Source organism: Mytilus galloprovincialis, chromosome 5 (assembly GCF_965363235.1).
Source record: "Mytilus galloprovincialis chromosome 5, xbMytGall1.hap1.1, whole genome shotgun sequence".
Taxonomy (NCBI): Eukaryota; Metazoa; Mollusca; class Bivalvia; order Mytilida; family Mytilidae; genus Mytilus; species Mytilus galloprovincialis.
The window spans coordinates 38,852,322-38,924,410 of record NC_134842.1 but is presented as its reverse complement, the minus strand read 5'-3'; the positions used below and the strand labels follow the sequence as shown (position 1 = coordinate 38,924,410).

At 31.4% G+C, this 72,089-nt stretch overlaps 1 protein-coding gene across 1 annotated transcript; it reads right to left on the bottom strand.

Moving 5' to 3' along the window:
• Positions 1-59,779: 59,779 nt before the first annotated feature.
• LOC143074484 (rhodopsin, G0-coupled-like) lies at positions 59,780-71,547 on the bottom strand. The gene is made up of 6 exons (XM_076249923.1): positions 71,467-71,547; positions 66,352-66,517; positions 65,141-65,268; positions 64,356-64,705; positions 62,511-62,794; positions 59,780-60,185 (listed from the first exon to the last, which is right to left on the bottom strand). The coding sequence occupies exons 2-6, from the start codon at positions 66,501-66,503 to the stop codon at positions 60,077-60,079; spliced, it is 1,023 nt and encodes a 340-aa protein (XP_076106038.1). The 5' UTR covers positions 66,504-66,517; positions 71,467-71,547; the 3' UTR covers positions 59,780-60,076.
• Between the last annotated feature and the right edge of the window lie 542 nt (positions 71,548-72,089).

Here is a 72,089-nt window from a genome sequence, read left to right as displayed (position 1 = left end):
GACAATATCGTTATATATGTGACAGATTCTAAATGTCGAAATCGAGCGTTGAACAGTTGTAATAACTGAAGTAATTAAAAAGATGTTTTTTATGTAATAACATTTAACGAAAATGTGATCATAAGTCTCAAACTGTGAAATATCAACATAATTGCTATCATATATATATTTCTATCATGTCAGATATAGAGACGATGGATTCATAATATATGATGGAACATCAGATGAATTATAGATTTTTGTCGTCTAGCAAATAGTTATACCCCTTATTAAAGTTCACCTATGAAATCAAAAACGATAAAATGTCGTTCTTGGATGTTGATGTAGGTCAAAGATTTACAACATATTACATTCTTTGACCTCGAAATACATTTAAAAGAAACAAATTCTTATCTGTTTCTACACAGAAATAGCTGTCACTTACAGCATGTATTCATAGGATTTATTAAAGGTGAAGCAATACAGTAAATTAAAAATAAAATTGACCATAAAAAATTTATAAACAATCTAACTAATTTCAAAGTGAAATTATTAAATAGGGGTTATGATAACATTTAAATAGATGATAGCATTACTGATGCTTTATCAATTGACCGTACTGATTTATTTTAACAAAACAAATCTAATTAAGAGAAGCAAAGTATTCCGTTAGTTTTGATAACTAAATATAATCCATATATACGTAAAATAAAGAAACGTATAATGAAACACTGGCATTTATTACAGTTCGACGAAGACTGTGTACAAATATTCAATACAGCACCAATAGTTACGTATAGCAAACATAAAAGTATTGGAGAAATGCTTAGTAGATCAAAGTTAAAGACTTTAACATAACATTGACAGTTGGACCCCTGATGATGGCAGATCTGTCATAATAACTAGATCTATTGAAGAAGAATTAAAATATAAATATATCAATATAAACATGAATAATTTTCATATTTGGTTATATTCAAATAATGTATCTTAAAATGACCATCCCAAGCTTAACTGCCGAAACACGAAATTAGAAGTGTCGGGTCCTATCATGCAATATGGGATGCGTGGTTGCATGGGTGTTTTATTATAACAAAATGTGTTATCCCATTTTGCATCTAAATTTATCTTCCCAGTTTCAATAAGACTGCATATTTTATATTTTATTCAAATAAATTTCTATTATTTCATTAGACCATTTAAAATTGAATTAAATTAATAAAAATATTTTCTCAATTTCTCTCTAAAATATTGACGGATTTTCATCACGATCATTATCAAGCACGTAATTGTTTCAATTACTGCTAGCTCTATATTCGTAGATGACAAACCAACATGACTAAATGACAACCCCAAATGACTATAAGCGGTGAGTTTGAATTTTAAGATTTGGTAGTACTGATGATACACATTTTCCTTCTGCTTAATTGTAGTCCATATCAAAGTTAATAAAATTTGCCTCTTCGCGACCGAAAAACAAACTTATTGTTCATGCAAGTTAAATCATCCTGGTCCGCGTGGATTAGATGCAAATGCAAATACGGTCCAAAATATATTGACGATTATCGGCTTGTTGAATCTGTACTTGCAAGTTAAATGTATACTGCTTATTTTGTAAAATCTCTATAAATAAGAAATTTTGGCTTTTCACCGATTCTCAACATATTTGGTTCGATTCAACACACTCAAATTTGTATATTTAAACAGGAGTTAATTATAAAATGATGAATAAGTTTGAATTAAATTAGCTGTTCTATAATTTCAGAGCAATGTTGGCAATAAACGCATAGCAATGATGTTATGATTTGGTAAAGTTGTTCGTATTCGAAATACTAAGGATTTTTTTTTATTCCAAACACAAGTTACCTTAGCCGTATTTGGCACAACCTTCTTTTAATTTTGGGTCCTCCATGCTCTTCAACTTTGTACTTGTTTGGCTTTCTTACTATTTTTATCTGAGCGTCACTGATGGGTCTCATGTAGACGAAACGCGCTTCTGGCGTTTCAATTTGTAAGCCTGGTACCTTTGATAACTAGTTTCCAGTACCATTCAGTGGAGAATGTCGTGGCAAAATATTTCTTCCCGTGCAAACACGTACCGAAGAACTATTATTGTCACGTTCTCAAGGTGAACGATATTGATACTCAAGACATAACTAGCTTCTACACTGTTATTTTGAACAAAAAAAACATTGCAATTTTTTCTCCAATATATAATTTTGAGGTTAGACGATAGCTTCATACTTAATATCAATGATTAGGATTTAAATCAAAAGAATAAAATGATATGGTAACACGTTTTTTTCTAATTTTCTCAGGTGGTACCCAACACCTTCACTAAAATTAATTGGGCTCGTTTAAATTTCATAAAATTTACTTTGACCCTTTAACAAAAACATAAAAATTTCAAAAAATTTGAACCAACCGTTTTGTCAGAAAAATTACACTGGTTATATAGCAGTTTGACAAACACCAATTTTGATCATTGAGAAGCTTAATATTCCCTAAACAACACAACGTTATTAAAACGTTTAGCTGATTTTACAGAGTTAATTTATATTTTAAAAAGAGGCAAAAATCGATACTTTAGGAATATTCAAACTCGGAAGTAGAAAAAAAAAACTGACAATGCAATGGGAAAAAACAACAACGACGACAAGACAAAACTGATAAAGTCCGTTAAAATTTTCATCTTCACCACCCATTATTGGGAAGCTGAAATTATCTCTTTTCTCGTAAAGCTTTGTTCTCCACCGACCATAATTCTCAATTTTGATGTTTAATTCAAGATATAAGGCAGACTTAAATGTATCTGTTGTAACCTTTATTTCTGGTTTGATGAGATAGATGCATTCAACATAGTCATCAACATTGAAATATATAGTGAGAGGAAATCATCTATATACATAAAAATGATATAAACAAGTCTAAATTGAAAACAACGTTCAAACCTTTGATTGCGTTTGATAAAAACAGCAATTTGTATACATGCGCATGTAACAAATTTCGTTGTAGGTGGATATAAATACAGCACAAGCAACATTTCTCAATAGACCAAAAGAGCGAAAAAATATATTTTAACAAAACACATTTGAATATCAGGTCGAACAACTGATGTTCTTAAACCCTGCTGACTGCCATTGACGATTGCCAAATAAATTGATCACAAGGTGTATCAAAATGGATCTCTATGAAATAGGAGATGTATATAAAATTTCCGTTGAAAAAATAATATATATAAGACAGTAGAAATCATTCTTTTGGTCAGACATTCTTTTTCCAAATAATGATATCTTTAAATTATTACAATTTCATAACTCATTTTTATCACTTTTATTTACTATATTACACAAATAATAATGGTTACAACATTTTCAAATATATACGTAATCGACAAAATCATTCCAATTTACGCCATTAAAGCTAATATTTACCATATTTAACGCATAGTTACAACTTTAAAACGTACTATTACGATGTTTAATGTATTAATACAAATAACACCGACATATCAATCAGTTCCTATTTACAATTTCTTCATACACATTTGCAAATGTTCAAATCAGATTTACTACTTTCTAGCTCATAAAAATTACGACCATAAACTCGTAATTACTGATAAAACATGTTGAATTAGTTCCATATTACGTTTACGACACTAGAAACAATTTCCAAATCAGTGTTGCACTTTGCACTGTTGAATAACGTACCGATTTTGTATTTGTCATTTAAGACTTCAGAACATATAGTTCATACAATACATTAATTTTGTCTAAAGTGGTATAGATATGTTAGACACAACGTGAACAATAGTTAATTCCCTTTGGTCATCTGCTGGAGGTCTTAGTGCACAATTTCCGTCATATATCGGCCAAATTCAACTCGTTATACTGACCGCTAGACTTAAGAAAAACAATTATTTCTTAAATGTGGCGTTAACACAGTGTCAATTATGACCCTCGTTTGAGATCAGATAGTATTAAGACACGAAGAGTGAAAGAGTCGGATTACTATCCGCAATGATCTGGAATGACCTATGATCTCCTATCATTGTCTGAACGCAGTAGCTCACATTCATTACAGCTTTCAAGAATGGTGAAGATAAGTCGGCCAAGCACCCAGACAGTTAGATTACACCCATGACTATGTCGTGACAGTTTCTGCTGCAACATAACAAAATCGTGACAATGTGCTGCGTTTCCTGGACGGTATCATATAGAATGGGCATGATCTGGAAAAATTTGTCATATCTGTTTTTTGCCAATTGAATCCAGATCGCATCAAGATCTTGCCGAATGCTAATAATCTTTACCGAAACCGGTCTGCATCAGTCTCGTCATTAATACGGAATACGGCAATAATTACAACGACAGAGTCTCGACAATTACCGACAACGATAGCACTGAGTTTAAACAAAGCCGTTCCGTTTCAATGCAGTACAGCAGATTATGATATGATTGGTTCCGATATTACCTGATAAACCCGAATATGGCGGTCTTCGATCAGCGTCAGTTCACTGTCTGGTCACTGTTTGATCTCAGTTGGATCGCATTCGTCAAAATCAGGATGCTGTTGGACATATGCGTCGATTTTTTACCTAGCCAAAGATACAAATTGAATTTGAATCGGATTGAGAACGGGAAAATTGGACACATTCGGAAGGAAACGACTTAATTCGGACGTTTCCTTAACAATATCTGATTGTTGTCGTGATTAAATAAATGTTTTTACAAATTTTGATTAGTTTGAATTCCAGCTACGAGTTACAAGGTCTTGATAAGACTTTTGACTACTTTTAATCAGGAACAGTCCTATCAAGGACATCAGTAAAAATCATGAATATATGACCGGCTTTATCCTTGTGTAATTCATCTCTTCAATCTAGTAAGAATCTTTTATCAGATGTGTTGGTATCGAATGTTTCAAATTGGTAAGTCAAATAAGAAAAATAGCCGTTTGCCATTCAACATGAACGGTCAAGAAAGTATTACTGAAATTCAAATTACGTCATATCGAGATTTATCTACATACCATGTATAAAAGCAACAAATTGGGTCATATATATAGATTTGAAACGATTAAACCATACATAAAAGACTCAGTTATACATAGTCTTGATGAATAACGTAGTCAATTCAAATTGAGAGTAGCAGTGTCATGGCACTGTAAATAAATCATACTATGTTATAATCAAGTGGTAGTGATATTATCATATCACCAATGAAGACGTCATTGTGCGCCAAATTTCCTCTGTATTGAATTCTTTCATTCTGCCCCTGTTCACAAATTCTGTAATAACAAAAAAGTTATTAGTTTTAATTAAGGAATGACTGTAATAGTTTTTTTTCAATCTATGAAAAGTAAAATCACAAAATTACTGAACTCAGAGGAATTTTTTAAATGTGGTGTACACTGAACAACCCGTGTAATTTTGCCTGTTTTTCTCTATTCTATATATTTAAGCAACCCATTATTCTATATTTAAATCTTTTGGACCAATTTTCTATATTCTTCAAATGTTGTGTTTTGTATACTGTTGTTTGTCGTGTTGTCGTTTTTCGTTTTTGTCCCATGGCGTTGTCAATGTCTTTGCAGGCTGAAACCCGATTGAAATAGAACAAAAGAATCGAAGCTCTTTGTGAGAGAAGTCGATAAATGCTTACTGTAATGTTTACTGTAGTAACAAAAAAAATAAAAGTTAATAGAAACAAATAAAATGACAATTTTCTTCTCAATTACGAAGTGTTCTATTATAAAAACACCATTTGCATAAGGTTTCAATTTATCTATTACATAGTTAAGCAGAACAATTAGATATCAAGTCGACGACATGCGTATCTATCAAGTTGGATGTAGAAAATGCATAACCTCCGATTTTTTGAAAAAATTACCAGGATCGGAGAACATATCAATCTATTAGTTCAGTAATTTTCGTGTCTGCCCTTCCATTATGTGACTCAAGAAAAAATTATAAAAAATGGGTAACAATTGAATCGAAAAGAGAAAATCGAGTGCACCTTTTTTATGTTAGTGTGTGTTTGAATGGAATATTTTGTCTTGAAAACGTACAAAGCAAAAATATTTGATACATCATCTCGCTTCAGATTCTATCATTTTTATATATCAAACCTACAGGTTGACTTTATAACATAAACAAATCACAGTACTAAAAGATGAAATATATGAAAAATACCTATCTAATGAATCATAAAAACAGTGAAGGTGTGTTCGAATAGCTATTTTTTTTTACTAAAAGTACTTGACGACAGTCTTTCAAGTTGGATGATGAAAATGCATTTCTTCGAAAAAAAAAATTTTTTGTGTGTGATAACTAAAGGTTTATAGTATTCAACCACTAAAAAAAATCTAGTCTGCCCTTCCACGAAATATTTAATAAGAATTTTTTTAAATGTTTGAATTTATGAATTTTCAAAAATTCCACCTGACAACCGACTAGACAATAGTTTTAAGTTTAATCAATGCAGACAAGATTATTAAATGATGCTCATTAGCTAGTAGATACATTTGTCTTTTAAAATACAACTGACATATAAGGATCGTAATAGTGCTATGCGGATAAATTTATCGGTTTTCAAGAGCAAAATTGGCAGCGCGTCATCCCTACAATGGCTTTCATTTTTACGATTGTGAAAATTAACTGGCGTAATGGGGAGATAATTTTGACGAAGTAGATTCCTGACTGTTTGTCATCGAATAAAGTATCGGACGTCTCTTTTTATTTAACCAATGTCCAATTGTAAATATAAAAACCAGTTTTACTGATATGTGCATAAAATATATTTCATCAATACAAACAAACAATACCTGACGCCGGATGAAGTGCTGCTATGTTTAAATTCCTGTAATTGACATGCATCAACAATTGGTTTTACTTTATTCTTTCTAGAAAAGAACCTACAAGCTGCCTTTCTAAATTTGCAACTCAGTAAGGCACACACTGTCGGATTAAGTAATGTGCAACTTTTTGCCAGCATAGTTGGTATTACAAGCATCCATGGATGTAATCCATTTGAAAACATACTATAAATTGATACGATGGCATATGGGGTCCACGCTATCAGAAACACAGCTACCATTGCTAATGAGGTCTGCAAATACAACAGAGATTTAAATAATATTTTTTTGTTAAACATGTAATTATACACATAGGTTTATCCGAATTATTTTTTGCAAAGAATTCCACTCAAACCGATGCAGATTCCGTTTTAAAATCCCAGTGAGGTGAGAATTGTATATTTTTCCGCACCGTGTTGAAGGCCCCACTGTTACTATGAGATGTAGAACAGCAATAAAAGAACTGTTCCTTTGCTTATGTTTATGAAGCACTATGATAGGTATACCTTTCGTATAGTGAAAAACCAATCAATTGTGCCAAATTAACTGTAGAAGAGCATTGATAAACTATGAAAAAAATATTCAATATTTGGCTTGTCCTTGAATTTGTTTCCGAGTATGAATTCAAGGCAACGTAATAAACTGATGTTCGAATCTCGTGACTGCATTTAAAACATATAAAAAGGTTAAAAAAAATTAATAGAAAACTTGACAAATTCCGAACTATGCTGGAAATCGGTTAATTGGATTGAGGAAAAAAGTACTTTCGAGTATATTTGATGCCGTGTTTATGAAAAAGTCAGCATTCAAGTCAATAACAAATTCGTACCTTGTTGAGCATTTAAATTCATAGTTAACCTTTACCTACAAAATCCACAAAAATGTGTATATTTAGAATAATCATAAATCAACAGTATTTTCAAATTCATTACATAAGGATGTTCGCTGCTCTGTTTAAAAATAACATACTTTCGAAAAGACTTTTATAAATTGATGGAGTATAAATATTAGTATCGAAAAACATTTTTAAAAAATAAAGACTGTGTCCTTGCTTTTGATATATAAGTCAAACATTAAAAATATAGCGGGAAATGATTTTATCGCGATTTTATATAATATTCATCACTGGTAACTGTTTTCATTTAAAATCTTGAAAACAAATTAATAACAAGGATTTTAAAAGTTTTTCACAATTTCAAACTATATGTAATAAAATTAAGAAATGAAAAGAAGGGTAAGCGGGTGAGCGTTTTAACAGCAATGCATGGATAAAACAAGAGTATTCCGAATATATGACAATAAATTAAATACAAGATTGGTGAACATATTTTATAATAGTGTAATACTAACCATTGTCACAGCCAATGATGTTGTTACTCTGTGATACCATCGGACTTTTTCCACTGATACTATTTGATCGTTTAAAGGTGTAGAAGCTACAGCTCTTAATTCTTGGATGACAAAATAGTAACAGTAGGTAAATATAAACAAATGAATACCATAACAGGTTAGTGTTATGATGCTGTTATATGTTATTACTGAAGCTGAGTGTCCGGTCCAGTCGATACTGCATGAGGTTCCGAAGGCTTCCTGTTTGTATGAACTCCATCCAAACAGTGGTGCAGTTGTATGCAACAAAGAATGAGACCATATTGCTACTAAAATCATATATTTAGTCCTAGGTTTCATCAAATAAAATTCTGGAAAAAAAATGAAAAAATATTTAGCCGTATAAGGTTTATCGTTCATTTCTTGTAGTTCCATGAGCACTTTATAGTATCAATATTTGATTGATCTATATATCTTTATTTATTATTTCTATCTGTTTACTACATGGATTTGTTTGTTTATGACTTAATCATTACGCTGAAGAATTCTTAAAACGTTTTTGATGTTGGAAAATGTTATTTTATGATGTTAATGGAAGTTTTTGACTACCTTTACTGGCTACACAGTCCTCGCACGGTCAGTTATTTAATGCCGCATCTCTTATAGCCATGAAGTTTGTAAATGACATCAGGTAATATCTGATGATTTTTTTATTGTACATTTTTTGAATAGAATTTTGTTAGGAGTAAAAACGTAGTTCAACATTTAGGTTGTAGGTTCGAGCCCTGTACTTATAAGAAAATGATTTTTTTAACAGCTAGTTACAACTGTCACTTATATAGTTTTGTTATATTGACAAAACTTGGTAAGCAACAACCAAACATACACAAAGATTTCAATATAGATTAGACCGTTGGTCTTCTCGTTTGCATGGTTTTACACTAGTAATTTTTATGGCCCTTTACAGCTTGCAGTTCGGTGAGCCTAGGCTCCGTGTTGAAGCCGTATCTTAACCTATAATCGTTTACTTTTAAAAATTGTGACTTGGATGGAGAGTTGTCTCATTGACGCTCATACCATATCTTCCTATTTCTATATACAATTGGTTAAAATGACAATAATCAAACTTACCGTACTGAGGTTTACATACAATGATGTATCGACACATAGAAATGGCAGCCAATGTATTCATATCATTTTGTGCTAATGTGAAACACCAAAATGCAGAAAACGTGCACCATGCATCTGACCATATCCACCTATAAGATAATTAAAAAGCAATGTTAATCCTTAATACAAGGTATTTTAATCAAAAGTTCGAATCTACCTTCTTAGTTTCGTCAAATATTTAGTTATATCTTTTTCAATTGCTTTTGTTTCAGTGTAAGTTAATTATTTTTTAACATCCCGTTTTATATACTAAGTTTCCTAGTAAAATATTATTTCAAGGCAGTCTTTTATAATTTGCATTTCTTGTTGTACGTTTATTATAGCACTTGGAAAAAAGAATTTTACGCCATATCTATTAAAATATAAACCAATATTATCTCTTACAGACAACAAATTCAGATTAGGAGAGATGTCATTTATTGAATGCAAACATTTTGATAATCATTTATTTTTCTACTATTTTACCTAATAAAACTGTTTGCAATAAGTGTTGGTAGGCATTATATGGTAAATCAGATTAAAGCCATACCACCCCTACCATCCTAGTTTCCCCAAAGTATATCTAACAGAAATGATAATAAGGCAAACAAAACATAAATCATACTTGGAAAACCCGTTGATTATATCAATCGTTTTGCGTTTGAGATCAGAAATGCATTTGAAATTTAACAAAGACGATGTCTTGGGTAGGTAAAAAGCATAACATAAAAATATTACCTGTAATAGAATGTGGTAGAGGCCCACAGTGGGTAGGCCACCGCCGACAGTAATAGATCGGACGCTGATATGTTCAGTAGCAGAATATTGTGTACAGCATGGTATTTAGGATTCCCCTTCACCAATACAATGATTACAAAAATGTTAAACAAAACAGATAGCGCTCCTACAAAATAGAACAATTGATAAATAGTGACTTGCAAGAGTTTGTGTGCAGTGTGGTTATTCAATATTTCGGTTGAGCCACAAATAAAAGTTTTAAGTTTTTTTTTTAATTTTTAATTTTATTTGGTATCTTGTTTACCAAGACAACACATTTTCTTTTATCAATAATTAATTATAGATTATCGTTGATCATCTCAACGAGATTGATTTTCTCGCTTGAGCTGGTACAGCGAAAGTGAGAAAAGCAATCGAGTTGAGATGACCAATGATAATCTGTTGATCGCTATTTTACCTATGACGACGTTGTCAATTTCATGTCAATTTCGTTAGCAACGCCACGTGGCCTCCTTAGTTTCTAGCGATAATTTTTCCATCTCAAGCGAGAAGCATGATATGAAAATTATCACAAAAAAAGATCAAAAGAAAAATGCACAAAATAGCGATAATCGAGGATATCGCATTGCTAGTTTCTGAGTAAGGCCCTTGCTTTCAATACTACATACGAAAAGAACAAAATGTACCCCCTCGTCTGACCTCATGGTTATTATGGCTGTTACAAGGTACATATATAGTGCAACATTTAGTAGTTATTTAAACAAAATCGTAACATGTAGCCCTGTCGATTAATGTAACAATCGTCACATTTTATATTATAATTTTCAATTATTATATTCTCAATTTCTGTTCACATTGCATGTACGATAAGTTAAATGATATAATAAACAAAACAATATATTGAAGGTGAGTTTCTATCCATCCTTTTCTGGATTTACTTTTATCAGGAACAGTCACGTTTGATTTGTTACTGTTCACCGCAGTGCATTATCCTATGATAGATTATAGACTGAAATATCTCTGTTATTTAACAACGCATATTGAAGCTACATACAACCATTACTTACCTAAGACTACAAGATAAACACCAATGCACATATACTCAGCTTCTGTCAGTATGCCTTCATTAGTTAGATACACAGATGTTACATTCGACATCTATAACGGAAAATAAATTAATCTGTTTTGAAAATATAGTACATAATAAGTCACATATATGCCAGTTGTTATATAAAAATTCGTTTCTAAGAACGTTGCATTGTTGTTCATTTTTTTGTTGCACTTCTGTGTTCTGTTATTTCGTTATTTTCCTTTTATAGTTGATGTGTTTGCCACGGTTTAATTTTGTAACCAGGATTTGCTTTCTTTCAATTGACTTATGACTTTGAACAGCGGTATACTAATGATGTCTTAATCTAACTTGAAATTGTTTAAAATTAAACGATAAATCAGATTTCATATCCGTATCATTTTCTGTAGTTATAAAGACGGTTTTAATATTGATTATTTCCATTCAAGTGATAGTATTTGCTTTGTTAAAAAAAGGGAGTAAGTGCCAAAGAAAGTGGTTAATCTTATATGGCTCAGATTGTTATAAAAAAATGATGATAGTGCCGTAGAACAGATGTAAATATAAAATTACTTTGATTGGCATAAGCTGTGAATTGAATATGGTTTAGATTGTCATAAAAAAAGGAAAGATTATGCTATAGAAAATCTGTGAATCTAATATTGCTTTGATTGTCATCAAAGAAGTAAAGATCGTGTTGTAGAAAGGCTGCTAACCTAATTGGCATGGAATGTCATAAAAGAAGAAAAGATCGTGTTGCAGAAAGGCTGTACGAGATAAAACAAATCAATCTTCAATCATAAGTTTATTTCTAAATGTGACAGAATGCAAATGCAAGAACAGCTTTAAAAGATATTTCACAGCTGCTGTTATTAAAAATTATGCTTTGTTCTTTTTATGTTATTAAACTTGATACCGTACGTAAACAAACTTACTCTTAAAACTGTGCTCTATAATTCAAGATAAACGTCTAACTTTTAATTAAGTCAGCTTAATAGTATTCATCTTTTATTATATCATACTTATTTGTAATCGACAGAGTGACATGTCTGCACAATGACATGATTTAGGTACAAGCGGTGTATTCAAAGTACACATAACATCGTAGTACTCAAAAAGAAGGACGCATGGAATTCGCCGTTTCAGAATCTAATACATTCTGGGTAATAATTTCAATAGCGTACATCAAAACGTTGTGATTGGTTTAAAACGTTCTAAACATTGGGAATTGGGCCAATGGCGTAACGTTATTTTCATTTTGGTGTACGAACAATTAGCTTATCCATAGTCCTTTTGATTCTGAAAAGGCGAAATTGAAAACGTACTGTTGTAAAGGAAAAAATCAAGACGAAGTTAAAACGTATATTCGAACAGCGGTATACTAGTGTTGCCTTTATATATTACGGGTTTTCAACTACTACCATATTAACTCTATTTCATTTATATTCTATGATAAGGGATATTTTAAATGTAAAGGTCTTATTAATATCATCATTATCACAATCTTAATTATTATTATCATCATTATTGTTATCATTATAATTATAATTATTGTTATTATTTCAATTTTGAGGTGCTTGAAATTTAAACAACATATATGTCCTCAGGAGAGAAGAAGATATAATAACTGAATCTTTTCTAAGAGCTATATTTCTAAAATAAAATCAGGTAAATCAATACAGAATAAATATATATATGTTGCACTTCTGCGTTCTGTTAATTCGTTGTTTTCCTTTTTATAGTTGATGTGTTTCTCTCGGTTTAAGTTTAAGACCAGGATTTGCTTTTTCTCAATCAATGTTTTGGTATTTTTGGTCCTCAATTCTCTTCAACTTTGTACTTGTTTGGCTTTATAAGTATTTTGATTCGAGCGTCACTGATGAGTCTTATGTAGACGAAACGCGCGTCTAGGGTATTAAATTTATAAACCTGGTACCTTTGATAACTATTATGACTTTCGAACAGCGGTATGCTACTTTTGCCTTTATTCATAAACTTGATTTTATTTTAATTGAACAATATATCACATTCCATACCCATATCATTTTCTGTAGTTATAAAGACGGTTATAATAATGATTATTTCTATTGTGATATTGTTTGGATTATCGAAAAAAAAAGGGATGAAAGTGCCGTAGAAAAGCTGTTACTTTTATATGACTCGGATTGTCAAAAACAACCAGTTCTGATAATGCCGTAAAAAAGCTGTTAATCCTATATAGCTCGGATTGTCATAAAAAAAAGGATGATAGTGCTGTAGAAAATATGTAAATATGATATGGCACGGTTTGTCATCAGCTGTAAATTAAATATTGTTCAGATTGTCATAAAAAAGTGAAGATCGTGCCGTAGGAAAGCTGTGAATCTAGTATTGCTTGGATTGAGATAAAAAGAAATGAAGATCTCGTCGTATAAAAGCTGTTAATTTAATATAGCTTGGATTTGTTTTTAAAGAAGAAGAAATGGTTGTGTCGTAGAAAGGTTGTAAACCTAATTGGCTTGAATTGTCATCAAAGAATGAAGAACATGCCATAGACAAGCTGTGTATTTAATGCGGCTTGAATTGTCATCAAAGAATGAAGAAAATGCCGTAGAAAAGCTGTGAATTTAATGCGGCTTGAATTGTCATCAAAGAATGTAGAAAATGCCGTATAAAAGCTGTGAAATTAATATGGCTTGGATTGTCAGAAATGAAGTGTCTCTCTTTCTGTCTGTCTCTCTCTCTCTCTCACTTTGAAGACTTCATTTGAGAGATAAAACAAATCTATCTTCAATAATAAGTTCATTTCTAAATGTCACAGAATGCAAGAATGCAGCTTTTAATTAGTATGGCGTTCATTATCAATGAACTAGTATATATTTGTATAGGGGCCAGCTGAAGGACGCCTCCGGGTGCGGAAATTTCTCGCTACATTGAAGACCTGTTGGTGATCTTCTGCTGATGTTTTTTTCTATGGTTGGGTTGTTGTCTCTTTGGCACATTCCCCATTTCCATTCTCAATTTTATTTAAAAGATATTTCACAACTGCAGTTATAAAAAATTATGAGTTGTTCTTTTTTTGTGATTAAAATTGATACCGCAGGTGAACAAACTTACTCTTATGACTGCATTATAATTCAAGATAAACTTTTAATTAAGTCATCTAAGTAGTATTCATCTCTTATTATATCATACTTTATTTGTAATCGCCAGAATGACATGTCTACACAATGACATGATTGAGGTATTAGCGGTGTATTTAAAGAACACCTAGCATTGTAGTACTCAAAAAGAAGGACGCATGGAATTTGACATTTCAGAATCTAATGCATTCTGGGTAATATTTTCAATAGCGTACACTAAAACGTTGTGATTGGATTAAAACATTCTAAACAATGGAAATTGGGCCAATAACGTAACGTTATTTTCATTTTGCTGTACGAACAATGAAATTACCTAAAGTCCTTTAGTTTCTGAAATGGCGAATTGAATCATTTGGATTGAGTGAGTATTGGTTGCTTCATGTTCATTTGTTCATTGCCAACAACCATTTGGAACAAAAGATCTCACGGTCTTTGTTATTGTATCAAACATATAGTAGTGTATGCACAGAAAACTGTTTGTTAAGGAAAACATCAACACGAAGATAAAACATATATTCAGTATACTAGTGTTGCCTTTGTATATAACGGTTTTACAACTACCATCATATATACTCTTGTTCATTTATATTCTACGATAAGGGATATTAAAAATGTGAAGGTTTTAATAATATTATCATTATTATAATCATCATTATTATGATAATCATTATTGTTATTACTACAGTTATAATTATTGTTATTATTTCAACTTTGAGGTTCTTGAAATTTGAACAATATATATGTCCTACGGAGAGAACAAAATATAATAAATGAATCGTTTCTTGGAGCTATATGTGTAAAAAGAAAATCAGGTTAATTAATACACAACAAATATAATACAATTTGAAATAACTGACCACGAGACAACATTCAATCAGAGACAAAATTATACAATGTTAGCAAACTTAAGTTCATCCAAGTCTTTCCCATCTCTGAACGAAGCAAGAAGATATCAACCAGTCGAAGAAAAGTTGCGCTAGCAAATCATTGTTACACTTAATACAAACATCGGCAACATTATGATTTTTTTTTAAAGATATTTTATATATTTTCACTTCACTGCTAACATTTATTCATTTCATTATCATAAGTAGTTGTAAAAAAACACTGATAAAAAAAAACAGCCGTTACAAATTTAAACAAATGATTTTCGAACTTATCTACTTTGATACAAATATGGGTGTTATTCAGACGAGAACGTAACCTACGCCACCAATACAAAAAACAAATTTGATTTATAGTTTGAATTACAGTCAAATTTGGTACTTTAACTTCTATGAGAAACATCTGTCAACAAAAATGTATTGATCCCTGCATGCAGTTTTAAATAATTTCTCTTTTTCACAACACTAACGTAAATATGACAAAATACCTATGCATCTATCTTTCTTCATCTATTCGTTTATAGGGTGTTTCAAAATATCATTATATACTGGAATACAAACTAATATTAATACTACGACTGCGAATAAAAATTACAAAAAACAGAAAAAAACTAACCTTTCATTTGTATCCTTTATAAGTTGATGTCAATTTATTACATTGCATGCTTTTGGTTCAAATATTGGAAAATATCTTAGAAATTTATTCATCCTGCTTAAGTACGACAACATAAACGTCTGACTGTATCATTTTTCAAATAATTTAATCTTTACACTTTTTTCAGCTGTAATTATTTTCTCTCAACTTCAAAAAGGACAGTGTTTTTTTATCAGGAATATTTAAACCGTTCTGTTTAGGCAGATAAAATAACATTTAATTATCTTCCACAATCGAACAATAAACCCAATTGAGATCTCGGTTGAATTTTTGAACTTCGTAAAATAATTTAATTACCGGCTGATTGTGTTTGATATTCTCTAAAACATTTTCATTTTAAGATATAATGCCGGTTTGCTGTCACTAAAAACAAAAACAAAAAGAACACATTTTGTAAAGAACATGCGTCCGAAGCACTTTTCTGGATTTATCTCCATTAGGAATTATCAAATCCGAATATTTGAGAGCCAAGTATCTATTACAACTGACATAGTTGATCGAGTTTATGACCTTATATAAAAGAATATAAAATAAAAGTCAAACCAATCTCAGGTCACATTGTCTTTGGTAATCATAACCTTAGATTCTTACTATTTTCCGAGTTTATAACGTAGAATTTAAAACAATTTGTTTTCAATCATGTCAGTACCAAAGATTGACTTCAAAGCAGAGGATACACTCTTGGACTGATATTCCACTAGCAGTGGTATCGATAAAATGCTGTTAAATTTGACAATAACATTTATAATTTTTCTTGCGTCCGGAGAACTTTCCTAAGTTAACCTTTATCAGTAGCACTCAGAGCCGAATACTAATATTTAAAACTGGCAAGATAATATAACAATCGGAAGCATTTTGGAGCTATATGACGAAAAAAAGAACATATAAATAACAAATTCATTTAAGATGCACGCATCAATTGCCGACTTCTAATTTCACATTAGTACATATTCTTTGTTCCGTAGTATGGCAATAACTCGATTAACAGGGTTGCTCTTTCGAAAAACTGCCCCAAAAGAAAAAATAAGGAGGAACTACTGAATTCGGTATTTGATAAGTTTTGGAAATTGCGAATTGGGTGACCGATATGACACGTCGATTTCTCCACTCACAAAGACGTGCTTTTGCAGCTTCGATTTGTATACACTATAGTCGTCTGACCTACAATTTTACCGAGTGATTATTGTTTGCTTTATGTGGACTAAGCACAAAAACAAAGACAGTTATGTCACGGAGAAAACTAACATATGTTAACGGGATGGATTGTGCTTCGTTTTCTTATGATGAAGACATAATCTTTCCTTGCATCATTTTGTTGAGTTTCTTCTGTTACTTATTATTAAATCGGAATCGGACTTCTTTTATACTCAGTTTTACTCGGCGTAGTGTGTTTCTTTATTCTTCATTGGCTACAGGTATCGGGAAGGTTTGAGATCACACATAACATGTTTAACCTGCCGCATATTTTGCGGCTGTCCCAAATCAGGAGCGTTTGGCCTTTTTCAGTTTAATTAGTTTAAACATGTTCATTTATAGTAGATTGTGAAACAAGTTATTGCAACTCATATTATCCCTCTCCACATTGCGGGTGTGAGGACTTCCTTGCAGCGGCATTAGCCTACTCTTTTTCGAAACCTAAAAGAGTGTCTTTTACGTGCAAGAGATGTGGCTCTCAGCCATTTATCGTTCCCTTTCGACGGACTATCATCGTTTCTCAAGATTATACTCGCAAATCCTGTCGAGGAAGAGCCGAAAATTCAGTTCCTGAAATTTTCTCCCGGAGCGGGGATCGAACCAAGAATCTGTGTGTTAGTAGTCCGATGCACTTACCACTACACCACGTCTTTTTTTTTTTTTTTTTTTAGTTCATTTATATGTTTTGAAGTTTAGAATGACGTCCATTTGCTGAACTTGAGAGGAGGTTGTTGTATCTTTAACATATTCCCCTTTCCACTCTCAATTTTATTTGGTTATACATGTAGGTACCGTTTTAAAACTCAGAAAAAGGTTCTTTAATACTAAGTATACTATAATGTTTTAAGTAGAATGGCATATTTAAAAAATATTAATTTTAAACTTTGACTACGCCATTAATTAAACTCATAAACTGAAACAACATATTTCAATTGATGAATATTTATCATTTTTTCCAGAAAAAATAATATATACCTGAATTTATTTCAAATAAAGTATACATATGATTGACATGGAAACGCTATCTCTGAAAATTGTCAAAATCAATGCATTCAATTTAAAGTAGCATGAAACGATTTCTTTGAACTTTTATTGTTATCGACATTATTGAACTATGCATGAGACATGCATGCATATATACGAAACTAAATTTTTGCATGCCAGTTTTATTTTCATTTTTTCCACACCAATGACGTATTATTGACAAATAATATTTCATTCAGTGGTTGTTAATCGCAGCTTATATAAGAGCACGTTTTTTTGCATTCTTCCATCACGGTTTTCTCCTCGAACTTGGGCTGTGCGGTGACCGAAGTTATAACGAGATAAAGTCACTGTATACGTGACAATTTTGGCGAGTGAGTGTCTTGGAAGTAAATAATTTAAGGATGTTTGCTCCTCTACCTTTAAATTTTTGCCAGATTTTCGGATTCCTCTGGTTTTATCCATGTATTTACATTTAAAAATAAATGGTCACCAACCCCTACTTATATTTAAATGTTTTATATTTCATATTATTTAAAAAGCCATATTGCAAAATCTTATAAATCCTTGTTATTTTCCCTAGTTTTTTAAACAAAAAAGGTGCCAATTGTAAGTGAAAGAAAAATGAAGAGAAAATTATTTCCCGCCAAATTTTAAATGGCTTATATCTCGAAAACGAACATTCGGACCCATCATTTTTTTCTGCTTTTTGAGTTTCTTTATTTATATACTTTCAATTTATAACAGTCTTTTAAAAAGCTTGTTATTTTTAAACAGAGTAGCGAACATCCTTATATAATATCGGTACATTAATAGAGATTTCGATACTATAAAGGATTTTCTTTTAAAATATGTTCACGTACACTTCCTTTACAGTAAAACTTAGCTATTCAAGTATATAAAACATGTTAAACTTTAATTGCATATGGCTTAAACATGTTGAAACTACATGGTATACTTGTGATTGACATGCATTATTTCGAAACAATTTGTGTGTGTAATTCTAGTAGGACCGATTCGACATCTGAAATAACACATTGAACTTTCATGTATATGAAATTATATAAAGTTTTGCCTTAATTTATGGGCCGTCGCTTAATTTTTGTTTAACCTATTGTTAGTGTTAGCTTACCGTTTCAGGGTACATTTATTAGGAATATATATATTGAAGAGAGTTCAACAAAATCTTGTCGAAAAATGGCTAATAGAATTATAATTCGGAGTTTGATATGACGTCCATTAGGACTGAACTAGTATACATATGTGTTTACGGGCCAGCTGAAGGACTCCTTTCGGGTTCGGGAGTTTCTCTCTGCATTGAAGACCACATTGGGTTGTTGTCTTTTTGACACATTCCCTATTTCCATTCTCAATTTATTACTGTAAAATGCACTTACCATAGGGGTCGATAGGGAAATTGTTAACAATCAAACTGTAAAAATCTAAAGTAGTTATGTTATTGGAAACTATTTACCCAAGTATTGTTATATGTAGGTGAACAAGTGTAGCAGGAAGTAGCAAAACGAGTGTTCAGGGCGACATGTTTTGCAATTTATCAGCGATAAAGGCATCTGTAGTACAAGGGTACTAAGAATTAGTTGTACAAAATCATCTACATTGGATTCGTGAAACGCACTTGAAATATTCAACTGTCAATATATTTTCATGTAAAAATAAGCAGGTGTGGTATGAATTGCCAATGAGGCAACTATACAAACAAATCAAAAGAAGTGAAATAGTATACAAGTAATTATTCATCCTGTTTGAATGGATTTTTTTTTATAAGAGTGTATTTGAAAATTTCTTGCTTTGATCTTAAATCCGTATGTCGATTTTAGTGTTCGCTTATAACTAAAACCATGGTTGGTTCCAGTTCCGTTTCCAAAAATTCATTTTCAATTCAAAGTTTTTAAGTTGAAGCAATTAGCTCCTTATGTTCTTCTTTCAATTGGTTCACTGTATAAATCATGACTGTATCTAATTGATAAGATCGAACTCCAAGTTTCTTGTTGATCTCTTTGTCGTGTCATGCTTGAATCTGAACAACTAATATGATATTAATGGTTATCAATTTAATTATTATTATTATTCTTATTATTATTATTATTATTATTATTATTATTATTATTATTATTATTATTATTATTATTATTAATATTATTATTATTATTATTATTATTATTATTATTATTATTATTATTATTATTATTATATATAGTAGCAAACTATCCATTGCTTAGAGTTTAATATTTGACATGTAAATCAGGTTGATAAATACATTATAAATACAAGATGCAGTATGATTTTCAATAAGATTGATATCAATCAAACATTCGGAGCTATAGGTCACCCGTCAGTGAAGGAGTCAAGACAACTTAACAATTGCAAGAAAACATTACCATTTACTAGTATATTATATATGTGTTCTGTTCTGTGGACGTAAATGTGATTTTTAAGTATTTATCCAGCAATCTTGAATCAATTCTATGTTAATATGGTGTTTATTCACTAAACTGAAATAGAAAAAGTTACACTACAGTGAATAAGAATGCAAAAATTAAAGAATAAACTTACCTTAAGATTATATCAATTATAAGGTGATGCCAACATCCGAGTATGTTAAATGCTTATAGTTAAATGATTGGGAAATAATTGATAAATTAATTCATCAGGTGTAAGTACGTCAAGAGCAACGCCTGACTTGTATCGTTTTTCAAATAGGCGTTATTCTTATTTATGACGAATTCTCAAAATACAGAATTATGTTACAATTTCTAATCAAGAATATGAAAGTCTAAAACGTCTAACTAAACTAACGATGAACATTTGTCATTCTTTTAAAAGTACGAAATAAAAAAAATGAAATAATAAATGTTCCCATCTGCGTCATTTTTGTTTTCAATTTATCTGTATGTAGAAGACAATTAAATTTGTCTCAATATTTGTTTTCAATTTTCAAATCGCAGACAATATTATTTATATTCTCCATTGTATGCATATTTTGTTTATTTTCATTTCTGTAAGACATCTACTTTGAAGAAGTTTGTTTTACATGTACACGTTTCTACTCTGTGTGATATCAATTAAACGCGTTTTAAAGGTATTATAAAAGATAATTCTTTGAGAATTCCTCGTCATCGCATATTTTCATTTCAAAAATTTAATAATGCTCTAACGGGAGTAAAATTAAAAACTAAAATGTTAAATTTGGTAAAGTGTTGTACTTTTTTATATTTCAGTCATATATTGAAAATGTAATGTGAATATAAAAATAAGAAGATGTAACATGATTGCTAATGAGTGACTCTCTTCAAACGTTCAAATAATACAGATACTAACAACTATAGGTCACCGTACGGCCTTCAACAAATAGAAAACCAGGACCACGAAGTCAGCTACAAAAGGCCCTGCAATGACAAATGTCAAACAATTCAAACGAGATATATTTCTTCAATGTAATAAACGAAAAACAATTATGATATACAGCAACAAACGACAATTCTATCAAAGCATTTCAAGTTTCAACTTGTAAAACAAAAACGAATGCTATAACATTGAGGAAATTAACTTTAAAGGAAATTAAAAAAAAATTAAAACCTTGCATCATTGTCAAGCAATGAATTTGATCTTCAACAAGGAACATTCTATATTAATGCGATTTTTATAGATATAAAAGTAAGATTATTTCCTTATTTTTCAATCTTTCAATTGATATTGAAATTAGAATGTTTTGCAATTCTGAATTATTATTTCGACAAGTAGAAAGAAGTGTGTTTGCCCTAATTATAAAGAGTAGAAACAAACAGTGTTCATTATTCACTCACCTTCAAAAACCGTGTTGTTCTTTGTACCAGTAATGATTAGCTTATTGTATTTAGAAAGATGGAAATAAACATTATGCAAAATTGAACATTGAAAACAAATTAGGACTTTCAGTTTTGAATTTTCCCCGGAGTTCAATAATTTTGTGATTTTCCTTTTTAGGAACATCTAATCAATTTTTACGGGTTTGTCCTTTTCCCGATTGTGACATTTGTAATTAGATTAACATGGCGGTGGATGCAAACACAGCATAAAATGCTCACCCGGTCGATGAACATAGTCTAGATCCTTAGAGACTATGCACATTTGTATGTGACCTTAAGCTTTTTTTTATGATTTTAGAAATTTGAACATGAATAAACTACTGTTGCCTTTACACGATATGACCTACGCCATGTACATACAAAAAGCATAATAACAAAAATACCGAACTCCGTGGGAAATTCAAAAAGGAAAGTCCTTAACCAAATGGCAAAACAAAAAGTTCTAACACAACAAACGTATGAATAATAATTGTCAAATTCCTGACTTGGTACAGGCAATATCTAATGTAGAAAGTTGTGTGTTAAACCTAATTATATAGCTAGCTAACCGTCTAACTTGTAAACAGTCGGATAAAATTTCAATTTATTAACAACAATGCGTGAATAAAAAAACAAACATAAAGGGTAACAATCGTTTAAATAGGGGTACAGCAGTCACCAGTGTGTGATAAGCTCAATCACTACAAAACAAACAAAAATGTCTACATAGAAAAACAAAAATCACATAGACGAAACAAACTAGCAAAACAGAAAAATAAGAAATCAAATAATTACCATAGCACAATAATACAGTGACGGGATGCATAAAAACCGAGCCTGTTCAAATGGGTATCACAAAAAATAGACTAAATATATTTGTATTATTGGTACTATCTACTTATTTTTAATTGAAGTCTTAATCTGGTGATATATAATCTGAATTATGTTCTAGTGTTCATTGATGAAAGAAAAATGCAAAGTACAAAATTTATAATATTTTATCTGGAATTGGTTTAATACAGTGGATAGTTAGTGAACCAGAAGTATCAAAGACAAAAGGTCCTTTATTCTGTACCGGTAATTATATATAAAAAAATCACTACAATAATAGAAAAAATAACAAATTTAAACGAACTATTTTCTCGCGTCGAATTACGGCGAATCACACTTGACCTCACAGGCTGCATTACGTCGTTTGAAATTTTAGCGTAGTAAACATGGCGGTCGACATTGAAAATGAATTATTGCATGCGTTTTATTAATTCTGCTTTGGACTTTAACAATGTTGAATATAATGGTGGCATACCGATAAGTCAATTTTCTTTATTTTCCACAATGCATCAGCATTTTGAATGATACGATATAAATCAGCAGATTTATCATCTAAGAAGTTCAACGGCAAGTTATATATTTTACTACATAACATTTATCTTGTCAAACGCTCAGCTTAAATAATGGATCACATTGATTTCAAATCATTTTATGAAAGCCCTGTGAGCAGACATTTAAGGAAGCAACGTGTCTGTAGCAGTGGCGGATCCAGACATTTTCTTTAGTCATTAAGTGGGGGACCACTGACTGCCTTATAGGGGACCCCGCTACAGTCATGCTTCAGTGATTCCCTATATAATCAACCAGATTGTTCACGAAAAAGGGAGGCCTCCTCTGCCCTCCCACTCCTAAGTCAGCATCTGAGTAGGCTGACTGAAAATTACATTAACAAGCTCATATCTTGTCGCCTTCTTAATTACATCATACATTTTAATAGGATAGATGTGACCCAACTTTGCCTTTGGTCTATTTCCTTTAGCTTAAATTTCTTACTTATTTCAAAGAAAGTCATGTTAATTTATTTTTCACATCCCCTCATTATAGTTGTATATGATGTGGACATTTAATTTTGTTCTAGCTTATCTCATGCGATAGCGGTACCTTTTTGGTCACTATTTATGTGTTGCGTCTAAATATGAATTGTAACACTTTATAGTGACTGAACAGGTAAAAGAAACAGAAAAAGAAACTACTTGGAACAGCACCAGAAATGTAATAAAAACTCAGACCAGAATAGCAATGACTTTGTGTTAGTTATAGGTACTTGTAAAAAGCAAGAAAAGCTATTAATAATAGTGTAGATTACGCATTTTGTTTTAATTTATCGAGGATTTCATACATTTTCTGTTCAAATTTTCACAACAAAAAGGCTAAAAATAACTCTACTGAAACGTTCAAACAATGACAAGTGTTTCATTCACCAAAAAACTCGTACGTTTCAGCGAAAAAAAATCACGCGCGATTTTGTGATTAAAGTGAAATTAGATCATTACGCGGTGTACATGCGCATCTCAATCGCGATCTCACCCAATACTGTTTATATCACGACCAGTCCACTGATACTGACAGAGAGTACACATCAAAGGAAAAATGCACAACTTACCGATAACGAGAAATTGAGGTTCCAACTACTTCGGGCAAAATTGATGTTAGATGAATTCTGCTTCCTCGTTTCGGTCCGTTTTGTGTACATATGTAGCTTTTGTCAGCAATGGTATAAGGTATTTCGACAATGCAAAATAGAGAATTTCAAAAAACCTCACAAAATCAAGTCTTGATATCTTTAGAATCCTTAACTGCGTACAACAGAAGTATTCGAATTACGATAATTTAATACTTTCTACAATAGATTTTTAACAAAAATCTGAAGTGACAATTCCCTCATGTAAAGTTGACCTTAAATGAACTTAGATGCCTTCTTTTTCGTCGTAAAGTTTAATCTTTTTTATTTCGGAGATTCACAGTTATCTTGGAAATATATCCTTTACGTTCCAAAGGGACATTTTCTCTTAAAGTAATAATCATGTACCATGAACTCATACAATATAATAAATCTGTTTTATTTTCCCTATTTTTTTTCTTATTTAAGATTTTTGGGAAAAGTCAACATGGTACCCTGTACCCCCAAAAATTCCCTGTTCCCTTGTTCATCATCAAAAACAATTTAGGTTTGAAAAAAAAAATGTATATTTAAAATTGTACGGGGGGATGAGTATTATAACATAAGTTATAAACCGAGTTTTTCCACTTTTAGACTGATTCCTTATTCACTTGACGCAACTACCGAAAGCCAGAAAGACAAAATAAATAATGATTCTAATAAAAACAGATAAATTTGAAATCCTGTGTATAGTTCTCCCTTTTAGAGAAACTGTTTTTGTTAAATGTTTACAAATTATTATTACTTCTTTTATACTCAAATTTATATCTTCTTGTCTTTAACGTTTACAAGGATTTACATTTTTTTTTTATCTTGTTTGAAATTCATATTTTCAAGTATAATATTTGATCAAAAACAAAAATTTCTATTATCGCTTGTTACTTTTATCATTTAGTTTTAATGATATTTTGGTTTACCTGTAATATGAACAAGCTGCAAGATTATATAAATTTGTATACATCCACGCATAATAACGCCTGTGTGGGTGAAATTAATATATATCCAGTCTCTAAATATGATAGTCTTTTCTCAAATTAAATTAACTGATTTCCCACATAGCTTGCTAACGAATTGGGCGAGACATATTTTGATATTAAATTTCTGATTTTTATTTTTGACCTTAGTTTTGATTATGTAACGATGAAGGCAACCGTGGTATACCTCTGTTCAAAGTCTCGTAAAAAAAAGTCGAAGGAAGCACATCACCTCACAGAGCAAAACAATGGAACAATAGTAACACTGAAGTAAAACACAAGCAAAGGCCAACATTCATAGACACGGACTGTAGATAACAACTGCCGTAAACCTGCCTTGGTACAGGACATTGTAAGAAACATGGGTAAGCTGAACCTATGTTATGCTTAGCCAAACCTCTCGACTATGTAACACTCTTTTTATGATAACTCAATTGCGTTTGAAATTGGAAATAAAGACACACATTCAAGGATACAGAAATAATTAAAGAAAAAAAATAACTTTATATCCGCTTTCAAATATTGCATCCATATTAAAGACGTGAAAAATAAATTAAAAACATAGACAAACACATTTCAAAGAACAAATCTCTTTGATCCTCTTTATGTATCCAGACATTCACGCACAAGCCTCATCTCTGTAAAGCTTTCATATTTGGAATAGCTTCTTCTCTCTTTTTTATTTATTCAAATTTCTTTTATTCTTCTCATCTTATCTCTTTTCTAATTGGTCAATATACTTTCTGCTTATTTCCTTTTTTCTTTTTCCATGAATTGTATTTTTTAATCATTTCGACTAAAGATATCATATATTTTATATCTTTTTATATTTTATAATGTTCCTTACGTCGTAACTACAATCCCCTTCCCTTTCATGAATGTGACCTACCGAATTAAACTATTTACCGGATTTGTTATCACATAAGCAATACTACGGGTGCCACATGTGGAGCAGGATCTGCTTACCCTTCCGGAGCACCTGAGATCACCCCTAGTTTTTGGTGGGGTTCGTGTTGTTTATTCTTTAGTTTTCTATGTTGTTTCGTGTGTGCTGTTGTTTGTTTGTCCTTTTCATTTTTAGCCATGGCGTTTTCAGTTTGTTTTAGATTTATGAGTTTGACTGTCCCTTTGGTATCGTTCGTCCCTTTTATCAATATGTCCAAATATATGATTCTCTAAATTGCGTAAACGTCATATTATTAAATACAAGAGAAGATGCTATAAGTATAGAACATTTGAAATAAACAATAGACATGAACAATGACAAAATTATTTAGATAAACCAAGAAATTTATGTTTACATATATATACCATGCAGTTTGTATAAGAAAATAAAGCAAATATGTATTTATGTATGATTTCAAATGATTATGCATATTAAGATAAACAAATAAAAAAGAAAATAATTGTAGAACAGTACCTACCAATTATTTGAAATTGGTCGTTCGTGATCCTTTGTCCTCAAATATCTTTCCATGTATTATGTTTAATAAAACGTTTGGGATTAATTCCGAAAAATTCAACGGCTTTAAATTATAAGTTATGTTATTTCTGTCATAGTGAAATATGCTATAAGGTTTATATTTCATGCACAGTTGTATGAAGTGCAAGTCTGTTTATTTTAAATTCAAAAGTTTCTTTGAAAAAGAATAAATTCTCATTGAAACCATATGTTGTTAATTTGCTCTTGCTTCCGTGTGCTTAATGACTTAATTTTAAGCATACGCTGTTTACACGTATTTTTGTCTAATTACATTGGTTATATGTAAAGTTTCTTTAAGTATTTGTTTAAAAATCATAATGTCTTCACTCGGAGCCCTAGAGCTGTAACCTATACTTTTATGTTAGCGGTGGACAAAACCCCGTTTTTTCATTATTGTCATTTTTACAATAAAATATATGTAGATTGCTTTATTTCAGGTAAAGTCTAGTTATTGAAATTATGTGGGGTCCTTAGGTACTGAATGATGCACGAAAATTATCACTCCATGATGCAGTAAAAAGAAATTGCAATCACTTAATATTTAAAAGACCCTATAATAGAAGATCTATTAAAAATTGACAATCAACATAAAAGATTATTGTCGTAAAGTCACCAAACGTCTACTGGTCCGCCAAAACGTTTTACATCGTGTAAAGACTAATCACAAAGGTCGCCACACTTTTCATTTTGATGTATCCTGTCTGTCTAGCATAAGCCTCAAAATTGGAATATTTTCTTCTCTCTGTTCAATTCAAATTCCCTGTATTCCCCTCGACTTATCTCGTTTCAAATTGTTCAATTTTCTTTCCGCTGACTTCCTTTTACTTTTTCTATTAATAGTATTTTGTTATCATTTACGAGTAAAGAATTAATAAATTTCACCAGTACGTCTATGTATATTATTCTCTTAATTGCGTTATGAATGCGAGAGAAGGTGCTCTGTTTAGAACTCTTTTGTAATGTAAAATAGACATAAACAATGACAAAATATTTAAGATATACCAAGACATTTATGTTGACATATATATATCATGCAGTTTGTATCACCAATGAGAAAAAAAACTAAAAGTAGCAGCCTAATGATGCATATTTCATTCCATAGATTTTAGAGCTGGATTTTAGTAGCAAAGTTCTGATGTAGATTCGTCAAAAAAAAAAAAAAACACCGAAAACGAAATTATAGCCATCCTTAACCGTTTACAGAAGCACACATTAAAGATTCGTCAACCCAGCTAATATGTGTATATGTATTATTTTATATGATATTGCATATTTAGATAACAAAATAAATTAGAGAGTAAATGTAAAACAGTAACTATCAGTTATTTGAAATTGAGCTCTTTTGTCGCTCTTAGTTAGTTGTCCTCGAATATATTTCGTTTCATGTATAATATTTGTTAAATCATATTGCATTATTTAAGAAAATCCAATGGCTTTAAAATTATAAGTTGCGTTATTTCTTTCATAATGAAATATGGTATACTATTTATATTATGCAGGTGGTGATGTTGAACTATTTCGTGCAAAGATGTATGAAAAACCAATATATCTATTTTAAATTCCGACTTTTCTTTGCCAAAGAAAGAAATCCTATGTTAATAAAACGGTCATGTCCTGTGCCGCCAGCAAGCATGTTAAACCCTGCCACAAAACATGTGTTAGTGTTTTCCCAAGGCAGGAGCTTGTTATTCAGGGCTTGCTGTTTATTTGTTTGTGATATGTGTTTATTTTGTATTGTCTTCTCAATTAAGCAGGCCATTAGTTTTCTGGTTTTTATATTTTATACATTTATTTTGTTATTTTGGGTTTTTTGGTAGCTTAATATGCGGTATGGGTATTACTAGCATACAGACCCTATGTACCATCACATGTTGTTTACATGTCTGAGTTGATACGTTATGCTCGTGCATGTTCACACTATTCGGACTTCATTTATAGAACTGTGATCCTTACGCAGACACTGATCCAACAAAGTTATGAGGAGGAAAAATTAAAAATGACACTCCGTAAATTTTATTACCACCATCACGAATTGGTTGGCCCATACGATGTGACTGTGTCTAATCTAACTAAGGACATGTTTTCCACGTCTAAGATTGTGGTTAACCATTCACGTCGTCTGGTCGTTAAAGTAACTTACGTGGCATATTCTCGAATATGACCGTTTTGCAGAGTATGAATTCGCACTGCTATACGAAGTGTCTCGGTATTTGTTTATCCAGCGTTTTTGTGTTTATTTAAAAAGTTTTATTTATAATTCTGATCGGATGTTGTTTTTTGTCTTATTGTTTGTAGTTGTCATACATTTTTACTGTCTATTCGTATGTAAAAGTAAAGATGATTAATCATTGATTTTAGTTTAAAGCAACTATGAGCATAGAATTTATTTGTTTTGCACAGTTTGATTATGAAGAAATGCCGACATGGTTAGTTGCACAATTACTATCACAATTATATATCAATATTCTTGTAATTGTTATCAATTACATAAAAAAAAACAGAAACAGAAACCTAATCTTGAATTATATAATTTTAATAAATTTACCTGCGATGCACCTGAGATCACCCTTATATTTTGATAAGGTTTGTGTTGCTTAGTCTTTAGTTTTCTATGTTGTGGCTTGTATTCTGTTGTTTGTCTGTTTGTCTTTTTTTTATAGTCATGGCGTTGTCAGATTGTTTTCGATCTGTGAGTTTTAATGTCCCTCTGGTATCTTTTACCGCCCCACTTTAATAGGAATGAAATGTAGACCAGGATAGGATAATGGATAATCATTGAAAGTTTAAAAGTGTATCCAGGTTTCGGTTGTAAACGTGTATAAAAAATTCTAAATAATTGGAGACTTATATGTTCATTATATAAAGTAGACAACACAAGATGAGGAATGTGGGGAGCATAGTAATATATTTAATTCCTTCATTTTCTTAATGTGTCTGTACTTATTCAGGAGCAAGTGATTACAGGTTTGTTGCTGTAAAGCATACTTCTTCAACGTTGATTGTTTCGTACAAAATTCAGGTGGTCATTTTTTTCTTATGAATTGTTTTACTTTTCACATTTTGCACATTGTATAGCTTCCTTTGTAAGTTTGGGTTAGTCCGTAAATGTAGGCATACTGTAACCCATAGTAATTAACTTCTTGGTCACTTGATCTCTGGTAAAGAGTTGTCAATTTGGCAGTTATACAACATTTTCTTTTAAGAAAGATAAATAATGCCACTGACTGTTTCGTATCTCAACCCCAATGTTTGACACTTGTATGTATATCTGTACCTGTAAATTGATTGTACAGTGACCTATGGTTTCTATAATTTCTACGTCATTTGATCTCTAATTGAGATGCTCATTGACAATTATATCATATTTTCTTAATCTTAGATCACTTCTATGTTTACCAGATAACCTTTTGGTAGGGACAATTAATAAAAGAATAGAAATGTTTTATTATTAGATTAAAGATTCATTTGAAGAATAATATTAGAAACATAAAAACAAGCTTATAATTTTCAACTATCAACATGATAAAAATAGTTTAATTGTTTTTCATTTGGATTGAAATAAACTCATCACGGATACCAGGACTAAATTTTGTATATACGCCAGACGCGCGTTTCGTCTACAAAAGACTCACCAATGACGCTTGAATCCAAAAAAGTTAAAAAGGCCAAATAAAGTATGAAGTTGAGGAGCATTGAGGAATATCTAAAAGAACTAGGATGATGAAAATAAGAATGTATAGCATCACGGTTGTAGCAGAGAGGTATAATGTCTTATACGTAAATACAAAAGGAGATGCAGTATCTTTACAAAAAAGACATCTATTCACTAGAATTCAATGAAGGGTGAAAACATACAGAATAACCATACATTGTCTCGAAACATGAATGTTGTTTGTAAAAGGCTTAGGAACAGGATTTCTATCAAATTTATATTCGGAGACAATGTCTGGTTAATCTTTGTATACTGCAACTTCTGTAACTGTTCCAAATGAGAAATATAAAGGTAAAAAAACATCAATTTTGAATTTTGAGAATACGTGGTAAAATTTCCGAGAATCTGTGTTTTATTGACGTTATAAATAACACGCTATACGGGAACGCATTGTCAACGTCATAAACAAGGCGATTTACGGTCAGTGACTGTATATCATACACCAATATACGGTTAATGTAATTTGACTGTGTATTTTAGAACTGCTGCAAGAAACAATCAAGCACAGCTTGCTTTAAAAACTTCAACAATGAGAAGACCCATACCGTGTAGTCTTCTATAAAAAGCCCATACATGAAAAATGTTAAACAGTTGAAACGAAAAACTATCGGCATAGTTTATATAAGATTTATAATATCGAGTATAACTTTGGAGAGTAGTATAGAGTAGAAACTCGATAAAGAAATAATGTAGATTAATATTCTTCAATAAATAAACATTTAAGAATTAAAGATATTGTGCCTCATGTCTTCGTCTGATAACGTGTTAAAACCATTGAAAAAATGTAGACTTATATGATCATCATATAAAGTCGATTAGAGTAGGGCAAGTACTTACATGTTTAACCCTGCCATATTCTGAATGCGCTTATTCCAAGTGAGCAGCGTGTGATTAGTTGTTGTAATTTCCTGTTGTATATCATATTTGTTTTTCGTTGTTTGCTTTGTAAGAATATTAAATATTGATATCTACTTTTTAAATTAAAATGGAATTCATCAATGCCACTGTTTAACCTTTGTGTTTATATCAGTACCTGTTAATTGGTCATACAGTGATCTATAATTGCCAACTTCTCCGTCACTTGATCTTTGATTTAGATGCTCATTGACAATTATATCACATTTTATTATTCTCATATATCATTGTTTTACCAGATTACCTTTGATGGGAACAATATATAATACGAAAAAATGTTTTATAATTAGATTAAAGGTTCATTTGCAAATAATTTCAAAATCAATAAAAATATCTTCCATTTTCAACTATCAAAATCATTAAAATAAGTAAATCATTTTTTTTTGGGGGGGGGGTATTTGAAGGGAAGGGACTACGGGGTGGAAAATGGGAATTTATAGCAACTCGGTTGTATCAAAGAGGTCAAAAGCTTCATATGCATAAAAATTAGGAGATTTGGTAAAATTACCAAAAAAAGGAGTCATTTAAAGTGAGTGTAAGCAAATATAGATCACTGTAAAGACTTCAACAATTAGAAAACCCTATATCATACAGTCGGTTATAAATGGCCCGCACACGAAAATGAGGAAAACTATCGGCCTAATTTATAAGGATTCTAGTTTTATTAATATCAAGTATATCATTTGGACGAAGTATAGAATGAATATGCGGTAGGGAAACAATGTAGATCAATATTTGTCAATATCTTATCATTAAAAGTTTTAATATGGCGTGTATCCAGTCTTTGCTCAATAACGTGATAAGAAAAAACTAAACCCCTCTAGTTTTGCATGCTAGTTATATCTAGTGGACAAACCGTGATGAGAGTTTGGCGCCTACTAACATATATAGACCCGCAACATTCTAAAGGTGCCTGTCCTAAGTCAGGAACCTGTGATCAGTGGTTGTTGTATGTTGTTGTATATCAAATTTCTTTTGTTGATTGTGTTTTACATAAATCAGACGGTTAGTTTTCTCGTTTGTATTGTCAAGCATTTTTCATTTTGGACATTTTATAGCTTGCTATGCAGTTTGAATTTGTCCGCAGTTGTTAGTTACTTAAAGTTCATTAGGTCTCTGATAAAAAGTTGTCTATTTGGCAATCATACAGCATTCTTTTTATATAATACTCTGTTAAGGTGGTACCTAAAACTACAGGGAGATAACTCTGTAAAGTCAGCTTAACGTTTAAATTACGTTGTGTTGTAAAGGGAACATAAAATTTCTCTTTGATCAAAATTGGTATTTGTCAAACTGCTATATAACCAGTGTAATTTTTCTGATAAAATGGTTGGTTCAAAATTTTTGATATTTTTATATTTTTGTTAAATGGTCAAAGTAAATACTTTGTCAAAATTTTATGAAAATTAAACGAGCCAAATTAATTTTAGTGAAAGTGTTAGGTACCACCTTAAGAAAGATAAATTGTGATACTTGCTATGTTAATTAATAGTTAAGTTCAATGCCAGTGTTTAACACCTGCGTTTATATATGTACTTGTAAATTGATCGTGCAGTGACTTTTAGTTTCTATAACGTCAACGTCACTTGCTTGATCTTTTATTGAGATGCTCATCAGCAAAAACATATACATTTCTTATATGTTAGCGGCAATTAGTGAAATTAGGCATTAAGCTTAAATTCTAGGCAATAAGCTAACACCTAGGCAGTAAGTCTATTGCATAAATGATGTTAAGCATTAGTCTTAAATCCTAGGATTTAAGCTTAAATCCTAAAAAAAAAGTGTGCAGGCATTAAGCTTAATGCCTAAAATATAAATGCGAGTAAATAAAAGACATTTAGTATCTTAGTATTGGCGTAAAAGAAAATAGCAAATTAAAAAAATGAAATAGTGTCTCAAATTTAATCAACAACTTTAATTTAAAAACAGATTAATTATAAGAAAATAATTATTAGTTTTAAATTAAAGGTAATAAATAATTTTGATATTTTAATTGTAGTGCTACATTTAAACTCTTTGAAACAAAACATAAGTAAAAAAAAATATAACTACGTTTTATATTAGAATTGACAAAATAATTGTAAAGGGGTAAAATTAAACATGTTAAATATGTCATAGGTAACATCATTATATGTTTTATGGGAGCTGAAATATATTAATTGTCACGGATTTTATACTTTAAATTTTAAAATAATATCTCGTGCTTCTTATATAAATACTGAGTACTTTAAATATTCTATTCTATTACTGCAAATAACATACGTTTGCAAATGACCAAGAGAAAAAAAATCAAATTTTATCAATGCAAAACTACAGGGTCAAGTTTCATCCTAAATATAAAAAAGAAGATGTGGTTTAATTGCCAATGAGACAACTATCCACAAGAGACCGAAAATAAACTCACTAATACAAAATAACGCATCAAATAAATATACAAATTATTCTATAGAATCTCCCCTTTTTTAATTGGATACAATTATTTTTTTTTTTAAATCTTTTTAATATTTTTAAAAACCGCAAAAACATGAAAAAAAGTAGGAGTTAATTCTGTTTTATAACTGCTAAAATTACTAAATAAGCTTACTAAATATGAAGATCTGTCAAATGAAACATGTATAATTATACATGTTATATTAGAAATATAATTAAGAAACGACTTTATATCAAGAATAAATCACCAAATAACTAAGGCATAAATTCCTGATTTTACTTATTGCCTAAAATTATATTCGGCAATAGGATGAATAATCATCATCAGATATCAGGAAATAAGCTTATTGCCTGAAAATTTCAGGCAATAACTTAATGCCTAGGCGTTAGCTTATTGCTTAGGAATTAAGCTGAATGCCTAATTTTACTTATTGCCGTTAACATATATATATATTACATATTAATATGTTATATTAAGCTTTGTTTCACTGTTGACCTTTTAGTAAGAACAATGATTAATCGGAAATTAATGCCTTTTTATCAGATTAATGACACACATAAAAAAAATCTTATATATATAAACTATCAACATCATAAAATTGGACTGAAAGGACTAGAGTGATAAAAATAAGAATTTAAAGCAACACGTTTATATCCTATAGGTAGAAAGTTTTCTCTAATTCTATGGAAATATATGCCTTTCGGAACCAATTGTATAAAAAAAAATAATCAACTTGTGGTAGCCGGTGATCTCAGAAGATGATTGGCTGAGTCAAAGGTTCACAACCTTTCTCAGCTCCCTGAATTGATCAAAATGTTCTAACAGGTGTTAATGAAATTGACAACTTCGTGGAAAGCGGAAGGCACTCGAAAGGGGATTTTGGTTTAGAAAAGAAGAAAAATTATCTTTTAATCATTAGAGAAACAGATTATTACATAGAAACGCGTGGATTATCGGATTTATCCAATCTCGATAGTTAAATTATTAATTTTAAAGTCCTCGCCGAGGCTCGGACTTTAAAATTGATAATTTAACTATCTCGATAGGATAAATCCGATAATCCACTTGTATTAATGTAATAATCTTTATGTATACGTATACGTATAAAAATAAGGAGATGCGGTTAAATAGACTAAGATACAACTATCCACTAGATTTTAGAGGCAGTAAATATAATCGATTAAAGCCTTCTACAATGATAAAACCAAAATCATGAAGTCGGCCCCGATAAAAAAAGATAGAACAATTCAAACGAGAAGTAAAAAAATTAAAATTTACGAAGAAAAAACAAATATAACAAACGTAAACCAACGACAGCTAACTACAGTCAATTTACTTGCAACAGGGACATAAATAATGTAGCGGAGTTGGACATGTTTGTGACCGCTCAATCTTCCTCTAATATACAAGTGGTGAAAAAGAAAAAAATAGACACAAAACACTGATATAAGCGATAGCTTTGAGAACAACAAAATAACAGATGGTCAAAAGCAGTATAGTACAAAAAGAAACAATTTACCTTTCGCAATCACGTTAATAATTGAAAAAAGTCCTTCCTAATAAATGTAGTAACCTTTGGAAATATAGTTCATTAGCATTTCTAAATAAGTTTATTTTATTTAAGTCATACAAAGGAGTATTGAAGGCGCCATGCAAGAAGGCAATAAACTATCATATGACCTTTGGTAGTTTTTATTATTGATATCAAATTTTTAGAACATGTAACATTATTAACAATATTTTCAACCATAAGATATGATTATAAAATAATATCAAGATTTATAATCACATCTTAAGATTGAAAATACTGTTAATAAAGTTACAGAAACAAAAAATTCCAAACAGAACATGAAGGTAAATTCACAGAAGGGAAGTTTTTCCATATATATCTGACAATAGTGAACGTTATAATTAAACGGAACGATTAAAAAAAACTGTCACAATACTGATTTTATCATGGTAAACCTGGTTTTATAGGCAGCTAAACTTGATACTTGTATGACCGTTTTTTCTAGTTCTGTTGCCAAATTAGATTAGAGACCCAAACAGACAACTGGTCTCAAAGTACAAACTAACATACAGATAAAAATATATGAGAAAACGTTCATTCGATGTAGGTCTAAAAAAACACCAGGCCTTGAAGGCATAAAACTTTGCTCAGTGCTCGGAGAACAAAAATTATGCTCGAAACATGAAATCCAGCAATTCGATTGGTTGATTTTCGAGTCTGAATACAAAAATCATGCTCGAAAGTTTTATGACCGTGAGGCCAGGAACATTATTAGTATTTAATATCTTATCCTAATGTTGTGCGTGTAAACTGCATATCTATCAAAGTTTATTTTTATCCACAACTTGTTGAGATGATTGATTCGACTTAGCTTGGGATATTTCATAGACATATATCTATTTTGACCATTGCAAATTGTCCGGCGAATAGTAATGCACAACTCCGCTTACTCAAAGAGAAATTATTGATTATATGTGTCTGATATTGCAATAGTTTTTTTTTTTTTTGGTAGTTTGCTAAAACTGTGTTTTGGCAAGATACTATCTGTTATGTTGGAAATCACAGCATGTAGATGGATGGTTTATGTTATAAAAGGAATCAGATGTTGTTGAACTGCTATCTTATAACATTTTCGGTTTAAATGCTTTTCAATATTGTTTTTAAATGGCTTATAACTGTTTTCATGCATGCGCCAGTGATGAGTTTTACACACACAAAACACGCTTCTGGCGTTTCAAATTATAAGCCTAGTATCTTTCGCGAATGTTTATATAATAAACGGAGGACACATAACTTTTCTTGTTTAATAGAAAGACATTGTCTTTACATGATGATTATACTCGTTTAAACTAGTGATATCGTACAGTCATTTCCACGTTTAAATGGTTTTAGGCTCCGTGTTAAATACCGTACATTGACTGATAATGGTTTATTTTCATAAATTGTGACTTGGATGGAGAGTTGTCTCATTTGCACTCATACCACATCTTTTCACATCTATATTGGTGAAATTACTTGCACTGAATTACCACATTAATATTTCTTAACTGAATCATGCTTTTTAGACTGCATTTCTTTGCTAGCTATCCTATTATTTACATGCAAAAAGCATAATAACAAAAATACCAAACTCCGGGAGAAATTCAAAAAGGTAAGTCCTTAACCAAATGGCAAAACAAAAAGCTCTAACACAACAAACGTATGAATAATAATTGTCATATTCCTGACTTGGTACAGGCAATTTCTAATGTAGAAAGTTGTGTGTAAAACCTAATTATATAGCTAGCTAACCGTCTAAAATTTCAATTTATTAACAAAAATGCGTGAATAAAAAAACAAACATAAAGGGTAACAATCGTTTAAATAGGGGTACAGCAGTCACCAGTGTGTGATAAGCTCAATCACTACAAAACAAACAAAAAATGTCTACATAGAAAAACAAAAATCACATAGACGAAACAAACTAGCAAAACAGAAAAATAAGAAATCAAATAATTACCATAGCACAATAATACAGTGACGGGATGCATAAAAACCGAGCTTGTTCAAATGGGTATCACAAAAAATAGACTAAATATATTTGTATTATTGGTACTATCTACTTATTTTTAATTGAAGTCTTAATCTGGTGATATATAATCTGAATTATGTTCTAGTGTATATTGATGAAAGAAAAATGCAAATTACAAAATTTATAAAATGTTTATTTTATCTGGAATTGGTGTAATACAGTGGATAGTTAGTGAACCAGAAGTATCAAAGACAAAAGGTCCTTTATTCTGTACCGGTAATTATATATATATAAAAAATCATTACAATAATAGAAAAAATAACAAATTTAAACGAACTATTTTCTCGCGTCGAATTACGGCGAATCACACTTGACGTCACAGGCTGCATTACGTCGTTTGAAATTTTAGCGTAGTAAACATGGCGTTCGACATTGAAAATGAATTATTAATTTTGCTTTGGACTTTAACAATGTTGAATATAATGGTGGCATACCGATAAGTCAATTTTCTTTATTTTCCACAATGCATCAGCATTTTGAATGATACGTTATAAATCAGCAGATTTATCATTTAAGAAGTTCAACGACAAGTTATATATTTTACTACATAACATTTATCTTGTCAAACGCTCAGCTTTAATAATGAAAACGATCACATTGATTTCAAATCATTTTATGAAAGCCCTGTGAGCAGACATATAAGGAAGCAACGTGTCTGTAGCAGTGGCGGATCCAGACATTTTCTTTAGTCATTAAGTGGGGGACCACTGACTGCCTTATAGGGGACCCCGCTACAGTCATGCTTCAGTGATTCCCTATATAATCAACCAGATTGTTAACGAAAAAGGGAGGCCTCCTCTGCCCTCCCACTCCTAAGTCAGCCTCTGAGTAGGCTGACTGAAAATTACATGAACAAGCTCATATCTTGTCGCCTTCTTAATTACATCATACATTTTAATAGGTTAGATGTGACCCAACTTTGCCTTTGGTCTATTTCCTTTAGCTTAAATTTCTTACTTATTTCAAAGAAAGTCATGTTAATTTATTTTTCACATCCCCTCATTATAGTTGTATATGATGTGGACATTTGATTTTGTTCTAGCTTATCTCATGCGATAGCGGTACCTTTTTGGTCACTATTTATGTGTTGCGTCTAAATATGAATTGTAACACTTTATAGTGACTGAACAGGTAAAAGAAACAGAAAAAGAAACTACTTGGAACAGCACCAGAAATGTAATAAAAACTCAGACCAGAATAGCAATGACTTTGTGTTACTTATATGTACTTGTAAAAAGCAAGAAAAGCTATTAATAATAGTGTAGAGTACGCATTTTGTTTTAATTTATCGAGAATTTCATACATTTTCTGTTCAAATTTTCACAACAAAAAGGCTAAAGATAACTCTACTTAAACGTTCAAACAATGACAAGTGTTTCATTCACCAAAAAACTCGTACGTTTCAGCGAAAAAAAATCACGCGGGATTTTGTGATTAAAGTGAAAGTAGATCATTACGCGGTGTACATGCGCATCTCAATCGCGATCTCACCTAATACTGTTTATATCACGACCAGTCCACTGATACTGACAGAGAGTACACATCAAAGGAAAAATGCACAACTTACCGATAACGGGAAATTGAGGTTCCAACTACTTCGGGCAAAATTGATGTTAGATGAATTCTGCTTCCTCGTTTCGGTCCGTTTTGTGTACATATGTAGCTTTTGTCAGCAATGGTATAAGGTATGTCGACAATGCAAAATAGAGAATTTCAAAAAAACCTCACAAAATCAAGTCTTGATATCTTTAGAATCCTTAACCGCGTACAACAGAAGTATTCGAATTACGATAATTTAATACTTTCTACAATAGATTTTTAACAAAAAACTGAAGTGACAATTCTCTCATGTAAAGTTGACCTTAAATGAACTTAGATGCCTTCTTTTTCGTCGTAAAGTTTAATCTTTTTATTTCGGAGATTCACAGTTATCTTGGAAATATATGCTTTACGTTCCAAAGGGACATTTTCTCTTAAAGTAATAATCATGTACCATGAACTCATACAATATAATAAATCTGTTTTATTTTCCCTATTTTTTTTCTTATTTAAGATTTTTGGGAAAAGTCAACATGGTACCCTGTACCCCCAAAAATTCCCTGTTCCCCTGTTCATCATCAAAAACAATTTAGTTTTGAAAAAAAGAATTTTGTATATTTAAAATTGTACGGGGGGATGAGTATTATATCATAAGTTATAAACCGAGTTTTTCCACTTTTAGACTGATTCCTTATTCACTTGACGCAACTACCGAAAGACAGAAAGACAAAAGAAATAATGATTCTAATAAAAACAGATAAATTTGAAATCCTGTGTATAGTTCTCCCTTTTAGAGAAACTGTTTTTGTTAAATGTTTACAAATTATTATTACTTCTTTTATACTCAAATTTATATCTTCTTGTCTTTAACGTTTACAAGGATTTACATTTTTTTAACTTGTTTAAAATTCATATTTTCAAGTATAATATTTGATCAAAATCAAAAATTTCTATTATCGCTTGTTACTATTATCTTATTATTATTTAGTTTAAAATTTTTAAGGATATTTTGGTTTACCTGTAATATGAACAAGCTGCAAGATTATATAAATTTGTATACATCCACGCATAATAACGCCTGTGTGGGTGAAATTAATGTATATCCAGTATCTAAATATGATAGTCTTTTCTCAAATTAAATTAACTGATTTCCCACATAGCTTGCTAACGAATTGGGCGAGACATATTTTGATATTAAATTTCTGATTTTTATTTTTGACCTTAGTTTTGATTATGTAACGATGAAGACAACCGTGGTAGACCTCTGTTCAAAGTCATAATTAGATTAAGCTAAATAAATTTGCGTAAAAAAAAGTCGAAGGAAGCACATCACCTCACAGAGCAAAACAATGGAACAATAGTAACACTGAAGTAAAACACAAGAAAGGCCAACATTCATAGACACGGACTGTAGATAACAACTGCCGTAAACCTGCCTTGGTACAAGACATTGTAAGAAACATGGGTAAGTTGAACCTATGTTATGCTTAGCCAAACCTCTCGACTATGTAACACACTTTTTATGATAACTCAATTGCGTTTGAAATTGGAAATAAAGACATACATTCAAGGATACAGAAATCATTAAAGAAAAAAAATAACTGATTATTATGAGCTTTATATCCGCTTTCAAATATTGCATCCATATTAAAGACGTGAAAAATAAATTAAAAACATAGACAAACACATTTCAAAGAACAAATCTAGAATTGAAAACTTGTTATATCAGATACTAGTATATGATGAACACCGTATAGTTTAACATTAGCGATACCCTGTGTACATTCTTGTCATTTTAACATGTGTAGACTGCTTTATTGATGGTAAAGTCTAGTTATCGGAAATTTATCAAACGTACAATTGTTCCGTCAAAAAGTCTTGTAAAGTCGTGTAATGACAAATCACAAAGGTCGCCACACATCTCTTTGATCCTCTTTATGTATCCAGACATTCACGCACAAACCTCATCTCTGTGAAGCTTTATATTTGGAACAGCTTCTTTTTTTTATTCAAATTTCTTTTATTCTTCTCATCTTATCTCTTTTCTAATTGGTCAATATACTTTCTGCTTATTTCCTTTTTTCTTTTTCCATAAATAGTATTTTGTAATCATTTCGACTAAAGATATAATATATTTTATATCTTTTTATATTTCATAATGTTCCTTACGTCGTAATTACAATCCCCTTCCCTTTCATGAATGTGACCTACCGGATTTGTTATCACATAAGCAATACGATGGGTGCCACATGTGGAGCAGGATCTGCTTACCCTTCCGGAGCACCTGAGATCACCCCTAGTTTTTGGTGGGGTTCGAGTTGTTATTCTTGAGTTTTCTATGTTGTGTCGTGTGTGCTGTTGTTTGTTTGTCCTTTTCATTTTTAGCCATGGCGTTGTCAGTTTGTTTTAGATTTATGATTTTGACTGTCCCTTTGGTATGTTCTCCTATTTATTTGTATTGTAGTCCTGTAATATTATGTTGTCATTTCAATGTTATATTTAACTTTGCCATTAAAGTGCGAGGTTTGGCATGCCAAAAAAACCAGGTTCAACCCGCCACTTTTATTCCCCTTTAAAAGTGTCCTGTACCAAGTCAGGAAGATGGCCATTGTTATATTATTGTTCGTTTCTGTGTGTGTTGCATTTTAACGTTGAGTCGTTTGTGTTTTCTCTTATTTTTGAGATATTGAGATAAGACGTGGCACGGTACTTGTCTATCCCAAATTCATGTATTTGGTTTTCATGTTATATTTGTTATTCTCGTGGTGTTTTGTCTGATGCTTGGTCCGTTTCTGTGTGTGTTACGTTTCGGTGTTATGTCGTTGTTCTCCTCTTATATTTAATGCGTTTCTCTCGGTTTTAGTTTGTTACCCCGATTTTGTTTTTTGTCCATGGATTTATGAGTTTTGAACAGCGGTATACTACTGTTGCCCTTATTTATATTTCATGCACAGTTGTATGAAGTGCAAGTCTGTTTATTTTAAATTCAAAAGTTTCTTAAAAAAAGAATAAATTCTCATTGAAACCATATGTTGTTAATTTACTCTTGCTTCCGTGTGCTTAATGACTTAATTCTAAGCATACGCTGTTTACACGTATTTTTGTCTAATTACATTGGTTATATGTAAACACTAAAGTTTCTTTAAGTATCTTGCCAGGACAGTGGAAGAATTAAGAAGGCTGAGTAATGTTAAGTACAACCTCAATACTATTCAGGAAGGACTAAATTTGGCCAAAGGGGCCCGGGAACTACCACCATACATGAGGATTGAGCTTTCGTTCACCCCTAGAATGATGGAACATCCAACAAAGGAAGCAGTAAAAGACGAGATACGCACCATGAACACAGAGTTACGAAGAGTAACATTATGCAAACTTTCTGAGATGATAGCTAAAAACATCTTAGAAGTCTCTAAGGAGCTAGACTTAAGGATGCAGGAGTTAGATGAAGAATTCATGAAAGCTGGACGGTACACAGAGCGGAGGGAATTCTTTAAAATTGTGGAAGAACTGATTGAGGAATACAAAGAAAAACTCCGTCGTTACAAAGAGACAATCAATAGAAAGCCAGCCCAGGGTGCTTACAAACCCAAGGACAAATTTAAAAGAAAGTTCTAAACTGTTTCCGAAAGTGCGACTAGTATACCAACTTTAAGGTTATATTCCTTTCCTTTGTTTAGTTATAGCAGGATTAGTCTTTCGAAGTATACGTGAGTGATACAGTACATTTTACTTAGTTCTAGTGAAAACTTTAATGAATTTTATTTCCAGACTTTAATATCTCTGTCGTGTGCATATATTTTTTTCGCTATGGGATATTATTGTTGCACTGTCTTGGATCTATTAAATCATTATATAACTACTCTGTGTGCTTCTCTATTTCTCTATTGGTAAGGTGTAATATTTTGCGCATGTCTATTACAGGTAACTCCTCCCTTATCCTTTCTGCCCGACATGTTCTCATTTTCTTGGTGAAAACATGGCGAACAGATCGTTTAAAAAATCTGATAAAAAGAAAAAATGCAGAAAACGGGACAAATTGAGGTCCCAAATAAGAAACAAAAAAGCGACTCGAGCTGAGTCTTATAGAAAATTCGTTCTGAACTTGTCAACAAAGTCATTGACGAAAAATGAACTCCTCCTATTAGGAAAGGGAATGAAATTTATTCCTAATCCAAAACATAATAATCTACGAAAACAAATATTAATGGATTTTAATGAGCTAGCTAGAAAAATGAGATGTAAATTCCATTACTCTGGAAAAAACAACAAGAAACATATTCATCCATTATATTTGCAATCTGGACATATACCACCCAGGGGAAATATTGCCCTAGAAAATTACTTAATTGACACAAAACTAGATATATCAAAATTGGAGGTTAAACAATTTAGAGACAATTTGTCAAAACTTGAACGTAAAGCTCTAACAGAACTAAAACATAATGACAGCATTTATATATCTAAAGCCGATAAAAATAACACAACAGTAGTCGTTAATAAGATCGATTACATCAAAGCAGGAACAAGTCACCTTAACGGTAATCATTACTTGAAAATAAAAGAACCAACTACTAACGTTGTTGTCAAATCTATAAAAAATATTGTTGAAGATCTATATAGGAAAAAAGAAATAGATTCACAAACTTATAATTTCTTGAAGAATAATAACGAATCAAAACACGGACATATGACCTTCTTCCAAAAATTCATAAAATTAATCTAGAAATAATTAATGAGGCATTTCGAACTGGTCAAATAGTTGGAAACATAAACATTCCTTACCGACCAATCATCAATAAGTGTAACTCTCCCACGAGACGCATTGAAAGATTACTGGATCTAATCTTAAAACCATTACTGAAGAGACATAACTTTTACATTCAAGATACAAAAGACTTTATTAATAGAATAGAGTCACATGAGGTCAAGAAAGATTGCATTCTTATTGCCTATGATGTAACGTCTATGTACACAAATATGAACATTGATAACTTAGAAGAAACGGTTATCAATGCATTAGAGTCAATAGACACACAAGAATATACTTTAAAAATTCCCAACAAAAAAGATTTAACGGCATTTGTTAAATTAATACTAAGAAACAATGAATTTGAATTCAATGGACAATTATACAAACAAATTATAGGAGCGCCTATGGGTGGTATATTTTCTCCTACATGCACAGATTTACATCTGTCTGTACTATTAATAAATATTTTAGATAAGTTCCAATGGAGAGAAAACATCAAATTGCACTGTCAATACAGGGATGACGGTTTTATGGTCTTCACAGGCACATTAAAACAGGTTGAAGATTTCTTTAACATAGCGAACAAAATTGACCCTCTACTTAAATTCACATTTGAGGTGTCTAGTTCTAGTATGACCTATTTAGATACCGAAGTGTACAAAGGTGAAAGATTCCATAATAATAACATCCTTGATGTTAAATCACATATTAAAAAAACTGAAACGTATCAATATTTACCAATCACTAGTGCACATCCGAAACACACATTCACAAGTATTACAGTGTGTGAATCTATACGTCATATTAGAAATAATAGTGACACCAATGAGTTAGATAGACATTTAACTAACTTACAAGATAAGTTAGTTGAAAGAGGCTACTGTAAAAATAAAACAGAGAATGTTATTAGAAACGTTAAAAATACCACAAGCAGAAAATCAACCTTATTAAAGGCCGATAGGACAAAGAATGTCCCACTCACTCTCATTACTAAATATAATCCAATGGTAAAAAACCTTAGTAAGGTTATAAGAAAACATTGGAGCAAACTGCAAAAAGACAAACAATGTAGTGAAATCTTCACCCAAGTGCCTATCATAGCGTATAAACGTAACAAAAATATTAAAGAATACCTTGCTAAATCAAGGAAATAGTTGGGAGACTTTTGAAAAGGGACCCATGCTTTAATAGTATAAGCAAAAAATCCCGAAACACTGTTAGTTATTATTTTAATTATAGGCAACAAACTTTCATTAAATGAAATTTAAAAAAAACGGTGTAAAGTCTTGAGATTCATTACGTATGTTGGTTGAAGGAACCGCATTTAATAATAATTTATAACATGTGGCGAAGCCACACCGGAGTCCTTCCCGAGTGTATCAAAGTGATTTTCTCACAGAGATCCATACGTACCCAAGACAAATGCCACCGTTGACAGATTATGTCCTTCTTGATGGCTTAAGAACAATAAAAAGTTCAAAATTGAAATACCAGAAACAATAAACACTGTCTTTGACAGTTTAAGTAAAACAGACCACCACACACAGATATTTATATGTGGCTCAGTGTGAGAACAGTTAAAAACGTCTCATGAATTCGAAGAAGTATATGCTAAAATTGAAACTCTCTAAAACAATGGATACTACAAACAAATCTAATGACTACAATGAAGACATACAAAGTGCACAAGAAGAAATGGTTAGACCAAGCTTTAGCGAGTCAACCAGTGATACCAAACCTATTGAACAAAGTCCAACCATTGCCAGGACAGTGGAAGAATTAAGAAGGCTGAGTAATGTTAAGTACAACCTCAATACTATTCAGGAAGGACTAAATTTGGCCAAAGGGGCCCGGGAACTACCACCATACATGAGGATTGAGCTTTCGTTCACCCCTAGAATGATGGAACATCCAACAAAGGAAGCAGTAAAAGACGAGATACGCACCATGAACACAGAGTTACGAAGAGTAACATTATGCAAACTTTCTGAGATGATAGCTAAAAACATCTTAGAAGTCTCTAAGGAGCTAGACTTAAGGATGCAGGAGTTAGATGAAGAATTCATGAAAGCTGGACGGTACACAGAGCGGAGGGAATTCTTTAAAATTGTGGAAGAACTGATTGAGGAATACAAAGAAAAACTCCGTCGTTACAAAGAGACAATCAATAGAAAGCCAGCCCAGGGTGCTTACAAACCCAAGGACAAATTTAAAAGAAAGTTCTAAACTGTTTCCGAAAGTGCGACTAGTATACCAACTTTAAGGTTATATTCCTTTCCTTTGTTTAGTTATAGCAGGATTAGTCTTTCGAAGTATACGTGAGTGATACAGTACATTTTACTTAGTTCTAGTGAAAACTTTAATGAATTTTATTTCCAGACTTTAATATCTCTGTCGTGTGCATATATTTTTTTCGCTATGGGATATTATTGTTGCACTGTCTTGGATCTATTAAATCATTATATAACTACTCTGTGTGCTTCTCTATTTCTCTATTGGTAAGGTGTAATATTTTGCGCATGTCTATTACATGTAACTCCTCCCTTATCCTTTCTGCCCGACATGTTCTCATTTTCTTGGTGAAAACATGGCGAACAGATCGTTTAAAAAATCTGATAAAAAGAAAAAATGCAGAAAACGGGACAAATTGAGGTCCCAAATAAGAAACAAAAAAGCGACTCGAGCTGAGTCTTATAGAAAATTCGTTCTGAACTTGTCAACAAAGTCATTGACGAAAAATGAACTCCTCCTATTAGGAAAGGGAATGAAATTTATTCCTAATCCAAAACATAATAATCTACGAAAACAAATATTAATGGATTTTAATGAGCTAGCTAGAAAAATGAGATGTAAATTCCATTACTCTGGAAAAAACAACAAGAAACATATTCATCCATTATATTTGCAATCTGGACATATACCACCCAGGGGAAATATTGCCCTAGAAAATTACTTAATTGACACAAAACTAGATATATCAAAATTGGAGGTTAAACAATTTAGAGACAATTTGTCAAAACTTGAACGTAAAGCTCTAACAGAACTAAAACATAATGACAGCATTTATATATCTAAAGCCGATAAAAATAACACAACAGTAGTCGTTAATAAGATCGATTACATCAAAGCAGGAACAAGTCACCTTAACGGTAATCATTACTTGAAAATAAATGAACCAACTACTAACGTTGTTGTCAAATCTATAAAAAATATTGTTGAAGATCTATATAGGAAAAAAGAAATAGATTCACAAACTTATAATTTCTTGAAGAATAATAACGAATCAAAACACGGACATATGTACCTTCTTCCAAAAATTCATAAAATTAATCTAGAAATAATTAATGAGGCATTTCGAACTGGTCAAATAGTTGGAAACATAAACATTCCTTACCGACCAATCATCAATAAGTGTAACTCTCCCACGAGACGCATTGAAAGATTACTGGATCTAATCTTAAAACCATTACTGAAGAGACATAACTTTTACATTCAAGATACAAAAGACTTTATTAATAGAATAGAGTCACATGAGGTCAAGAAAGATTGCATTCTTATTGCCTATGATGTAACGTCTATGTACACAAATATGAACATTGATAACTTAGAAGAAACGGTTATCAATGCATTAGAGTCAATAGACACACAAGAATATACTTTAAAAATTCCCAACAAAAAAGATTTAACGGCATTTGTTAAATTAATACTAAGAAACAATGAATTTGAATTCAATGGACAATTATACAAACAAATTATAGGAGCGCCTATGGGTGGTATATTTTCTCCTACATGCACAGATTTACATCTGTCTGTACTATTAATAAATATTTTAGATAAGTTCCAATGGAGAGAAAACATCAAATTGCACTGTCAATACAGGGATGACGGTTTTATGGTCTTCACAGGCACATTAAAACAGGTTGAAGATTTCTTTAACATAGCGAACAAAATTGACCCTCTACTTAAATTCACATTTGAGGTGTCTAGTTCTAGTATGACCTATTTAGATACCGAAGTGTACAAAGGTGAAAGATTCCATAATAATAACATCCTTGATGTTAAATCACATATTAAAAAAACTGAAACGTATCAATATTTACCAATCACTAGTGCACATCCGAAACACACATTCACAAGTATTACAGTGTGTGAATCTATACGTCATATTAGAAATAATAGTGACACCAATGAGTTAGATAGACATTTAACTAACTTACAAGATAAGTTAGTTGAAAGAGGATACTGTAAAAATAAAACAGAGAATGTTATTAGAAACGTTAAAAATACCACAAGCAGAAAATCAACCTTATTAAAGGCCGATAGGACAAAGAATGTCCCACTCACTCTCATTACTAAATATAATCCAATTGTAAAAAACCTTAGTAAGGTTATAAGAAAACATTGGAGCAAACTGCAAAAAGACAAACAATGTAGTGAAATCTTCACCCAAGTGCCTATCATAGCGTATAAACGTAACAAAAATATTAAAGAATACCTTGCTAAATCAAGGAAATAGTTGGGAGACTTTTGAAAAGGGACCCATGCTTTAATAGTATAAGCAAAAAATCCCGAAACACTGTTAGTTATTATTTTAATTATAGGCAACAAACTTTCATTAAATGAAATTTAAAAAAAACGGTGTAAAGTCTTGAGATTCATTACGTATGTTGGTTGAAGGAACCGCATTTAATAATAATTTAAAAATCATAATGTCTTTACTCGGAGCCCTAGAGCTGTAACCTATACTTTTATGTTAGCGGTGGACAAAACCCCGTTTTTCATTATTGTCATTTTTACAATAAAATATATGTAGATTGCTTTATATCAGGTAAAGTCTAGTTATTGAAATTATGTGGGGTCCTTAGGTACTGAATGATGCACGAAAATTATCACTCCATGATTCAGTAAAAAAAAATTGCAATCACTTAATATTTAAAAGACCCTTATCTATTAAAAATTGACAATCAACATAAAAGATTATTGTCGTAAAGTCACCAAACGTCTACTGGTCCTCCAAAACGTTTTACATCGTGTAAAGAATATTCACAAAGGTCGCCACACTTTTCATTTTGATGTATCCTGTCTGTCTAACATAAGCCTCAAAATTGGAATATTTTCTTCTCTCTGTTCAATTCAAATTCCCTGTATTCCCCTCGACTTATCTCGTTTCAAATTGTTCAATTTTCTTTCCGCTGACTTACTTTTACTTTTTCTATTAATAGTATTTTGTTATCATTTACGAGTAAAGAATTAATAAATTTCACCAGTACGTCTATGTATATTATTCTCTTAATTGCGTTATGAATGCGAGAGAAGGTGCTCTGTTTAGAATTCTTTTGTAATGTAAAATAGACATAAACAATGACAAAATAATTTAGATATACCAAGACATTTATGTTGACATATATATATCATGCAGTTTGTATCACCAATGAGAAAAAAAGTAGCAGCCTAATGATGTATATTTCATTCCATAGATTTAAGAGCTGGATTTTAGTAGCAAAGTTCTGATGTAGATTCGTCAAAAAAAAACCCACCGAAAACGAAAATATAGCCATTCTTAACTGTTTACAGAAGCACACATTAAAGATTCGACAACCAAGCTAATATGTGTATAATATGTATGATTTTATATGATATTGCATATTTAGATAACAAAATAAATTAGAGAGTAAATGTAAAACAGTAACTATCAGTTATTTGAAATTGAGCTCTTTTGTCGCTCTTAATTAGTTGTCCTCGAATATATTTCGTTTCATGTATAATATTTGTTAAATCATATTGCATTATTTAAGAAAATCCAATGGCTTTAAAATTATAAGTTGCGTTATCTCTTTCATAATGAAATATGGTATACTATTTATATTATGCAGGTGGTAATGTTGAACTATTTCGTGCAAAGTTGTATGAAAAACCAATATGTCTATTTTAAATTCCGACTTTTCTTTGCCAAAGAAAGAAATCCTATGTTAATAAAACGGTCATGTCCTGTGCCGCAAGCAAGCATGTTAAACCCTGCCACAAAACATGTGTTAGTGTTTTCCCAAGGCAGGAGCTTGTTATTAAGTGCTTGTTGTTTATTTGTTTGTGATATGTGTTTATTTTGTATTGTCTTGTCCATTAAGCAGGCCATTAGTTTTCTGGTTTTTATATTTTTTACATTTATTTTGTTATTTTGGGTTTTTTGGTAGCTTAATATGCGGTATGGGTATTACTAGCATACAGACCCTATGTACCATCACATGTTGTTTACATTTCTGAGTTGATACGTTATGCTCGTGCATGTTCACACTATTCGGACTTCATTTACAGAACTGTGCTCCTTACGCATACACTGATCCAACAAAGTTATGAGGAGGAAAAATTAAAAATGACACTCCGTAAATTTTATTACCACCATCACGAATTGGTTGGCCCATACGATGTGACTGTGTCTAAGCTAACTAAGGACATGTTTTCCACGTCTAAGATTGTGGTTAACCATTCACGTCGTCTGGTCGTTAAAGTAACTTACGTGGCCTATTCTCGAATATGACCGTTTTGCAGAGTGTAAATTCGCACTGCTATAAGCAGTGTCTCGGTATTTGTTTATCCAGCGTTTGTGTGTTTATTTAAAAAGTTTTATTTATAATTCTGATTGAATATTGTTTTCTGTCTTATTGTTTGTAGTTGCCATACATTTTTACTGTCTATTCGTATGTAAAAGTAAAGATGACTAATCATCCAGTTCATTTGTATGATTTAAGTTTAAAGCAACTATGAGCACAGAATTTATTTGTTTTGCACAGTTTGATTAAGAAGAAAGGCCGACATGGTTAGTTGCACAATTACTATCACAATTATATATCAATATTCTTGTAATTGTTATTAAATACATAAAAAAAAAACATAAACAGAAACCTAATCTTGAATTTTAATAAATTTACCTGCGATACAACTGAGATCACCCTCATATTTTGATGAGTTTGTGTTGCTTAGTCTTTAGTTTTCTAAGTTGTGGCTTGTGCTCTCTTGTTTGTCTGTTTGTCTTTTTTTTATAATCATGGCGTTGTCAGATTGTTTTCGATCTGTGAGTTTTAATGTCACTCTTGTATCTTTTACCGCCTCTCTTTAACAGGAATGAAATGTAGACCAGAATAGGATAATGTATAATCATTGAAAGTTTAAAAGTGTATCCAGGTTTCGGTTGTAAACGTGTATAAAAGATTCCATATAATTGGAGTCTTATATGTTCATTATATAAAGTAGACAACACAAGATGAGGAATGTGGAGAGCATAGTAATATATATAATTCCTTCATTTTCTTATTTTGTCTGTACTTATTCAGGAGCAAGTGATTACAGATTTATTGCTGTAAAGCATACCTCTTCCACGTTGATTGTTTCGTACATAATTCAGGTGGTCATTTTTCACTTATGAATTGTTTTACTTTTCACATTTTGCACATTGTAAAGCTTCCTTTGTAAGTTTGGGTTAGTCCGTAAATGTAGGCATACTGTAACCCATAGTTAATAACTTCTTGGTCAAATGATCTCTGAATAAAGAGTTGTCAATTTAATTGGCAGTTATACGGCATTTTATTTTAAGAAAGAGAAATAGTGCCACTGACTGTTTCGTATCTCAACACCAATGTTTGACATTTGTATGTATATCTGTACCTGTAAATTGATTGTACAGTGACCTATAGTTTCTAATTTCTACGGCATTTGATCTCTAAGTGAGATTATCATTGATACTCATATCATATTTTTTTCATCTTATACCACTTCTTTGTTTACCAGATAATCTTTTGGTAGGGAAAAATAAATAAAAGGATAGAAATGTTTTATAAATAGATTAAAGATTCATTTGCAAAATGATTTTAGAAACATAACAAGCTGGTAATTTTCAACTATCAATATGATGAAAATAGTTTAATTGTTTTTCATTTGGATTGAAAGGATTAGTATGATGAAAATAAGAATGTAAAGTATCACGGTTGTATCATAGAAGTATTATGCTTTATACGTAAAAAAAAGAAGATGCGGTATATTCACCAAAAAAAGTCATATGTCACTACAGTTTAATAAGGGTTGAATGTATATAGAAAAACCATACATTGTCTCGAAACATAAATTTTATTTGTATAAGGCTTAAACACCAGATTTCAATGTTTACATTTCGAGACAATTTTGTTTATTCTATATATATTGCAACTTCTGTAACTGTTCCTAATGAAAAATATAAAGGTAAAAACCATCAAAGGAGTAGGGGCTATAATGGCATAAAATGGCCCCAGATTTACAAGATAATCTAAATTCTAACAGAGCAGATTTTCCGCCATAAATATTTTGAATATGAGTCAATGTTTATAAAAACCTGTTTTGTCTTTAAAAAAATGTTCAAGGACATCACAACGGTACTTGCAAATGACGTCATAATTGGGAAAATAATCAAAAATACAGAAATTTGGATGTTTTTTTCTAAATTTTGACCACCGCACCATGCTTGCACCAATTAGAAATTTTAACATGTTTACAAGTTCATACATATCAAACTTCGGATAAAAATCTTTTTGGTACAAGGTTGGTGCGTAATTTATTTTATATTTTTCATAGCTAAGCGGAGCAATAAAAAGCTGATATTTGCCGTCCAAATTGGACCTATTCATATCAATTATACAATCTTAAGTCTATAGTAACTTTATTTTTTTTATGGATGTAACGTGTATTCCTAATGTTATTTCCGTAAGTATATCTAGTTTAACTTGTAAAAAAAATCCGAAAGCAATGAACTACATATTGTAAGGGAGTCAATAACAACTTTGAGGACATTTTTTTTTTAATTATGAAATTTTAGATAGACATGCAATATAACAACATTTGTACATTTCTTTTGTTTCTGCTAATTATAAATTCAAAATCTGCTGCTGTTTGGTTGGAGCAATCTTCTCTCTTTCTGGTATTAGGGTCAAATCCATGATTTATGTTAGGAAAAAAGTAGGGGAATATACCGAAATTAAAAGATTATTTTGCTTAAATTAACATAATTGGCGAGAAACATCAGATTTAATTTGAAAATGAAACTACCTATATTCCAATTGGATACGTCTTTGTTGGTAATGAGCATAGAAAACAAGTTTCATAAAAATTGGTGGTCAGAGAACGGAAAAGGCAAAAGGTACACTATCCATATATCCGTATATGGATAGTCGACCTTCCCATGCATACAAACAAATGCCTGAAGTCTGTACGCATCATGTCTGTTACCTTTTTAAAGGTTATTTTTTGAATAATTTTATAATCATGTGTAAAAATAAAGTGTAATTTAAAAATGTGATCAGGTTTTGTTGTTATGCCCCATTTATGGGCATTATGTTTTCTGGTCTGGGCGTCCGTTTGTCCGTGCGTATGTTTCTCTGCTCGTCGGATCGCCCTTCTGTCCCGCTTCAGGTTAAAGTTTGTGGTCAAGGTAGTTAAATCTGACATCAGACTCAGACTTCTTTTGAACTGAGTTTTACTGTGCGTATTGTTGTGTGTTTGTTTTTTCTAGTTTGGCTAGAGGTATAGGGGGAGAGGATTTGAGATTTCAAAATAACATGTTTAACCCTGCCGATTTTTGCGCCTGCCCCAATTCAAAATCCTCTGTCTTTTGTTTGTCTTGCGATTTGAGCACTCATGTACTAAAGACACATTCTTGTTTTCAACTATTTTGACAAATGTATAATGAATATTGTCACAATAATCAAAGACAAAGTCATACGTCAGTAAGATTAGTGAAGGTGAAAGATAAACTAGTCACAGTGACAAGAACTACAATAAAACAATTAATATAGAAAAATTGTAAGAATACAGATGCATGTACCAGTTTTGTAGTCCTATAGGTATGGTTATCTGGACTTCTGAAATAGATGATAAAAATAAGATGAATTTAGAAAAAGGCAACCCTAACAATCCTCTGCATATGTCTTAGAGGGGTGTACTTCAATAATTGATTGATTGGGGTGCCACTGCTTTGTTACCTCACCCTGTTTTAGATTTTAAAAATATATCCCTATTCAGATATTGCGTAGGAAATAAAGTAACATTTTCCCACATTGATTTGGTTTCATGTGGTTTTATGTAAAAGTTGAATACTTAAATGTCAAAAGAGAAAAATTGGTTGATAAAGACTCAGCGGGATTACCAAACAAGTGACAGTCGAAGAAGCTATGGGAACTTTATTGTAAATAGAATTACCCCTCTTTCAACCCCAGCCACTACCTGAAACATAAGCACTGTAATGGAAATACACCGGTATTTAAAAACACCCTTTAATGCATGCAATTATTCTCAGAACGTCTATGTTATAAGGTTACAACATGACAAATTAAATGAAATTTAGGGATGGGGCCAAAAATGGCCGTTATGGTCCCTAGTCCTTTGAACGTATTTCCGAGAATATTTATGTTTTATTGACGTCAACATTAGCATGCTACGGAAACGCTTTTTGTCAACGCCATAAACAAGAAGATTTTTGTTAATATAATTTGGCTGTGTAATCTAGAACTTCAACAGGAAAAAAAATTACAGCTTACTTCAAAGACTTCAATAATGAGAAAACCCATACCATATAGGGAAAAAAATTAAGAATCGTCAGCTAATAATTAAATTTTGCATCGGGTCCGCGGTTGAAAATGTTTTAAAACAATTGAAAAAGTTCTAGTCTCATATCGTCGCTGGGGTTCCAAAATGTCGTATATGACTTTTTTGGCTAAAAATACTTTTTGATACCAATGGTCTGGGCGGGAGGAAATCTTTGGTATTACAAAATAGCATACAGTTAGACCAATCAAAACGTTTGAAATATGACATCTTACAAAATTGCCAATGCCAATTGTTTGTAAAGTTTTCTTCCAAAATGCTGTAAGAAAACTTGAAAATTGTTGTATCATGGCTTTGGCAATAATATAATTATACATTTCTTTATTTCTGCGAAAATAATTTAAGTTCTCGGATAATCCAGAAATGTCAAAGTTTTTATTTCACTGCTATTCACAAAAATGTTCAAGTTCACATACGACATTTTGAAAGCATGCATTTTGTTAAAATTTTCAAAGCCTTTTTGTGAGATATTTTTTTCTTGAAAATTTTGTAATTAACAACATTTTGGAAGCCCAGCGACGATATGATCATTAAATAATCAGGAGAGTTGGCAACCTACGAATATCGGATATGTTCCTTACGTCGTAACTACAATCTCCTTCCCTTTCATGAATGTGACCTACCGAATTAGACTATTTATCGAATTTGTTATCACATAAGCAACACGACGGGTGCCACATGTGGAACAGGATCTGCTTACCCTTCCGGAGCACCTGAGATCACCCCTACTTTTTTGGTGGGGTTCGTGTTGTTTATTCTTTAGTTTTCTATGTTGTGTCGTGTGTGCTGTTGTTTGTTTGTCCTTTTCATTTTTAGCCATGGCGTTGTCAGTTTGTTTTAGATTTATGAGTTTGACTGTCCCTTTGGTATCTTTCGTCTCTCTTTTACGAACATATTTAACCCTGCAACATTCTAAATGCGCCTGTCCCAAGTCAGCAGCGTGTGATCAGTTGTTGTCGTTTCCTTTTGTATATCATTTTTGTTTTCGTTGTTTGCCTTGTACATACAACTGGCGGTTATTTTTCTCGTTTGCATTGTTTTACATTTGTAATTTTGGTCATTTTATAGCTTGACATACAGTTAAGGTTTTATCGTAGTTGAAGGACATACGGTGACCATACATACTATTGTTAATAACTTCTACGTCATTTGGTCTCTGGTAAAAAATGTCTATTGGGCAATCTTACCATATCTTATTTTTTATATACAAATTCACATAAACTGATTAAAAAATTTAATATTGATACCTGCTTTGTTAATTAAAGTTGAATATATCTATGCCAATGTTTGCCATTTGTGTTTATTTCTGTACCTGTTTTAATTAAAATTGATCGTACAGTGACGTATAGTTGCTAACCTCTTCGTCACTTGTTCTTTGATTGAGATGCTCATTAATAGTTATATCACACTTTATTGTTTTTATATCATTCCTTTGTTAACCAGATGACATTTTAATAGGGACAATGAATAATAGGAAATAAGTGTTTTATTCTTAGATTAAAGGTTCATTTATAAAAAAAATGTTTTTTAAAAAAATCTTATATTTTTACAACAATCGACATCATGGAAATAAGTCAATTATTTCATTGTTTTTATTTGATTAAAAGGACTAGGGTGAAAAAAATATGAATTTATAGCAGCTCATTTGTATCAAAGAGGTATAAAGCTTTATACTGATAAAAATAAGCAGATGCGGTAAAATTAAAAAAAAAAAGACAGCTGTCCACCAGAAGGCACTTAAAGTAGATGTAAGCAAACAAACATAGATTAAAATGATTACTGTAAATACTTCAACAATTAGAAAAACCCATACTGTACAGTCGGGTATAAAAGGCCCTCAGAAGATAATTCTGGAACAGTTTAAACTAGAAAACTATCAGGTGAATTTATAAATCATTACGCGTTAGGAAATAAGGTAGATCAAGATTCGACAATAAATAATCACTGACAATTTAAAATTGGCGTTCCTCTAGTATCTGGTTCAGAACTTTTTGAACATATCTAAAAATTCTACTCTTACTTATTATAAACAGCAAACAAGAAAACAACGAGGACAGTTGAGTACCTAATTACGTGCTTAACCCGGCTACATTCTGAGTATGTCTGTCCAAAGTCAGGATCCTGTGATCATTGGTTATTGTTTGTTGATGTATATTTTACTTCTTTTTCGTTGATGGCTGTTAGTTTTCCCTTTTCAATTGTTTTCAAATGATTTTTTTAGACATGTTATAACTTGTTATGCAGTATTGGTTTATACTCAGTGTTTGTCCCAAATTAAAAGCCAGTAATTCAGTAGTATATGGTTATTGCTGTTGATCATATGAGTTGTCTGGTTATTGTTTTGTACTGTTCTTGTATAGTTATGTTGCACCACTGCTCCAGTATTAGTGGAGAGTTGGCCCCCACTTACATGTTAAACACTGCAACACTTTGTATGCGCCTGCCCCAAGCCATAAGTCTGTAATTCAGTAGTTGTCGTGTGTTGCTGTGTTACACATTTGTTTTTCGTTCATTATGCCGTTTCTGTTCTCTTTATAATTGTTTAACATTTGTCAGTTCGGGACTTTTTATTGCTGACTATGCGTTATTGGTTTTGTTCATGATTGAAGACCGTATACTTATCTCCAGTTGTCAATTGCGTTGTCATTTGGTCTATTATAATGAGTTGTTTCATATTTAAAATTGGTTCCCAAGAAAATAAACGAATCCACAGTATATACTTTCAATTATTACGTCATTTAATCTCTAATTGAGACGCCCATTGACAATTATATCATATTTTTTTATTCTTATATCATGTCCTTGTTTATCAAAGAGAGACGAAAGATACCAAAGGGACAGTCAAACTCATAAATCTAAAACAAACTAACAACGCCATGGCTAAAAATGAAAAAGACAAACAGACAAACAATAGTACACATGACACAACATAGAAAACTAAAGAATAAACAACACGAACCCTTACCAAAAGCTAGGGGTGATCTCAGGTGCTCCGGAAGGGTAAGCAGATCCTGCTCCACATGTGGCACTCGTCAAATTGCCCGTCTTTTGCCAAAAATATTTAAAAATAAGAACAACTTCATGTTTTTCAACTATCAACATCATCAAATAATTTCTTCGTTTAATTTATTTATTCTGTAGAATTGCAAAAAACACAACTATCAACCAGAAGTCTTTTAAAGTTGATGTAAGCAAATATCTCTGTTAAGACTTCAACCATTAGAAAACCGTATAGTTTGCTATAGAAGGCCCGACATGACAAATATGGAACAAACTAAACTAGAAAACTATCAGCCTAATTAATAACATCATAAATGTGCCTGTCCCAAGTCATAAACCTGTGATCAGTGATTGTCGTTTGTTGCTGTATATCAAATTTCTTTTTCGTTGATTGTTTAGTAGATAAATTAAAAAAAAAAAAAAAAAAAAGATGAATTAGGTTGTTAGTATTTCGTTTGAATTGCCTTAGATATAGGAAGAAGTGGTATGAGTGCCAATTAGACAACTCTCTATTGCTTGCTATGCAGTTTTTAGTTACTTATACTTCATTTGGTCTCTGAGAAAAGGTTGTCTATTTGGCAATTATACAGCATTCCTTTTGTTATAATACACTGTTAAGAAAGTTAAATTGTGATTCTTGCTTTGTAAAAAGTAAAATCACAAAAATACTGAACTCAGAGGAAAATCAATTCGGAAAGTTCATAATCACATGGCAAAATCAAATAACAAAACGCATCAAAAACGAATGGAGAAGAACTGTCATATTCCTGACTTGGTACAGGCATTTTCAAATGTAGAAAATGGTGGATTGAACTTGGTTTTATAGCTAGTTAAACCTCTCACTTGTATGACAGTCGTATCACGTAAATTAACAGTTAAGTTCAATGGCACGGTTTGACACTTGCGATTATATCTGCACCTGTAAATTGATCGAACAGTGACTTACAGTTTCTAACTTCTACCCATTTGATCTTTAATTGAGATGCTGGTTGGCAAAACATAAACATTTCTTTTATATATTACATATTATTATTCTATAGCTTTGTTTAGCAGATGACCTTTTGGTATGGACGATGAATTTCGGAAATTAATGTTTTTTATCAGATTAAAGGTATATTGCAAAATGATATGACACACATAAAAAAATCTTTTATATATAAACTATCATGAAATTATTTAAATCCTTTTTTTAGTTTCATTTCGATTAAAAGGACTAGGGTAGTAAAAATAAGAATTTATAGCAACACGTTTGTATCATAAAGGTAGAAAGTTATACGTATAAAAATAAGGTGATTCGGTAAAATAGACAAAAATACAACTATCCAGAGTTAAGAGGAAGCAATATAATCAATTAAAGCCTTCTACAATGAGAAACCCCAAACCATGTATTTTTCGAGAGTAAAAAACACAAATATAAAAGACATAGATTACCTTAGACGTATTTGGCACAACTTTTTAAAATTTTGGATCCTTAATGCTCTTCAACTTTGTACTTGTTTGGCTTTATAACTAATGTAGCGGGGTTATACATGTTTGTGACCGCTCAATCCTTCCCCCAATATACAAGTGGTGAAAAAGAAGAAAATAGACACACAGCACCGATATAAGCGGTAGCTTTGAAGACAATGGTAAATGAACAGATGGTCAAAAGCAGTATAGTACAAAAAGAAACAATTTACCACGTCAATAATTGAAAAAGTCCTTCCTAATAAATGAAGTAATCGTTTGAAAAATAGTTCATTAGTATTTCTAAATATTTTAATTTCATTCAAGTCATACAAAGGAGTATTGAAGGCGCCATGCAAAAAGGCAGTAAACTATCATACGACCTTGTGTTGTTTTAATTATTGATATTTGTTTTGATAATCACATCTTATGATTGAAACATGAAGGTAAGTTCACAAAAGGAAGTCCTTATAAATCTGACAATAATGAACGTTACAATTAAACAGAATGATTAATAAAAAGCACCTGTCAAATACCTCTTTTATTATGGTAAACCTGGTTTTATGGCTAGATAAACTTGCTAATTGTATGACCGGTTTTTTGTAGTTCTGTTGCCAACTTAGATTAGAAACTCAAACACACAACTGGCTTAAAAGTACAAACCGACATAAAAATCATATGCCGTTTCAAATTATAAGCCTATTTTCTTTGGTGAATGTTTATTTGATAAACGGATGACACATGACTTCTGTTGTGTAATATAAAGACATTGTCTCTGCATGATGATTATAATCGTTTTATAATTAACTAGTGGTAAAGTAAGGTTAGTGAAATTACTCGCACTGAATCAACCCATTAACATTTCTTTGCTGAGTTATACCTTTTAGACTACATTTCTTTGCTAACTATATCAAAAAAGAAGACGTGGAATGATTGCCAATATGACAACTCTCAACAAGAGACCAAAATGACACAGAAATTAACAATTAATGTCACCGTACGGCCTTTAACAATACGCAAAGTCCATACCTGTTATCCTGTTTTTTATTTGGCTTTTCATGTAGTAACTGCAGATAATTTTCGGTAATATTTGCGTAGATACCTATCCTTCGTTTTATATTGAGACAGGATCACTTTATAAGTAGCAAAATCATTATATACTATCTAAAAAAACTAAAATCCCTGACAAATTGGAAAAAAATTGTTACTGTTGCAGATGCACATCTTTCAATCGTATAGGCTTGAACTCTACAACTATAATGTCTTTATCAGAAGTTTTATCAGCTCTAACTGTTAGTTGTATGTACAGTATACCTCTAAATAAATCATACCAAATTATTATCAACTGGCAATGTTATTGTCATATCACCAATAAAGACATCATTTTGTGCCAAATTTCCTCGATATTGAATTGTTTCTTCGTGTCCACTAATTCTGTAATGAGATGAAGATATGTTGATAGTTTTATAAAGGTTATAAACGGTCGTCATTATTTCAAGGTAAAGCTTTCTTCTTACAGTAAAATGATGTTTGAATATACAACATAAATATTTGTTAAATAGCACAACATTCAAAATTTACATTCCTCGTTGTATTGCTCTGATGAGTTAAGCTCTTTTCAATTATTTTCGATATTTTAGTCTTATGTATGTCACGGGTTAGTGGTAAGGAAGTGACAAAAGCAAATCTGTTCAACCCTGCCTCATTCTGTAAGTGCCTGCTTAACGATTTTGGACCTTTTAAAGCTAACTATGCGCTGTGTGTTTTATTCATTGTGGAAGGTGGTGCGATGATCTATTATTGTTAATTTCTATGCCGTTTGGTCTCTTGTTGAGAGCTGTCTCATTAGCAAACGTAAAATATATTCTTATATTTATATCAATTTATGTGTGGAGTATATTCACAGCATGGTGTAAAGTAGTAGGTAAAAGAAACTGATATAACAGATATCAACATTTGACATTAAATTGAAAGACAGGTAATTATAGTACGATAGAAATTTGGGTCTGCAGTGTTCAAAAGAAATATATTTGCATATGCCTTTGAGATATACTCAATTGAATGTGCAGGAAATTATTCTCTCTAAACTTATAACACTTAAATTAAATGTGAAAAGAAAATTGGGGTTAACGGGAAATGCTTTAAATTAAACTCATCATAGATACCAGGAATAAATTTAGTAAATACGCCAGACGCGTGTTTCGTCTACAAAGACTCATCAGTGACGCTCGAATCCGACAAAGTTAAAAATGCCAAATTAAGTATGAAGTTGTAGAGCATTTAGGACCAAAATTCCTTAAAGTGTTGCCAAATACAGCTAAGGTAATCTATGTTTGAGGTAGATCATCCTTAGTATTTCAAAAAATTCCAAAATTTGTAAACAGTAAATTTATAAATATAACCATATCAATAATTTGCACTTCCTTGATAAAACTAGAGGATTAAAAAGTCTGAAACGAGTAGCGAACATTCTAAATTTCCACGTGACAGGTTAAACTTATTTTTTATTTTTGTATTATGAAGTGCGAATAGGTCAACTACATCTATCATTTTATTTATCTTGATCAATGGATTTAAAGAGAGTATTATTTCCGTAAAGTAACGAATATAAACACAATTGTTGTAAAGAATACACGAATAATTAATCGTAGATGTTATGTCTATAAAGTTAACAAAAAACATATCGGCTTATTTTTTTCTTCTTTATTACTCATATCAAAATGCTTTGTCTTGACCTTTGAAACAAAATATCATTTTAAATCGAGTAATTCATGGTACTGAACAGAACAAAAATGTTTTGTTTGACGTTTGGAATTTACTGCAAAATAAATATTTTCAAACCCTATCTTTCGCAAATACATATATCTAGTATACTACTATAAAACAAAGTCAAATTTGTTAACCAACATGACATGAAAAGAACGAATCAGTCGAATAATTGATTTTTTTTTAAATAATATAGGACAATGGAGTTGGTTAAAAATTACACCGTTCCTGGCCTTTTTGTTTTTCAGATAATTAATATTAACCATTATTAACAAGTTCCGGGTCGAATCCGATACCAATACCTATAGTATATGTCACATGAAGTTTCCAGTATGTATGTTCTTTATCTCCCTTCTTTAATAGGAGCAACACCATCGGTTATGGTGTAAAGGACGACATTTAACACACGGTATCGGTACAAATGTAATGCTAAGAATTTCCATTCCAGTTTCCCAACCTTGCTGTGACGGGTCTTACTATAAGAAAGTTACCCTTCCCCCAAATGAATGCAATTAAACATTTACTGATTTAATCATCATCAGAATAAATATATATATATATATATATATATATAAGCAATTATATACAAAATAAGGAATAATGTCAACCCGGAAACCGCATAAAGAGGTTTAGCTATCTCTAAACCAAGGTTTAATCCACTTTTTCTACATAAAATTACAGACTTTCCGTTTTGAATTTCGAATGGGTCGGTATTTTAGTTATTTTACTTTACAATGGCAATAAACGGAAACCGGTTAGTATATACTAGAATTCCGGTTGAAGTAGTAATCAGGGACGATTTCAAACCGAAAAAAAATTAAAGCAGAGAAAACAGTGCATCATAATCACAATGATTTAATCAGATGATAATACAAAATCTTAAAATCCTGGATAAAATTAAGATGTAGGTGCTTAAATTTAGTTACGGACCCATGGTTGTCGCGGGTGTGTTCTAGTATACTAGTATAAATATATATTAAAATCATAGAATACCTTAAGCACGACGAGGTAGTGCTGTTCCTTATTTCTGGAACTGCAAACATAGCAACAGTTGGATGTATTCTTTTATTTTTACAAAACATCATCCTTGCTGCTTTCCTGAATTTGCTACTCATTAAAGCACATACTGTCGGATTAAGCAATGTACAACTCTTTGCTAGCAGCGTTGGTAAGAGAAGCATCCATGTAGATAAACTATTAGACCATATGCTATAAATTGAAACAACGGTATAAGGCGTCCATGCTATCAGAAACACGCCTACCATTGATAACGAAGTCTGCAAAAGTTAAAAAAAAGTTCAAAAATATTTGTTTCATGAAAGATGAAATTAAAATATTTGAAGTTGTTTTTTACAGAACATATGGATGGGTTTAAGGAAAAGACGAAAACACATACACTACAAACATTCAAAGATCTGGTATGATTGTAAATGAGATTACACCATCAGATACCAAAGGTTGAGGATGTTTACAACTATAGATAAAGGGAAATCACTTTACATATGAATTGTTTCAATAAAATTCATTAGATGTCAAATTCATTATCGCCGATATGTCTTAAATTATCTTACTTGTTATTTGATAGTAACTGTATATTCAAGTTACAAAAAGTCCAAAGGGAAACAAATAACACTGTGTTCATTCTATATAGAGTATCAGCACTTTGTGCCTATTGCAAACTAGACGCCATCTAATTACCAATCAGATGACCGACGAAGACTGCCGATTGTCTTAAAACTTGATAATTATACACATAGATATTTACATACCGAAAAAATTTACGATAAGTAAAGGACCTTTCGATTCATGATATAAATTTGAATGTGTAAACAATTGTTTTACATGTGTACGAATGAATTATTGGACGAATAAGTCAACAAAATTAATTCTCCTTGTGGCTCCCTAGTTTTATTCACAAGGACATGTAACCCCCATGGTCAAATTAAAAGTTGCATAAATAAGAATTCAAATGATGTTGAGTGAATTATTTTGCAGTGTAATAATACAGTTTCAATAGTTTTAAGTTTATTTAGACAAAGTTCTAGCGAAATATTATGCCACAATGATAAATATTGTTAAAAAAAGAAGACTTTTTTTAAACGTTGCTTATTCGTCAGAAAAGAAACAATCTATCATCGAGAAATTCTGATAAAACAAATAATTAACTCATATAGACTGAAAGATTAAAAAGCTGGATAACAAAAAAACTAGAAATAAATTATAGTATAGAATGTAAACTTTGATTGAATCAAATTCAAAACATACAGCATCTATAACCGATTTTACACAATGGGGTTTTCTCATTGTCTAAGTCCTATAATTGTCCCCAACGTTTGAAAATTAACTTTTGTTATTAGTGCTTCATTGCATTCATGCCACATCTCATTTCAGACTTCATTTTTAACTTGACGTAAATGTTATTTTCGAAGTTCGTCATTTACAGTTTGTATAAGTCTTCGATGACTAATGTTCATTATGTTTTATGACATAGTTTGTTTCAGTTTTATTTTTCATTTCAAGTTCACTCATTCGGAATATATTGTAATGTCGGATTTGTCCATTAGTTGGTCTTTTTTAATTAAAATGATCCAATTCTACTTTAAATGATGATTCTAAATTAAAAACCTTGAAAGCTATAAATCTATAACATAATTAGCATTCTCCTGATTTGGTTTTATAATATGAAATTAAGTTTGTCTCATGTATGTATATCACATCTGTTTTGGTATCAATACATTTCCCATTTTTTTCATGTAATTTTGTCCGTTTATTTACTAATGCTCTGTTTTCGAATGATTTCATTCCTGGATTTCTATATGGTCACAATGTTAAACTTACCACTGTCACTGCCCTTGATGTTGACACTCTGTGATACCACCGTACTCTTTCTACTGGAATTATATGTTCTGATATAGGTGGAGAAGGTAAAGTTGTTAATTCTCGGATTATATATGTATAGCAGTAGCAAAATATGACTAAATGTACACAGTAGCAGGTTAGTGTAACAACAATGTTATATGATATTACGGAAGCGGATTTTCCGGTCCAGTCGATACTACATGAAGTGCCGAAGACTTCCTGTTTGTATGAACTCCATCCAAAGAATGGTGGAACAGTGTTCATTACAGAATGAGACCAGACCACTACTAAAATCCAATATTTGAAATTAGGTTTTTTCAAATAATATTCTGAAAAAAATCACAAAATTAATGAATGAATAAATATTAGAGGATGTGGTATTAGTGTCAACAACGAGACAACTCTTCATCCAAGAAATTTGTTCCTACATTGTAGCTTGTGATGTTAACCTTTATTATCCATCTTTTCATTATTTTAGTAATATTTTATTTCTTGATAAAAGATCTATTAGTTAATTTATTCAGTAACGCTTATTTATATCAGTTTATATTGGTTTTTGTGCTCAGTTTCTGGTTTTCTTTGGTGTTGTTTGTACACTGTTGTTTGTCTTTTGTCTTTTTTTTAATTTTTGCCATGGCGTTGACAGTTTATTTTTGACGTCTGGCTTTAAATTTCCCTTTTGTTATCTTTCGCTTCGATCTTTTTTACACTCTTCTCAAAATTGTGAACTTGGTAACGAATCTGAATACAGAGATCCGACTTACCGTATTGAGGTTTGCATACAATGATGTACCGACATATCGCAATGGCTGCCAATGTATTCATATCATTTTGTGCTAGTGTGAAACACCAAAACGCAGAAAATGCACACACACTCTCTGGCCATATCCATCTATAACATAAGGTAAAGTGATGTTGAACAGTACATGTCCTACTGTATTTTTTAATGTGTACTTAAAGTTTGGCAGATATTAAGCCAAACTTGACTTTTGTTCAATTCATAATAGTTTTGAAGACATGTATGTAAAAGAATAGTTTGAATATTATGAATGTTTCTATTTAACAATTCATTGTAAAATTATTGAAACAGAAATGCGGATTTTTTTGTCAATAAAAATGCCTGACAACGACACCAAAAAACAATTAACGAATATCTAAAATTTATCAAATAATATTTAACAATAAAAAACATTATCTAAGAAGGAATCAAAGGAACTCTAAGGTGCGTTGAAAATGTTAGTTGTTTTATGTTTGTACGTATAAATTTCCAGTCACGTCCACTCTGTGTTTTTGTTCAATGTTTACTATTTGTATCCATCTGATGAGTTAAGTCTTTTTCAACTGACGTGTATAGTTCGTTCTTATGTTGTACTGTTGCACCACTGCCCAGGTGGAGGTTCCCGCTAACATGTTTAACCCCGCCAAATCCTGTATTAAGTGCCTGTCCCAAGTCACGAGCCTGTAATTCAGTGGTTGTCGTGTGTTGCTGTGTTACATACTAGTTTTTCGTACATTTATTATACATTATATAGGCGGTTAGTTTTCTCGTTGAATTGTTTTACATTTGTGATTTCAAGGCAGTTGTGAGAATCAAAATCAAAATAAGCAGTGTTGACTAATCTCTTGATGCAAATATACGAAAATATCAAGATTTCTTGTACAATTCTGCATCAGTTGTTGAGCAAACGTATACACCTGCTATATTTCTTCAATATATGTACGAGATTGTCAGAGGCTGAGTATTTTAGAATAGTAATTATGTCAACCAGTTAAAGCATTGTTATGATTTTCAATTCAAAAGAGTTAATTTAAGAAACACTCTTACAAAATACTCGTGCTTGACGTCATGACGAATTTTTATCTTCGAGTTTGAATGTCCATCAGGTATCTTTGGCCCCTCTTTTTGAAGAAACTCGTTAGAGAATGTACCCAAAAACTACTATAAAAAGATAACAATATCTTGATAACATATTACCTGTAATAGAAATTGGTAGAAGCCCAAAGTGGATAAGCTACAGACGACAGTAATAGATCCGACACTGATATATTAAGTAGCAGAATATTGTGCACGGCATGGTATTTAGGATTCCCTTTCACCAATACGATGATTACAAATATGTTAAACATAATTGATAATGATCCTGTAAAATAGAAATATTGATAATTTCTGCAGAAATATGCAATATTTTGAAATTATGTTCAAAGGTGGACTTTTGGACCAAGTCCGGAATATGACAGTTGTTGTCCATTCGTTTGATGTATTTTATTTTCTGATTTTGCCATTTGATTAGGGACTTTCTGTTTTGCGTTTTCTTCGGAGTTCAGTATTTTTGTGATTTTTAGTACGGGAGTGAATTTATTTAACCTTATAACTTAGAAATAGTGTTATTTGAGATCTTAGAATAATGGACAAAAACTACATACTAAGATATCTTCTTTACAAAATGTCATATATTTAAAACAATTTAACTAGAGGCTCTAAAGAGCCTGTGTCGCTCACCTTGGTCTATGTGAATATTAAACAATGGACACAGATGGATTCATGACAAAATTGTGTTTTGGTGATGGTGATGTGTTTGTAGATCTTACTTTACTAAACATTCTTGCTGCTTACAATTATCTCTATCTATAACAATACTTTCTGTGGAAAATGTTATTGAAAATCTTCAAATTTAAAGAAAATTGTTAAAAATTGACTATGAAGGGCAATAACTCCTTAGGGGGTCAATTGACTATTTTGGTCATACTGACTTATTTTTAGTTCTTACTTTGCTGTACATTATTGCTGTTTACAGTTTATCTCTATCTATAATAATATTCAAGATAATAACAAAAAAACACAGCAAAATTTCCTCAAAATTACCAATTCAGGGGCAGCAACCTAACAACCGATTATCCGATTCATCTAAAAAATCCAAGGCAGATAGATCGTGACCTGATCAACAATTTTACTTCCTGTCAGATTTGCTCTTAATGCTTTGGTTTTTGAGTTATAAGCCAAAAACTGCATTTTACCCCTATGTTCTATTTTTAGCCATGGCGGCCATCTTGGTTTGTTGGCCGAGTTACCGGACACATTTTTTTTAACTAGATACCCCAATGATGATTATGGCTAAGTTTGGTTAAAATTGGCCCAGTAGTTTCAGAGGAGAAGATTTTTCTAAAAGATTACTAAGATTTACGAAAAATGGTTAAAGATTGACTATAAAGGGCAATAACTCCTAAAGTGGTCAACTGACCAGTTTGGTCATTTGACTTATTTGTAGATCTTACTTTGCTGAACATTATTGCTGTTTCCAATTTATCTCTATCTATAATAATATTCAAGATAATAATCAAAAACAGCAAAATTTCCTTAAAATAACCATTTCAGGGGCAGCAACCCAACAACGGAATGTCCGATTCATCTGAAAATTTCAGGGCAGATAGATCTTGACCTGATGAACAACTTTACTCCCATGTCAGATTTGCTCTAAATGCTTTGGTTTTTGAATTATAAGCCAAAAACTGCATTTTACCCTTATGTTCTATTTTTAGCCATGGCGGCCATCTTGGTTGGTTGGCCGGGTCACTGGACACATTTTTTAAACTATTTTAAACTAGATATCCCAATGATGATTATGGCCAAGTTTGGTTAAATTTTGCCCAGTAGTTTCAGAGGAGAAGATTTTTCTAAAAGATTACTAAGATTTACGAAAAATGGTTAAAAATTGACTATAAAGGGCAATAACTCCAAAATTGGTCAACTGACCATTTTGGTCATGTTGACTTGTTTGTAGATCTTACTTTGCTGAACATTATTGCTGTTTACAGTTTAGATCTATCTATAATAATATTCAAGATAATAACCAAAAACAGCAAAATTTCCTTAAAATTATCATTTCAGGGGCAGGCAACCCAACAACGAAATGTCCGATTCATCTGAAAATTTCAGGGCAGATAGATCTTGACCTGATAAACAATATTACCCAGTCAGATTTGCTCTAAATGCTTTGGTTTTTGAGTTATAAGCCAAAAACTGCATTTTACCCCTATGTTTTATTTTTAGCCATGGCGGCCATCTTGGTTAATTGGCCGGGTCACCGGACACATTTTTAAAACTAGATACCCCAATGATGATTGTGGCCAAGTTTGGTTAAATTTGGCCCAGTAGTTTCAGAGGAGAAGATTTTTGTAAAAGTTAACGCAGGACGACGACGGACGACGACGGACGCCGGACGCCAAGTGATGAGAAAAGCTCACTTGGCCCTTTGGGCCAGGTGAGCTAAAAAGTGGGCAAGCAAATATTGTAGCTGTAAGAATTATTTTAAAGAATACTGATTTTAAAAATGAATTTAATCATATTTTATGAAAATAAAGCTTTGCAACACATGTGCAACTGACTCCAACTAATAGAATAATTAAAACAAGAAAACTTAAAGTTATATAAGTAACTTCCAAAACCAGACTATATATATACCCATGTTATAAAAGGTTCATCTTCAAAATTATTTTGTCAAATGATTCATTGATAGGATAAGATAAGAAAGGTAAAAAGGAAACACATATATGTACTTTTTAGATGTTACAATAGACACATTGCCGTAATGTTAAGATATGCTATAAGTTCATGTATTTGTGCCCATTAAAACATTAAAAATATAAACTAACATGTAGCGATTTTTTATTATTTTTTTAAAATGTCGTATTTTAAGATAAGATATACTTTTCGAATCTGATCTTTTAAAATGCTTTATCGCCAGTTATGACTCATCAACAGATGTTTTCAATTGTTACATGATGGATTCAACCAGTTGAACTGGCTATTTGGCTTACTTAGTCCTTTTGTTTGAATAAAGAAACTTACCAGAATTCTTGTCACGAGATTTGGTTGTTTTTGTTTTCATGAATCTAGAAATTCTATCTAGGGTATCCGATTATGGGTTCTTACAACAAATTAACCGGAAGAATCAATGATTAAAAACCTGACATAAAAAAATGTTAAAATGTTCAGGTGTTCAGGTGTTAATTAAATCTTTATTTGCGTATATTGACGCATGCATATAATTTGCGTCATTTCTTATACAGTTAAGGGAATACGATACAGTAGCAAGGGCAGATAATTAAATAAAACAAATTTCAAACTAATATTCTTATCTGTACGCTTTGTCTCCTTTACAAACACACAAGTACAAAAAAGTATTGGGAACAGTTTTAACTTTAAACCAATTTTCGAATAAAAATGAAAGTGTCTTTATTCAAACAAAAGGACTAAGTAAGCCAAATCTGCGTATCTTATTGGATATTATTGTGAAATTTATGACAATAGATAAAAAAAAAACTACTTATTCAAATTTTCATGTATATTTTTTGAAAAATATTTCCTATGGCAAAATCTGCAACAATCAAAATATATTATACAATTATAGCCTTTGAACGAGGTCGATACAAGGATATATTGACTGAGGACGAAAATCGTCATTTGATTTTGTTGGAATTTGAAAGATATCATGTTGTCTCCTATACATTAACAACATATTAGTTGTTATGTCATTTACTTTTTTTTTTACATCTTATGTAATTGAAGATTTTGTTTCTTCAAATACTCAATCATAGATATTTTTATAAAGCTTTTAACAATATCATGAACTTCATTACATGAAGTCACAAAATTTGTCGTTTTGTATCTACCTTCGAAAATATAGTTTAACATTTGAATATCCCTGAACGAATCAAAATAGTTAAAATAAACGAATTAATAATATAACACGAGTTTCAGACAAACTTGATTGAATGATATACATGTATTATTAGATGATGATCATTTCGTTCATTTCTATAGTGAACAAAAATATTTTATATATTAATCCCCCTTTCGTCAGACATAATATATAGTTGTTTGTTTAAATTTGAACTGCTACGAACATACTGTAAATGTTCAATAATAAAATTGATTGGATGTGTTAAAAAGAGTCGTTTTATTTTACAGAATTGTGTGTCAAATTGTACGGACGCCATCACGAGTTGGTTGACCGTTATGGAATAACCGTTTCAGAGATGATATCGGATATGTTCCTTACGTCGAAACCACTATTTCCTTCCCTTTCATGAATGTGACCTACCGAATAAGACTATTTACCGGATTTGTTATAACATGAGCAAACGACGGGTGCATCATGTGGAGCAGAATCTGCTTACCCTTCCTGAGATCACTCTTGGTTTTTAGTGGGGTTTATGCTGCTTATTCTTTAGTTTTCTATGTTGTGTCATGTGTACAATTGTTTGTCTGTTTGTCTTTTTCTATTTTAGCCATGGCGTTGTCAGTATTTTCGATATATGAGTATGTCCCTCTGGGTATCTTGCGTCCCTCTTGTAATCTTTATACCGTAGAAATATATATGGACAACCATGTACAGGGTAGATGACATTTAACAAAACACATATTATTTCGTCTTAGTATTAATATCAAGCTAGTGAAGAAAGATACTAGTTGTCATAATATAATTGAGAAAAGCATAAGTAAAACAAAAAAGGCTGTTTTTTGAGTCAATTAGAATGAATGTTTCAAGTTGTAAAAACATTCAACTATTCAGGATACTCTAGGCACATGTTTTTGACGAGTATCTGAAATTTGTATTGAAAAATAAGTAAGAACGTGTGGTCAACTTTCGTACAATAGTATATTTAAACGTTATATTTCTTTTTTCAAGAATTCTAATTTTATCAAGTGAAAAAATAAATGAATAGGGTAATCAAGTCGCCTATTAAAATGTTTGTCGACTTTGAACAGTAAGTAATGCTCTTATAACGGTTTCTCTCAAAAATATGTTGTCTACTTAATATATTCTTTTATCAATGATAAGGAGTGCAATCTAATCTTCAAATTATTGTTCTAATATGCCATGTAGGTTTGGATTATGAAAAAAGTCATAACATGCAACGACAGCACCTGACATTAGATAACCAGGTTCAAAAGTGAGTATTCTGCAACATATGTAACCATCAAAAGTATCTCTTACTTACAGATCTGGCTGTTTCCTTTTCTCTTACTCATAGCATAATTAGAACACATGGGTGAAAAAGTGCTGTTAATTTTGCATCTATTACTTACCTAGTACTACTAGATACGCCCCAACCAATATATATTCTGCGTCTGTTAGTCTGTCATCAAAAGTTAAATTAGCAACGGTAATATTCGACATCTATAAGGAAGAAGAATTAATATTATTATGTTGGTTGTTAAAGCAGAGAAAAAAGATCTGAAATTGTTTAATATTAAACGGTTTCTTTCCTGAAAGCTCTGATCTGTTCGATTGTCTTTAAACAATAAGACTTACTAATACCTTTGTTTTTCAATTTCAAATTATACGTCATTGATTAACTTAAAAGTGATAATCATGCACTACAATAGCCGTAAACTTGTAATCTTTCACACTTACAGACGTCATGTCCACATATATCTGTAATATATAATCATAGCCAGTACGTAAATATCAACGAATGTATTCGCTGATTCTCCTTTAATAACCGTTCGGAGTTAAAACCGTTTTTACATAGTTAATTACAATTCGTATGATAAATCGAATATATTGAAGAAAATCAAACAAAACAGCTGATGCTTACCGTGTCGACGCTATATGTCTAGCTCCTTTAATTTAGATGGTTAGATGCCCTCAGTTTGTGTTGTGTTACTTTGATTTGTCTTTTTAATAGATTTATGGGATTCGAACATCA

Excerpts from the sequence above, each read along its gene's own strand:
- LOC143074484 (XM_076249923.1), bottom strand. The coding sequence starts at position 66,503 with ATGTTTAACATATTTGTAATCATCGTATTGGTGAAAGGGAATCCTAAA. Across the intron at positions 65,269-66,351 it reads TCTACCAATTTCTATTACAG|ATGGATATGGCCAGAGAGTG; the intron begins GTAATATGTTAT and ends CTTATGTTATAG. Across the intron at positions 60,186-62,510 it reads ACTACCTCGTCGTGCTTAAG|AATTAGTGGACACGAAGAAA; the intron begins GTATTCTATGAT and ends ATCTCATTACAG.